Source organism: Urocampus carinirostris, chromosome 4 (genome assembly GCF_059441175.1).
Source record: "Urocampus carinirostris isolate Australia breed hairy pipefish chromosome 4, RoL_Ucar_1.0, whole genome shotgun sequence".
Taxonomy (NCBI): Eukaryota; Metazoa; Chordata; class Actinopteri; order Syngnathiformes; family Syngnathidae; genus Urocampus; species Urocampus carinirostris.
This window is the reverse complement of record NC_142352.1, coordinates 23815292-23887380: the sequence shown is the minus strand read 5'-3', so window position 1 is coordinate 23887380 and position 72089 is coordinate 23815292. Positions and strand designations below refer to the sequence as shown.

General features: G+C 39.8%; 1 protein-coding gene across 1 annotated transcript; it reads left to right on the top strand.

The window, feature by feature from the left end:
- Positions 1-13401: 13401 nt before the first annotated feature.
- On the top strand, positions 13402-71636 carry nkd1 (NKD inhibitor of WNT signaling pathway 1). Its single transcript, XM_088333204.1, has 10 exons — positions 13402-13612; positions 13719-13751; positions 13897-14003; positions 55148-55199; positions 58967-59052; positions 61244-61339; positions 64428-64575; positions 65685-65766; positions 67282-67415; positions 70507-71636. The coding sequence occupies exons 1-10, from the start codon at positions 13588-13590 to the stop codon at positions 71019-71021; spliced, it is 1278 nt and encodes a 425-aa protein (XP_088189330.1). The 5' UTR covers positions 13402-13587; the 3' UTR covers positions 71022-71636.
- Positions 71637-72089: the final 453 nt, after the last annotated feature.

The window sequence follows — 72089 nt, the reverse complement described above, 5'->3', positions numbered from 1 at the left end:
CTTCCTGCTTCTTGTGCGGTGATTGGTGGCGTTTGTTTCTCGTGCCTGACTTCTCCGCTTCCTCAATAAGGCTTGGTGTGGAACGCTACGCGTTTGGGTCTACCGTCTGTTCTGGTTGTGTGTGTGTATATATATATATATATATATATATATATATATATATATATATATATATATATATATATATATATATATACATATATATATATATATATATATATATATATATATATATATATATATATATATATATATATATGTGGGTTCAAATCCAGCTACCAGACTTACTGTGCGGAGTTTGTATGTTCTCCCCGTGCTTGCGTGGGTTTCCTCCGGGCACTCCAGTTTCCTCCCAGATTCCAAAGACATGCATTTCAGGTGGATTGGCCGGTCCAAATTGTCCCTAGGTGTGAATGAGCGAGCGAATTGTCTGTTCCTGTGTGCCCTGCCATTGGCTGGCAACCAGTTCAGGGTGTCCCCTGCCCACTGCCCGATGATTGCTGGGATGGGCTCCAGCACCCCCACGACCCTACTGAGGATAAGCGGTGCAGCTAATGAGATTAGATGATGACATTTTTAACATGGAGCCACTAGGGAACGCCAAAGACCCGCATACGGCTCCAAAGCTGCTTATTGCTGACACCCGGTCCAATCGAAATATTCCGATCATTATTTTGTGAATAAAAGATTATTTAAAGAGCAAATTTTCCCTAATTTATCCATCTCAAGGATGCCATTTTGAGAATTGCTACTGAGTGAAGTTGATATCCCAGTTGCTCACCTCTGAGATAACGGCCAATCATGGCTCTGCGTCAGAAGACTAGTTAAGTGTGATTGGTTGCTGTTTGAGCCTCAAGCAACCAAAAATAATTCCCAAACAGAAAATGTTTTTTTATTTAATTAGGCACAGAACGTGTGGTGTTCCTCCCTACAGTTATGCATATATGTTGCAAAATATTCCTCGTGCCCGGGGACTCCGGAAATGTAGTCTCAAAGTTGACCCATCTAGCTCGTATGTTGTAGAGCTGTGATGTCATTGATGGGGCACAACACTTTCAAAATGGTGAACAAAACATGTGAAGCGGCATGCCAACACCCTTATCCGCACAATGTAGCCATGGCAGCAAAAAAACAAATTAAACCCCACACTTTTAAGATGGCTGTTATCTTTATAATCTAAATCTATCTAATCTAAATCTTTTAAAAACTACTTTATTAATCATGATTTGTGTGTATGTGTTCCTATGTATTTTATGGACTTCAAAATGGGTGAATTGATTGTCTGGAAAATGTTTTTTCTTTTTAGCTAGGTTTCTGTCAGGACCAGAACGGAGACAGGACCCACTTACGATATGTTTCTCTCAGTTTTATTGGAAGAAAGGGAAAGTGTTGCACCCACGATCCAGTGATCGCTGGGCACGGGAAGCAGGTTGCTCTGAGCGCGGAAGTGGGACTTCCGTGATGAGCGATGGCGATGTTGGGAATGGAAAAAACAGGAGTAGTTGGGACAGGAGGGCAAAAAACGTGGTCGGGGGAAACAGACGGGAGCAAAAACAGGAGGGTGTCAGGGTTGAAAAAGCTTGCCTAGAGCAAACTGAAGTTCGCGGACGGACTGACAACAGGTGACAGACGTGGGTTTAAATAGTGACAGGGAGCCAATCAGAGTCTGAGGCAGTTGGCGCCAAAGGAGCGGGCACAGGTGCTTTGCATCAGTAATCATGACAGCTTTCGTGTTAAGGCACCTCCAATGAATAACAACAAAATCGCTGAACATCTGTTTTCGTGTATAAACTGCTCAGGAACTATATACTGCTCTTTGGCGCTCCCTAGTGGTTCCCTTGTGCTTTTTCAACAAACGATACTGTAGTCACAACAACCTTGTCCAAGAAGAATGCCTGGCAAGGCAGAGCACAGCAACGCCAATTTGTGTGTGTGTGTTTATATGTGACTTATAGGCTAAAAAATGGCTTGACCAATTTTTTTGTAATTTTATAGAGCTGTACGTTAACCCTCCGCGAGTGTCTTTAGCTAGGTTTTGTATCAAGGCACCCCGCATCAATACTGACAAAATCGATAAACATCTGCTTTTGTGTGGTCTCTATCGCCCTCTTGCGGCCAAATTGGCTACTATAGCGTTAAATTATGAAAATATGTCGCTGAGTATGTTGTCACCATGACACGAGTTTTCCAGCTATATTAGTTTATTATTTGATAATCACAACATTACTTCAACAATCACATTACTCATTTTAGTTGTAATTAATGCACTTATGTTCATCCACATATTTGAGTGAAGTGTATAGTTTGTGTATTCTTTCGTATCAGTACTTTCCCAGCAATGGTCTTCCACCCTTATCTTATCTTATCATACACCAATCCAGCGGTGTGCAGTTTCAACAAATCTTTCTTGTTCTTTGAGATCATTTATTTATCTTGTATTGTGAGTTCCCAGGAGAGTATGGTTCATGTTCCATTTTGCATAAACCACGCCTTTCTCCTATGAGAGGGGCCGAAACAAATTTCGATGCCTTTCTGGCTGCATCGTTTAGTTTTAGTTTTAGTTTTATTTTGAAACTTTTTAATGAATATCCTCAACTGCATAGCTTCTCTCCACCTCTATTTTTTAACGTCCAAATACTCGGTCTGATCCAGGAAAAGAACACGCGGCATGACATCGGAAATGTCCTTCGCCTTCAGTAGCTCCTGACCTTCAAACACTCCAAGCAGCCAAATCCAATTTTCTATCGTAACCAACCCCTTGATTGAGGCAATTGTTTCCTATGCACGAGTTTTATCAAACCACTGCCCCAACAACCTCGCCCAAGTAGAGTTCCTTGCAACGCAAGGCCATTGGCTTTTTTATTGTAAATGATCTTTGGCTTTCTTTGATAAAAGCGTGCCATGGACATTTCCATAAAACACTTACAACGAGGGGAAAAATAAATCTCTCGTCCCACTTGGCTGTCACGTCGCTTATTTACCAAGAAGTGGGTGTGAATTTTGCTATGAAGATAATGACAATTACCCCCCCCCCTGTCCTTTTTAACCCCTCGCTGCAGTGAGCGTCTCTTTGAAGCTTCCATGTCCTGGTGGCTGCTCTTATCTCAGGAAGCCATTAGTTGATCTCCCTTTCTTTTCTTTTAAAAGAGTCAGCTTTTATGGCTGGGCAACCTTTTTTCAAGAGCTTCTCTTTACCCTGGCTTATCCCCCCTCCCCATTACGGCTTCGATATCCTCACCCCTGCAACACATGACAGCCTGTGTAATTAATGAGCATCATAAACCCTCTCTTTTCTATTAGCTTGCCATTAGCAAGCTCGTCATTTTGGACACAAACACAGCTCTTTTATTTGATCCCCACATCAAAGAAGGAACCCCACTGTTTTGGGCTGAATACACTAATTGTGCCCTACTTCTGAAGCCGTTTTAAAAAAGCCAGCCAGAGCTGGATGCAAGAATAGTAGCCAAATATCGATTCCGTCGTCCTTCAAGTTTGTGGCTATTGTCGTTGCCAATTTGCATTTGTGGGAAATACTTAATGACATTTTTAGGCACAGTGAGGGATATTTCACCTAAAAGGTGCTGAACCAATGGTGGGTCACCAGAGCCTTCAAGGCCTTCACTATTGGCCTAAAAATGTTTGAATCATTTGATGTTAATTATATGTTGTCCATAAATACTTATTAGATACTTTCAGATTCCTTTCATTGCTTCTCCCTGGTTCTGCTGCTTCCAAGTCAAGTCAAGTCACATTTATTTGTATAGCCCTTAATCACAAGATGTGTCAAAGGGCTGCACAGGATTACAATTACACCATCGCCTGATTTTAAACCAAAATGTGGGCAGGGAAAAACTCAAAAGAGGTTTTGAGCATGAGAAAAATAAGAAACCTTAAGAAGGGGCCTCACAAGTGGTAATCCCTCTTCCATGATGACCAGGGTGCCATTGATCTGGCATTGGATAACAGTACACAAACATAGTGAACATGTTAAAATTTGTCCAGAAAGTGCATAAAAGCAACAGCGCCAGATTAGTGCTTTCATATTTAAGGATTTAACCAATCACATTTTAGCCATTAGTTGTTGCTAGGCTCAGTAATCAACCCGGAGGCCTTCATAAAAAGTCCTGAAGGCCATGTATCCCAAAAATAATCTTCAAGAAAGCTTTTGGTTTTACCTGGGTAATGTTTCCAGTTTCACAAACTATTATTGGCTAGGGGGCAGTAATCAACCAAACCGATACTGCCAACAGCCATTAAACTTGAAGAGACCAAGGTGTTCAAGGACATACACTGCTTTGTTGATTCAATAGTGAAAGGTCGGACAACTCCGAAACGAGCAAGACATTTGCAAGCGGGAAAAGGTTTTGTTGCAACTTTCAGCTTAGAAATAAGATCTTGAGCGCTGAGCCCAAGCCCTACTTGACTTGATCCAAATTTTGTGACTAAAATATCAATCATTATGTTCGGGTCGGGTCGATCGTCTCTTTCGCTCATTTTTTCAGGGTTTGTACAGGTGCTTGAAGTCCTTGAAAATTATTGCATTTTTGTGGTGTTTTCAAAGCTTGGAAACAGTTTTGGGTTACATGCTTGTAAATGTTTAAAATTGTTGCCATGTTTTCTGGCAGTTTGACTCGATAAACCACACACTAAATGAAAAAAAATAAATCAAATCTGCCTAAAAATCACGCTGATACACCTGCCCTGTTGTCATCACTTAGCCATTTCCTTTCTTCTTCCCCTTGTAATTAACAGCAGTTAGTATTAGTTGGTACGGTGTTGTCATGTGAAGTGTCATCGCCCCTACGCGTCGCGGCCAAGAAGTCAGGTGAAAAGACCAAGATGAAAAATTGGAAAATTGCATTTGAAAGTGTTTTAGTTAGGAACAACATAGCGGTTCAGCTCAAGTCTTCTATCTAATATCCGAGAGGCCTAATTTAACAGTGGCGTATTAGACCCCACCACTATAACTCCGCAGGTTTCTTAGTTGACGGGCATTGTGGGCAATGTTGTTTTTGTTAAAAGCATCCTTTTTATTCATTTATTTTTCAGGCACTTGGACATGTAAAGCTCTTTCTGACTACATCAAATAATGTGGCAGTCCCACAGGCCATGAATTTTACACATGTGGTTTAAGATAATAAGTGAAGAGTTTATGACAGTGAAAATGAGGATAGTCTAAAAATACAAACAAATAAAGTAAACTTAATTCCGGGCTTCTACCGCTTCCTGGCATTGAGGTTGACCTGCGCATGACAGGCAAACCCCCCCCCCCCATGCTGACCGTCCGCCTTACAAACCACACGCTGAGTACACACAAAGGATCCCGAGTCAGGAACCGACACTGTACTCCAGTGGCGATTGTCTCGTGTCCTTTACAATGTCTTTTGTTCCCGCGGATAAAAGCGACATGTCGGCGCTTTTTAAGCGCCCGGCAGCTGCTCTTAACATCCTCTCCTCTGCCTCCCCCAATGGTCCAGCCTCCTATGTGGTTATAAGGATAAACCATTAAACCAATTTTGCACAGTGGCTCCAATTTATCGCCTTTTCTTGCACCCGTAAAACTTTGCAGCAACTTTTTGGAGGATTGTTCTTTTGATTATTGATAATTTGGTGACTAAGTCGCTACTTTTAGTCATTGTATTTATCTGTGCACACAAATCCCTTGTTTTTCACTGGGGTTATGTTCCAAAACCGTCCCGCAATAGTCAAAACCAGCAATTTAGGATTTGTTTTTCTTTTATGTCAGGACCAGAATGGAAACAGGACCCAATTGTGTTAAGTTTCTTACAAGTTTTATTAAACGAAAAAGGAAGGGCTGCGCCCACGATCTGGCGTTCGCTAGGCGCGGGAAGCAAGTCGCTCTCGTACTGTGATCCAAACACGGAAGTGGATCTTCCATAGCGAGCGATGGTGGTGTCAAGGACGGAAAACAGGTCGATACTTGGGACAGGAGAGCAAAAATGTGGTTGGGGTCAGAAACGGGTCGTAAGCCGGGACAGGAGAGCAGGCGTCGTCGGGATAAAAAAATGGGTCGTGAGTCGAGACGGGAGAGCCGACGTGGTCAGAATCAAAATGGGTTGTAGCCGGAGGACAGACGGGAGCAAAAAACAGGTGGGCGTCAAGGTCGAAAAAGGCTTGTCTCGTATTAACTGAGGTTCGCAGACGGACTGACAAAAGGGGACAGATAGAAGTGGGTTTAAATAGGGACAGGGAGCCAATTTGAGTCCGAGGCAGTTGATGCTAAAGGAGCGGGCACAGGTGATTCACATCGGTAATCATGACTATTTATTAGATATCAATAACAAGTAATATGTATGACTGTAACAAAATCACAACTATAGATCTACAAATAAAACACATAACACAAAATTGCAGTCACATAAAAGGTCTTTATTATCACTATACAATTGTACAACTTTCAGTGGAAGAAAGCGATGTGAGGGCAGCCGGCTAGCTGCACACTAGAATCGGGGATCCTCGGATTGTGCCAGAACTCCGTGTTGATAGATATACAAGAGTCAACCGTGTAGCAGATTGCAACAAGTTGTAGCTCCAGGTCATCTGTTTAATGGGTAATGGATCTCGCGTTGGTGAGATACAGGCCCATGATATTTGGCCCATTCCTGGCGATACAGGCTCGGCAAGGGTGGCTTAAGAGCGTTGTTACGTAGCCTAGCCCTAGCTGTAGGCCGTACTGCGCTATTGCTTTCTCAACCAATGCCGCCTTAGTGTCTTCCCGGACTCGATAATAATCCAAGGAGCACCCGGTGCTGATCAGCATTTCTTTGAGCTACTTTCCTCAGAGACCAATTTAATTGATGATTTTTGTTTCAATGTAACGAGGCGCTAAAATCCTAGCTGTCCCTGTGTTTCGCAATTTGCTTTGGTGGACAAAATGACACGTGCGCCCGCCCCGTTGCTTGACTGTCAGCATATATCAGCCTATTACATTCGTGCACACAGGCAGTTACGACCACCGATCATACACACACACTGCCCTTCACAACATGCTCCCGTGATTTAATTTGCTGTGTGTTGTCTGCTGCAGAACGCAATGCATCGCATGATATAGCGGATTTATGAAAATGTTGTTTTCACAAACTGAATCCTCATTTTGATTCACAATTCTCAGTGGTCTCCGCCTTCTCTACTCCACTCATCGAATACCAGCAGGACTCTCATAAAATTATGTTGATTAAAGATGCGTTGCAAAGTTTGTGACTTTCTACTCATGACTGCCACCTGTGGCCAAAAGCGCACCTGCAGTGTTTGTGTCGTCTACAACAATAAAGTCCGGTCTGGTGATGAATACCAATCTTCTCAAGTAACGATAATAAAATCTATACGGCCGCAAGCTAAAACAAAGGCTTGTGGAAACACTGTGTATTAATCATAACGGAAGTCTTCAGGCTTCAAAGATGAAGATAGGGGCCGGCAAGGCCACTTCTCCATTGGCCCCCCGCTTTCAAAGGACAGGAAATGTGTCACATGGACAAGCTTTTTCATCCCTGTAATATTCAGGCCCATTCCTGGAATAACAACATCTCATCTGTATGTCTGGTTCAAAGGCCAGTCTGGTCCCTCTTGGTGCAACATGTGATGATAGAATCAGGATGTGGGAAAACACTGAGTGGCAGCCCCCGGGAGGGCAACATGTGGCCCTTAGTCTTTTATCTTGTGTGAAACATCTTGAATGTCCCTTGTATCTCAGGGAGAAAACAAAAACGTTTGGTAACATTCTGTTTGACATTGTGAACATCTTTGGGTGTGTGGTTCTTTGGTAAAAGGGTTGGGTTGTCTGATTGATATTGTTCAGGTTGGCTTGATGATTCACAAAAGAATGAAGGTAGGTAAACGACTGTCCATTCATTGTTAGTCACCAAAGGCAATATACAGAGTGTTTCAAAAGTCTTGGACACATTTTGACATTGACTACCTCGCAAACCATTGAGGATATAAAAAAACATATGGTATATTCAGAAGCTTCTTATCTCCATTTTTTCATGGAATGTTCAAAGATGTTCATTGTGAGCACCATTGGTAACACGACACACAATCAAGCCGATAGTCCAATTCTTGCCAAATGCGTCCTATGATTGCATTGTCAATGGTTACAACATCATCTGTCTCTAGGAATAAGGGGGAACATAGCCCAATCTTTTCACAAATCGCCACAAAAAGAAATCACATTGTGTGTAATCTGGGGGGCCAGGACGAGAGATGGTGATCATTCTGCCCAGACTGTCTAATCTGTCTCGCAGTGTTGTGGTCGGAAACTATGAAAAGCACGTTGAACAACAGTCCATGATTCTGTTTTGCATATTCAAGCGCAAAAACACCTTTTCTGGTTAAGTGAATGCCATTAAGGGGTCTGAAAAGTAATCAAAAAAATCAAAAGCCTTACAAAGCCTTTTATGGTTAAGGTGATATGGCGACTTCAAATGTGCCCAAGACTTTGGAACAACCTGTACGAGCCACTTTAACTCATGACCAGAACCAAAGTAAAAAGGTATCTCTGACGTCAGTGGCAGTCAATCACTACGTTTGGATAAATGGAAAGGAAAATGAGATTTGTATGAGATTTGAGTCACGGGCGACATTGGGTTAAACAATTTGGTTGGGGGTTGGGCCAGACAATATTTTTGTTTTGATTTTTAGTAACTGCCGATAGTAACCCTTTAAAAGATGCTATTCAATGTCGTTCTGGTCTGGAAGATTGGAATGTCTTTCTGGTAAAGCTGCCGACTTAGCCAAAATAACCTCTCTACCTGAGTATTCACAAATAAAATAGGAAATTTCACTTCCAAGAGCCGGCTCGTAGAGCCCGTTTGTTCACGAATGACACATCACTAATTCACACCGGAGCTGAGGGCCTAATTATAAAATCCACAGCCCGCCACTGTTGAAAACAGAACCCATGTTCTTATTGGAGGGGAGCAGAATAAGAACAAATCTGAGCAAACATTATATATATACTCATCAGTGAATGCCTGCATGTAAATGTACCCGACGACATAGGTGGAAATTTCCACTGCCTTAATAATTTGGTGGAATGCTTTGTTAGCATATTTTCCCTCAAAACCATTTATTCATGTTTCATTTACAATCTACCATGTGGGAGTTATCAAACCTGACAGGAAACACTGTGTAAATGTGAAAAATGTATGAAGTTGGAAGAATGTTCTTCATAGCCGGCTAACATGTTCCCATTTTATCAAACAAAATAAATTATAGCACATGCTATTTGCAGGGGCGTCTGACAGAAATGGGACAAGAAACATCCACGTCAAATTTTCGTTACGAGACATCTGTCCGTCTATCACTTTGCGCCTCCACGGCGTCTGTCTTTCATTTATATTTGACGACTTCAAAAGAACATCTCGCCTCCTTTCATCTGCTGCCTTGGCCCCCTGAAAAAAGAACACTGTAGATTTTCCAAAAGAGCTTTTCATGTCAAAGAGCAGATGTGCACTGACCACAGGGGCCCACCGTGAGACCCCTCGTGTCCCATGGGAGCTTGGCCTTTAATGTTAAAAGCTTTATTAGCATCCATTCGAGTTTTCTACTACCTCCGGGGAATTTTAAACCTAGAAAAATCAGATAACATTACATATCCATTACCGAGCAATCCAATTTCTGGACCGCTAAAATACATCGCGTCACTTTTGATCAATGTAATTAAATATTCACAGTTTACTTATCCCTTAAAGACGGGTGTCTAAAGTTTTCAGAAAGCGGGTCAGATTTGGTAAGATGAAGATGTGTGAAGGTTAACTATTCAGCCTAGCCTTCTTTGAACAGTTTTTAATGAAGTCACCGTCCGTCAAATGGTTGCAGTGCTTGGCGATTAGCGTTGCAACTTCGTAGCTTGCCTTTGTATCATTTTCATTTAACTTGCAGGGACTCGTAAAAAAGCGGTGCTGTGCCATTAAAATAGCTTCCAGTGGCGTCACCTTTACCAGTTAATTTTTGGAGTCAGCATGTTTGGTCTGGCAGTGCCTCTTGATATTATATTCTTAGAAAAAAGCTACAGTCTCTTGGTAAATTTGGCAGACGCAGTTATTTCGGATTTTCAGTGAAGAAAATATTTCAATTTACACTTTTCCTGGAAGGCCCTCACAGTCAACTCTCCTTTTTTTTTTTTTTTTTTTTTTACAGTCACCGTGTTGGAAAAGGGGTGGGGTGAAATTCTCACAAAAAGCCATGCCATCATCTGGTCAAATGGTAAATTTTATTTTGGGTACAAAATTATTTTATACTGCGGTTAGCATTACTGAAAGGACCTCATATTTTTAATTTTATGACAGAGGCTGCGGCCTAGTAAAAAATAGATCTTGTGCTGTAACTGGACTCCAGGCTGGACTTTAGTTGCCTCGAAGTTATATTGTATGATATTTGACCACGTAATGGCACTGTATTGTCTAATGCAAACCAAAACTAGTGCCAAATGAGCACAGCGTGACAGCAAGATGCCAGACAAACATGGCGATGACTGGTAGGTATGAATTCCCCTGTGTAAAAGATATACAAATTTCGACCTATGAATATTTATAAAATTTAACATTGGCATAAATCACATCTTTTTGCATAATACTGTATAAAAATTTAAATTTGTTTTTACTGAACTAAGTAATTTATGAATCACTAGGAGGAACTAAATGTTATACACTATCCCTTTAACCACCAGGGTCTTGTGGTGTGTCTTTGGAAACTACAGCCTGGCGGTGCCCATCCCTCTCCAGGCCGGTATTTGAACTTTCCGCCCCACATGAAACAGATAGTGTTGTTTCCAAGGTTACCAGTAGCAGGAGAAACCTCCTTATCTGACTCGTATAAAGCACCATCATCTATCTATCTATCTATCTATCTATCTATCTATCTATCTATCTATCTATCTATCTATCTATCTATCTATCTATCTATCTATCTATCTATCTATCTATCTATCTATCTATCTATCTGTGCGTCCGTAATACAAAAATACAACTACAGTAATATTACAAAAATACTACAGAAATGCTACAAAATACTACTATGGAAACACTCCAAAAATACTAAAGAAATTCTGCAAAATATTACTATGGAAATACTTCAAAATAATTCTACAGAAATACTACAAAAATACCACTGCTCTAATTCTACAATACTACTACGTAAATATTACGACAAACTACTACCAAAATACTTTCGCGGGAATGTTACGACAGAAATACGAGAGCAATACTATTACATTAATACTACAAAAAGACTAGAGATATACTACAAAAATATTTTTATGGAAATACTACAAAAAGACTACAGAAATACTCCAAAAGGCTACTCTAGAAATACTTTAATCTACTTCAACAAAAATACTAAAAAAAAGGCCACTACAGTTATACTTGAATACTACTACGGATATATTATGACTGAGATACAACAAAAATACTACCACAGCAATAGTACGGCAGAAATAGTTCAAAAATATTATGACAGTAATACTAAAAACATACCATAGATATACTTCAAAATAATCTACAATCGAAATATTACAAACATACTACAAACCAATTACCAAAATACTACTATGGAAATACTACAAAAATACCACTACAGTATACTATAAATACAAAAATACTACTGCAAAATTTTACTTTGGAAATGATACAGAAATACTACAAAGATACTCCTATGAAAATACTACAAAAATACTACTGCAGAAATACTACAACAATAAAATTACAGTAAAATTACAAAAATGGACTACAAAATACTATAAAATAACAAAAAGTACAAGCACATATAAAACAAAATAAAAATACAAGTACAGTAACACTACAAATCTAAATATAATATTTAGTACTTAAAATAGATAGATAGATGGATAGATACTTTATTCATCCCCGCAGGGAAATTCAAATCGGCACCTACTTAATGGTTTTAGCTTTAATTGTGAGTGTTTTAAAACCGATTTGATGAGAATATTCTCATACCTGTCAACCTGTTCATTTTTGCCATACAAAGTACGTTTATTATGCATTTTAAGACGTGTACGACTTACAAGAAAATCTGTACAGAAAAACGCAAATTTGTCAATTATGGGTACCATCCGGTATACACCGACTATGTATACGCCGACTATCACGAAACGGCAAATCAATCAAGTCAAAGGAGTTCGCCGCTATCTCGATATGTTTTTATTCTTTGCAAACGAAGCGAGCGGTTTGATGCTACCGTGCGCATGTGTCTGCAGCCTCGGATTTCATGTGGTAGTTATGTAGTTAAAGTAAGTCCGTCTCTTTTTAGAGAACCGACTTTTTCGGCTCACCTCGTTAAAGAGAGCCGGCTCTCAAACGGCTCACTTGCTTTGGTGCATTATATTACGAATTATTATGTTGTATAAAGAAGTTAAGAAAAAAAGGAAGTATAAAAGGAGAAAATGAAAAAAGACAGGTTTGTGTTTATCCCTTTAATCAGAATATTACCAACAATAATTCAATGCAGAAAATGAATTAATAATTTGAATAAAAAAATGTATTATTCTACTTAATTATATTTGCATGTATTTTTTCCTTCTACAGTGAACGTCCAAGCTACTTAATTTTGAACTTTTTTTAATAATAAACCTGAGTATCTAACAACTAAATGTTAATTAACAATATATATGATATAGCTCCAGACTTCCTGTGCGGAGTTTGTATGTTCTCCCCGTGCTTGCGTGGGTTTCCTCCGGGCACTCCGGTTTCCTCCCACATTCCAAAAACATGCATTTCAGGTGAATTGGCCGGTCCAAATTGTCCCTAGGTGTAAATGAGCGAATGAGTTGTCTGTCCCTGTGTGCCCTGCGATTGGCTGGCAACCAGTTCAGGGTCTCCTCTGCCCACTGCCCGGAAATGGCTGGGATGGGCTCCAGCCCCCCCGCGACCCTAATGAGGATAAGCGGTATGGCTAATGGATGGATGGATGGATGATATAACAAAAAACATGTACAATATAACATGTTAAACTACATAAATAAACACGTTTGGAAAAAATATGGTGTAAGATTATTTTGTAAGGGAAAATACGGCATTTTGTAAGGGCATGGAGCCGTGGAGGTTGACAGGTATGGTACAGTAACGCTACAAATCTAATTATAACATTTAGTACTTAAAATAGGCACCTACTTATTTTTTTTCAGCTTTAATCGTGAGTGTTATAAAACCGATTTGATGAGAATATTGTTGTTATAAAGAAATATCCCATATAAATAAACCACCCACCTCTGCTCTACAGTACCGTATTTCTTACCGTAATCATAAAAAACGGAAGTAGTTCTATTTTTTCTGTCTTATCTTATTTTGAAAGCGTTTAACCGGATAACGACTGTTGCAGGGTCGCTATCATTGAGCGAACAAAATTCTTCCCCATCCACCAGACGCTTGTTTGCTCGGCAGGCGTGCGGACGTGTGCGAGTGGCATAGTATTCCCCCTTCATTCTCCTCCCTCCTCCTCCGCAGACCATTCCTCGGATATCTCCCCCATTTTACACCATCTTCGTAGCTCCTTTTATCGCTTCTTTTTGGGACTATATTTAACTCGCCTGGCGGTGTGCACCGATGCCGAGAAATGGGTAAACTGCACTCGAAGCATGGTGAGTCTTGTTTTGTGTTCACACTATCGGAGTTGCCGTACTTGAGAATGTTCATTGTGTTCTTATTTTGTTTTTATTTCTTGCGGCGGTCTCCATCCTCTACAAGCCGCTATTTGTAAAGCGAGGGAGAGCCCGGAAGGTAAGCGGGGTAGAAGGGAAACATTTGGGGTGCACATTCGTAGTAAGCCTCGCTTGAAAACATGTGCGAGAACAACCCCCCACTCCCCTTAAATACTGCCTGCCTATTTAAAAATCCATTCTAATAAAGCTTCCTCTTGTTACAGGTGACAGTTTTGTAGTTAACGCGTGTTTGGCTCGAAAAGGACTGGACGACTGGCTGGTAAAGCAGCAGGACTGTCATCTAAAGACCAAGTGCGCGCTGAATACCCGGGTAAGTCAACCGAGAGTTTGCAACACTCTCTTAACCCGAATCCCCCAACTCCACCACGTTTTTATTTTCTTTTGCGTTTTGTTGTGCATGACTGCTTCTTTTTGGGAAAGGAACCTAGGCTGGACGAAAGGTAAACTTCTGGAAATCTTGCTGCAGTTATACAGGCATGAACATCTCTCACTGTTCGGTGAAATTTTCTGTTTTGAAGTCAAAAAGGGTGACTTATGTGAATTGTGTAGCTCCAAGGAGAAAATATTTTGAGGGCGGAGGGGGGTTTTGTGAGATTTCACAAATTGGGGGTTTGAGGCGCTGTTTGGATTAAAATCGGTGTAGTTTGTGGGTGTGAGTATTATATTTGTTTATATAAAGCGTGCATTTTGTTGTACCTTAAAAAAATCTGAAATTGGGTGCTCCTTAAACACAAAGTTTTGCTGTGTATCTGTGCAATGATTGATCAGTTGAAAATATCCCTCACCGTAATTGCAAAACATTGGATACATCAAGGGACGGCAGAGCGGCCTGGTGGTTAGCTTGCAGCACCCACGGTACAGAGGTCGAGTCTTCAATTCCAGCTACCGCGGCATTTCAATGCAGTTTGCCGTGCCTGCGTGTGTTTTCTTTAGGCCCTACTGTTACCTCCCACATTCAAAAAACATGCATGTCAGGTTAGTTGGCCGGTTCTGATTGTCCATTGTTGTAAATGAGCGAGCGAGTTGTCCGTCTCTGTGTGCCCTGTGACTGGCTGGCCACAAGTTCAGTGTGTCCACTGCCCGAAGATGCCTGGGATGGGCTCCATCCCTTGACCTTTGCGAGGATAACCAGTACAGAATTTGGATGGCTGGATGGATACTTTGGGAAAGGATGGACACTGTTATGGCGGTGAATAGGGGCTTAATCTTAACCATGGAACCACCAGTAGTATAAATGACATACAGAAATCTAAATATCACTTTTTTTATTCACGGTTCCAGAGACGAATGTTACAGAATGGAATAAACAGAAAATCGTCCTGAATGGTATAAATAAAAGGCAAATAAGCACGACAAGGGAAACAACTCTTTAGTTCATATCATGCTTAATCGGACTTTAAAGGACATTAAATAAATTCAATGTAAATTGTATGTTGTTCTTGTGTTTACTGTTTATGTTGTCAATGAATGCTTTTAATCATGGCAGCACATATTCAACAACATCTGTCACTTACAAAGCTTAGTTTGAGCTGAGAAAAATTGAATCAAAATGTATACCGATATTTGATCAAAATCTGGGGTGCTTGTTATACATGAGCATGCGCTATATATACGGTATGTCCTCTACACCTTTCTCACCTTTTTAACACCCGGCCCATTTTCATACCTAGCCTCTTTTTGTGGATACAAACCCGAGGAGAAAGGAAAAGTCTTTGATATCTTGCTGCAGTTACTACCATTCTCTAATATCTCTCTAAATTGAGTGGTACCTCAGCTTTTAACTAGATCAGTTCCAGTGTGGAGGTTAAAGACTCAATTCATTTTTCCCATAAGAAATAATGGTAGACTCCTTAATCCGTTCTGGCCCATATGAAAAGTCTACTTGATCTTCAATCAAACGTGTATCCAGCCATTAATTTAGTCTCAAACCATGTGATGTAGGTTAGAATTAGAATTGTCCATATTATCATTGATAACCAATTTGAGAACATTGTTTACATCAAGATCGAACATGGCTAAGGATAGGGATAAACACAGAATAAAGACTCAAAAGAGAAAAATAAGATAAGAAAAACATTGTCATGATAAATATGCAAAAAATATTTACAAGGGAATGCAGGAAGATTTGCTTGAGTGTAATTGCTTTGTAATTATAGCGGTGACTGCATTTACAAATAAGATATAAACACCCAGTTTTCTAAGGATGTATATTTTCTAAGGATTCACCAATATGGGTTTTTCTAGGCCGATACCGATTATTAGTATCAAGAGGAGGCAGATAATCGATATTATGAGCCGATATTCATTCGCTGTAAAAGTTTAGAAATTGGCGAAATGTTTTTTTAATAATGCAAAAAGAAACAAAGAATAATTGTTATACATTCAAATAAAACTTTAATAGCTCCCTGAAACCTTTAACAGTAAATTAGAATTTCAACACAACTAACATGACTAGTGTTGCACTTAAACCAAAAACTAACAGTTCAGGAAATAAAATTAGGCTTAGCAGGAACCCATATAAAGGTACACAAAAACTTTAATAGCTACCTGATTTTTGTACGATTAAAAAAGATGTCAATACAACCAACATGACTTAAATTTAAAAGTTAACTACACTTTTTACACTATCTCCTAATCACACGCACGCTTTTCTACCGCATCTAGTTTAAAATCTCAAAATTATCAGGGGTTTTGATTCACGGACATTTCAGGATTCAGGAGTTAGCAGAGCTTCCGCCTTTTACTCCGCTCTAAAGTTATTCTTCCTGCTTCAGTTGCTCCTCCCCCGGTCGCTCATCCAATCAGAAGGCTCAGGGTGGCTAGCGTCTGAGACAGGGGAAGGGAAGAGATGGAGAGAGAGGCTCAGCTGTATCCGAGCTTAATCATCCCGTCGAATAAATACAAATTTAGATAAAGATATCCGTCAAATTCCCAAATATTGGTCCCCATAATCAGCACTCCAAATAATCGTTCGACTTCTAATATTTACAAAGTCCTGCGCACTTGTTATAATATATATTATCTTTAATCCCCCATTTATCACGGTTGACCAGAACACCCCACCGCCCCTGATATCCGAAAATCCGTAAAGTAGCCCACCCATTTTGATATACCCTCTGTCGGCCCCCCGCTCGCAGCAATAGTCTACCTGGGATAATGGACCGTGGCCGTGCATTTCATTTTAGGAGGGCCAAAACGGCACGTCTCACAACCAAAGTCCCTTTCGCCCGCAACAATATGGGGTTGGGAATAATGTGTCCCGGCCGCATGAGTGCAATTCATCTTAGCCAGAAGTACAGTCGCGACAAAAAAAGAACCACTAGACCAGGGATATGTGTGTTCTGCCGCCCCCAGCTAGCAACAATATGCAATTGGGAATAATAGATCGCAGAACATTTTTCACTTCATGCACTGAGGCAGTGAAGTTTGAAGCAAGAAGTAGCAAGGGATTACAGAACTGACAATACCTTGATCTAAGCAGTTTTTGTACAATTTACATACTTTAGGATCGACCTTTTAAAAATCTGCTATATATCAATAAAACAATTCCTGCCTCATTCGCGCATATTTTCTGTTAGTTTCTGATCATCTTTGTGTTAAGTGCTTGTTGTCAATATTTAAGCTTCTTTGTAAATTAGATGATGCTCTCAAAAAGTCCACTTCGTAAAAAAGGTTCATATTTCACAGCTGAGACAACAACAATTGAAATGTATTCATTAATTGTTTTGATACATTGAGAGTAGCGTCTATGTTGTATACAGATGCTGCCCTACTTGCAAACGAGATAGGTTCCGGAAGATCGTTCGGAAGTTGCTTCAGTGCAATATTTTGTATGTTTAAGGTTTATATAAGTATTTTTAAGGTTGTATAAGTAACCTGAATTGTTTTGTTCTAATAAAGTAATAAACTATCTCTATAAACTATTTCCTAAAATAGTATGCCTTATAAAGATAAATAACGTAGAGTTCAGCTTACTTTTGGAAGATGGGCTTTAAAATGTCCTCCTCCGTGGTAAAAAGTGGCTGAAAAAAAGTGTTCCGCCCATTTTCTCAACCGCATCAAGCTTTCTTATTCCACTTTCATTTCAAAAGAAACGGCTCACCTCTTCTTTACACTTTAGACCAACCATAGTGAATGGATGCACGAGATATTAAACAATAAAAATGTCAAAGTTATTGACGTGCTGGAGATATTATAGACGCAGACAGTATAGAATGTTTACACACGAAGTGGGACAGAAGGCAGATTTTTTTTTTCTTCCGGGTGGATGGTGGGTGACCTCTCACAGCGCCACACGACGGTAGCGGCGAAAAGAAGCACTACAGTAATGTCCTGTACTCGGAAAAAGGTGCACACAATACAAAATCTAACTTAACAGCAATGTCCGGAGATTTTTTGACATCCCGAAAAAAATGTTAGTATAAACTGTTTTACGTAAGTCGAATGGTCGTAAGTAGGGGAGCGAAAGAATATCAGTGACAATATGTACCAATTGCCACATTGAAAAAAAAAAAGGGTATTTTTTTCACAATACAAATATTCTTGAAATTGAATATGACAATGAATGTTTTTTTTAACAGAAATTAAAAGAACATTATATACTTTCCCCGCATATCGGTCTTTGGTCGGATCACTTTCAAAATGATTGGTGTCTTCCTTAGGATTTGCCATCATCCAAAGGTTCTTGAAAATAGTTTAAGTGACATTTTGGCTGAATTTACTCTTCATTAATAAATAGGGCATCACAATCACAAGCGACCACAGTTCTCTAAAAGAAAAAAACCCTTTTGGGATACAGTTTTTAGATTAGATCTTCTTCATGTTTGATGTTGACAATGTGATTTTCAACGCTTCTTTGATCTTTGAGGGAGAATGAAATGTTGCTCTTCTGCCAGGTTGATGATTTATGTTATTTTTTTAAAGCGACAATCGATTAAGACAGTTGAAAGCATTACAGGGTGACGGCTAGGTGATGTTTAGATGGTAAAAGCCGAAGAATGTTGGTCGGGTACAATACCGTTTTTGTCTTGGCGTTGCTGTAAACGCACACAAACATTGTTGATGTCGAGTGAAGCGGAAATCCTTTGGAAACGCTTCAGAGGAGTTTTTAAGCCTCTTTGCTTGGCAGTGTCGTCCTCAGACGGTGAAAATCGGTGGTCGTTGTGAAGGAAAAGGAGAATCGGGTTCATCTGCCACCCACACGTGTCTATCTATTGAAGGCAGCTTGCAAGAGCGGCTTCATTCGATTCATAAGGATGAATCCAAATCTTCGGAGAGACGCCATGGTTCATAAAGGTCACAATGGACGCTTTTTTAAAGCAATCCACTGTGGAAATTTGCCTTCGCTATAGGATCATTTATTGTTGCGCTGGGAAGACAAACTAATCCTACAAGTCTAAAGTCCTTTCTGTGTTTTGCTATAGTTGTCTTTTAACTCTGCAATATTCTTTTGGTTGTTGACACTGTTAAGAACACAGGATTGTTGGTTATGGAATTAAGACTTTGTGTACTTCAGGCTCCACAGTGGTTTATGCCAATGTATAAGTATTAGAGGTTAGGAGTGGGTCTTCAATGTACTTTTGCTGGACTTGAAAAGATTACTTAATTTCCCCCTATGTTCCGGTCCAGAGCCTTCTCTCTGAAAATGCTGATCTACTAGTATCCCCAAGAGCCAAGAAGAGGTCTGCAGGCTCGAGAGGATTCTCCATTCAGCCCCGGTGCTGTGGAATGCTCTGCCCACTGCAACCTCAGTGGAACTGTTTAGGCTTAAAACACACTTATTTCATGTACTGTAGCATATGAATAACCTATATTTTATGTTGACAATATCCGTGTAGTATTTATTATTGCAACATCCATTGCAGCTTGGTCACCCTGAAGGGGGATTACCTCAAGTGCGGTCCCTTCTCAAAGTTTCTTTATTTACCTCATCTTGAGGTTTTGAGTTTTTCCTTGCCCTCATGTAGATCATAGCTCAGGGGATGGTGTAGTCTGCAGTTTGCAATAATCCTTGGTCTGTGCAGCTCTTTGAGATTCCTTGTGATGAAGGGCTATACAAATAAACATTACTTGACTTGGTGCCAAGTAGGGCTGCTACAACAAATCAATAAAATTTATTATTAAAAGCTTGGCTATGAGTGTCATTACAAATTTGTTGTGTCACATGCTTTATGCACCACTCAGCACTTTAATTTAATGCAAAAGTGTGCATTACATTTCGTTGTGACATTGAGGGGACATGCTTGTAGTTCCACTTTGATCCAGCTGAGGGCGAGTCAAAACCACATTTTGCTGTGCGATTTTCTCTTGGTCTGAGACAGACTTGTAGTAGTACCTTGGTCCCACAGAGGGTGGCTCAGGACCATAGTTTGATGCATTTATTGTCTTTATACAAGTGTTGTGTACATATTTTGGTTGACTGAAAGGTCCCTTTAATAATAATAATAATAATAATTTACTTGTATTGTCATTCTTTGTAACAATGCACACAGAACGAAATGTCGATACACCTGACCCGTACAGTTAAACTGTAGCGAGCCGATGCAGCCGCAGCCAAACAGGGCGCAGCCATTTTAGTCATTAGGTGAGCAAACCCCCCATTCCACCCCTTAATGCTGAGCGCCAAGCAGGGAGGCAATGAGTACCAATGTTGTAAGTCTTAGGTATGACTCGGCCGAGGCTCGAACCAGCGACCTCTTTAACTTGGAGTTTGTGTAAAGGAACCACTCATAAAAAGTGTTGACAAGTCTGGTTATCGCAACGCCTGCCTCGCGCATTTCCGACTGATTGTCAAAAGCCGGCAAAAGCAGACGTCATTGGATCAGTTTTTCATTTAACGTGAAGCAAAAATGCATTGTGAGTGACAAGTTCATTGTCATTTTAACATGTATAAACACACACCAAAATGTGTGATAATGAGATGAAACCTAAGGCCTTTTCATATGTCATCTACATCACCTTCACCGGCGCAATCTGGGATTCAATCCCCAAGCAACCAAAAACGCGGACCATGACAAATATGCATGTCAAAATGCTCTCTGATATGGTTAAGGGGCCGGACCATTTGTTGACGGGCAAATATTGCCTCTCGTTACGAAGATTGCCTCTAGTTACAAAGTCAAAAATACAGCACTGTTATTGACCGCTCCCTGAGTTTCCAGAGCGTAGTCAAACTGGCTATAGCCTCAAATCTCAGTGCTCCCAACATGCTCTTTGTGTCACTGTCACAGTTTAGAGTTCACAGACGAGTATGAAGAGCGGTTTCGGCAAGACACAGCCATCATTCAATCAGACCAAATTGAAGACACTCTGGAAAACTTTAATGAAGTCTCGGAATTTGTGGAAAAGAATCACCTGGAAAAAGTGTTTACAGGTCTGGCTATCACTAAGCATTTCCGACAGATTCTAAAAAGACGTACAGTGGGACCTCGGTTATCGCGGTTAATTGGGACCAAAACCACCCGTGATAAGTGAAAATCCGCAAAGAAGCAGCGCACCTTAAAAAAAAAAATATATGTATTATTATTATTTTTTAGACCTGGTTAATGGAGACCAAAACCACCAGTGAAAAGTGAAAATCTGAGAAGTAGCGACACCCCTTCAAAAATGCTTAAAAACAACAACTTTAAAAAAAAAAAAATTATTCTATTATTGTTATTTTTTAGACCTGCGAAGCTCTGAACCCGCCAACGTGGAACCACAAAGTAGCGACGCCCCTTCAAAAATGCTTAAAAAAAATTATAATAATTATTATTTTATTTTATTATTATTTATTTTTTTTAGGCCCGTGAAGCTCTGAATCCGCAAACGTCGAAGCGCGAAGTAGCAAGGTCCCACTGTAATTGGATCAGTTTATCAATTAAAGTGAGGCAAAGGGTAAATTGATATTTTTATCAGTTCCTTTATTCTTCGTATTTTTACCTTATACAGACACTCCCGTACTTACGAACATTTTATTATGAATGTTGAAAAATATCCGGACATTGCTGTAAGTTAGATTGTGTATTGTGCACCTTTTCCTGAGTACAGGACATTATTGTAGTACTTCTTTCCGTCGCTACTGGCGTGTGGCACTGCGAGAGGTCGCCTAGCATCCACCCCAAAGTTGAAATCCGGCTTCCTCTTCCTAGTTCGTGTGTAAACATATTAAACTGTATCTCCAGCGCGCTAAGAACTTTGACATTTTTATTGTTTACTATCTCGTGCATCCAATCAATTTGGTTGGTGTGAAGTGTAAAGAAGAGGCGAGCCGTTTTCTTTGAAATGAAAGTGGAATAAGAAAGTTTGATGCGGTTGAGAAAATAGTCTGAACGCTTTTTTTCGGCCACTTTCTACCACGAAAGAGGAAAGTTAAACTTAACTTTATCTTTTATCGAGCATATAATTTTATGAAATGTTTATTTTTGAATACAATACTATACAGGTTACTTATACAAGCCTTAAACATACTTACTGTATGTTAACCTTAAACATCCAATATATAGCACTGAAGCAACTCACGAACAAATTCAACTCACGAACGTTCTCGTTTTTAATTAGGGCAGCGTCTGTATGCCTCTCGTTTTATGTTTTTTGTGCCGTAATCTAAATTTAACATGTATTTATTTCATGTCCCGATGCTCTTTAACGGTTTCATAAAAAAAAAAAAAATACTGTACTTTTCTAGGGCTTGGAACAGATTTGTGCATTTAAATACAAAATTTGTCTCTACCGACCAAGTTTTTAGGTTTCAAAGTTACTCCTAGAATTGGAATGAATTGAGTTCAAAGTAGGGGTAGCACTGTACACGAGGAAGATACATAACAGAAGCTAATCCTTTTTTTTCACATTTGTATTTACATGCACAAGTTAAGTTTAATTGCCTTTTTTAATAATGCATGAAATTCGTGAAATAAAATTGATTTGAAAAACAAACAAAACCTATACAGAAAATGTAGCCCGCTGTTTAAATTTTGGCCATAAGCGAAATGAAAAATGTTCATAAAATAAATATATAATATTGAGTCCAATATTAGTATTTGTATGACAAAAAATGGAGTCACTGGCTGCCATGTGGTACATGGCGGTGGTGCGACAGTGACTGAGTGGTGTTGGCAGGTGGGTCTTAACATATGACATTGGGGTCATGTGATACCCCGTTTGTAGCCTGTTGTGCCCCCTCCCTTTAAATATCACGTGCGTTATGTAGCCTGCTTCCTCCTGTACACATTGAACATCCCAGAACCGCACCCGCCTCCCCTTTTCAAATGTTCATGATACTACTCTTATATTCCTCAAAAAGGAAAATTCAGAGTCGCACCCTCCCTCCCCCGCTTGTCTTTAATGTCCCCCTTTCCACCTTCCAACTGGCGCTCCCTATTGCCCTTGCAGACTCCATCTGTTTGGTGCGTTTACCCGGTGGCCTTGTGTTCCCGGATGAAACAAGACGCCGTTTGAAAGGGGGCCCCTCGCAGGGAAGTGTTCCCATTGAGTCAAGGCTCCGCTTGTTTATTATAAGTGCAGATGCCCTCAACCAATTTTTTTGAAGTCGTTTCTGCCAAGCGTTACGTTTTGGTTTAGTTCAAATCAGTAGGTTTCCACTAAAGGTTGACCGATTGTCATTTCATTTTTATTTGTATAGCCCTTAATCACAAAGAGTCTCAAAGGGCTGCACAGATTATTGCACAGATTATTATTACACCATCGCCTGATCTGAAACCAACACGAGGACCAACACGAGGGCAAGGAAAAACTCAAAAACCTCAACATGAGGAAAATAAGGAAACCTTGAGAAGGGACCGCACATGTGGTAATCCCCCTTTCAGGATGACCAGGCTGCAATGGCTGTTGCAATTACAAATAGTACAGAGAACAAAAAATATAGTTTATTCATATGCTATAGAATAGAAGTGTGTTTTGTCTGCACGGATTATTGGGAATATGACGGATGTCTGTGTCATCATATTTATTTATTTGACGCGCCGATTGTTAAGCACAACGCCGAGCCCTTTTCTTCCTCCCTTACCTTCTGTCTCTGACGCTACCCACCCAAGCCTTCTGATTGGATAGGCGACCGGGGCGGAGCCCTGAAGCAGGAAGCTGTACCCACCCCACACTGTCTGCAGAGACAGACTGGAGCGAGAGTTCGGGCTGTCGCGAATATTTTTCACATTCTCAATTACTGTTGTTTTTCTCACCACCCCCTTTGTGACCCCAGTGACTGAAATGTCGAGTAAGTAATGTCGGTAACATGTAGCGACGCACACGCTGAAGCACCGAATACCGGTGTTGGGCCTAATTCCAACTCCCCTGCATAATCTGACCCCCCCCACCACATGATCGCGCATTTGTTTTTTCCACTGCTTCTCAGCGTTGGGCAGCTTTAGTTTGCATAATGTGTTTATTAAGAAATATTAATTGGCGTTATTTTTAAAAGTGATCATTGTCTATACAATAAGTTAATTAAGACGTACTGTATTCATCTGAACGTCACTATGACTGACAGCGACCCAATGTTCCCGACCACGACTAGTAGTACACAAGTAAACTGTATATAGTCAACTCCCCTTTGTGAGTCCAAATGATAGCTTTTGGCTAAACTGATTTTCAACTCTTTAACTGTGAACAAGAGATCCACCAATATCATTTCAGGCCTCATGGGTCCAAAAAGGCCAATCACAGGTAGAGCTAAGATCCATGGCCCGAACCCGAACCCGAGGCAATTTCGGGCCGGGTCGGGCCTGAAATGTCAGTCATACGGTCGGGTCGGGTCGGGTTCGGTCCTGCTTTTTTTTTTTTTTTTTTTTTTTTTTTTTTAATTAATTAATAATTATAAATATATGTTCATTAAAAATATATACTTAAACTATGTATGGATACTAGACCAAGGTATACTTGTTATAAAATAAATAATTTGGATAAAACGGAGAAGGAGCTGTAATTGCTTTTAACGGAGCCAGAGCATGCTCTGTGCACGTGACGTGACGTGAATGCTGTCCTCTTAATAATCTTCCCCTCCGCAAATTCGCGTGATTTTGGCCTGGTATCCCCGATATGGAGTCGGACCAACAAGAAGTTAAGGATAAACTCAAGAGAGGAGAACTGACGAGGAAAACGCACTCTGGTAAGAGTTTTAATAAGCGTTTTATATAGAATACGATCGCTTTTGTCGGAAGTGTACATTGACGTTGGTGACATTTTCATCCGCGTTAAAAAACGCAATTTGCAGAATAAAATCACGCTTTATTGTTTAAATAAACGCGTTATATAGACTAGGATCTCCCAATTATTATAATTAGCTCGCTTTATTGTTTTAATAAGCGTTTTATATAGAATACGATCAGGGGGGGGGGGATTTGCATAGGAGTCGGAAAAGGGCACAACACGTCAACACCCCCTCAATGATATTGCCGCGCTAAAATCTTAAGGACGTACTACTACTGCTGCTGTGGATTATGGCCCAATGATCAAGTCGTCAAAATGACGGACGCCCTTAAATGTTTTCGCTACCTCAAAAAATGATGTAAATGTTTATACAGTTTTATTTAACTTAGGCCTAGATGTTGTAACAAAAGGCAGAGTTTAATTTGTTATCATAAATCACCCCTCCTTATAAATAAAATATGTAATTTCGGGCCCCCTCGGGCCGGGCCAGCAAATCCAGTTAATTAGTCGGGCTCGGTCCGGGTCGGGTTTAATACCCCTCGGGCCTGCGTCGGGCTCGGGTGCTTTTTTTGGGCCCGATCTTACCTCTAATCACAGGTATGCTGCGATGATCAATGGGCTTTTCATATACCATTTGTTTGAGATGACTACTACATTTGGCGCTGGAACAACTGTTCTTTTTTGCTTCAAAGCTGCTTTGTAATGTTTTACTATGAAGCAAGATTGATAAAATAAAGGTTTATTGATCATCTTATTCAAATAAATCAAGATAGACCAAAACTATGAATGCTGCGGGCTATTCGAGTATCACCCGCATTGATAGAATGTCTTTCTGGGACAGCTGCTGAGTCAGCAAAACTAAAGTGCTGAATGAGTTTTTTTGTAGCATTTTCATCTCTAAAGTGACCTACACGATTGCTTTGTAAACTATTGTGATCCTGGCAAAATATATTTTGGCCAGGGAGAGTAGAATGTCTTTCTGGGAACGCTGCTGAGTCAGCAAAACAAAAATTCCAGAGTAAGCTTATTTAGGAGACTTTCACATCTGGTGTGACCTACCTGACTGCCTGTTTATATTCATTGTCGTTCTGGCCTGGGAGAGGGGGATATCTTTCTGGGGGGAAATGCTGAGTCAACAAAACCAAATTTGCTGAGTCTGCTTTTTGGGGGAATTTTTCTCATTCAAGGTAACCTCCTTGATTGTCTGGGAAAGATGGTGGTCACATCTAAAATCCTTCCCTATTTTCTTCAGTGGAGAGACAGACAAACGTAGACTTAGGCTATGTTTACACTACAGGGATTTTTCTTTCTGTATCCGATCTGTTAAAGTCCATTCAAAATGTACATATCCCTTTTTTTTCACACAAGACCCAGGCTACTTTCATATGTGGTCCTAATTTCGAAAACATATCCGATATTTTGGAATGTGACATCTGTCTGATCAGTCAAGGCGCATTCATGCGCAGGTTTGGAGTTGGCATTAATGAGCACCAAATTACAACATAACAAAAGTTTCACGTAAAATAGCACCGCCAAAACATTGGCTGTATGCGTACGTGGGGGAATTGTGATTTCACCCTTCCAAAGCTGCTATGGTCGATTTATCTTTATTTTTTTCTAAAGTAATCATATAATATTGGTGGGGACAACCATTGCTCTATTTTCATGGTAAAACATGACCTCCACCCATGACAAATTTTTGCCCCAAATAAGCATGATTGGGGGTGTAATGTCTTTACTGTTTGGAGATGAAACATTTGTTTGTCTTTTGACCCCGTCTCTCCTAGCCTGTTTCTCCATCTGTGTTAAATAACTTTTCACTAGTTCACTTGAGGGTCTATTCCACTTTGTGTCTACACTATGCACTACGTCAATGTGGAATGTAAACAAAACACTTTGCCAATAGAAACGTCACTGCTCCCCTAGTGTAGTGGTTGTGTAATTGCATTGAAGGTGAAATAAAAAGTTTAGTTAGGTCAAACGCCCCCCCCCCCCGAAAAAGCTATTAAAAACGCCGAACTATTGTTTTTATGAGCTATTCTTTTTCATTGGATTACTATTATAACTTGTGCCAGTTTTTCTATGCACTATGTTGTAATTATCTTTTAGGCTATTATTCTCTTATTCTTTTTTTGGTCAATTTTCTCTTTAAAGTGTTAAAATGTTTTACCCTGGAGTACCATGTCTAATCTTGCTGCATACAATGTTTCACAAAGTTCTTATAAATAACAATGAAGACGTATTCTATTCCATTCTATTCTATGTAGTTTTTGTTCACTTAGAAATTATTGTCAAAATTAAAATCTCAATCAAGCATCAAATCAGAAGAGGCATTTAGATTTTCTGCATAAATCCAGCCTTGAGCTAAGGTAAAGTTTTGGAAGAATCATGGAGATGCCATCCCTCAACCTCCAGGCATGATGAAAGACAGGTGATGCTCGGCTGTTGTGTTTTTGAACGCCACAAAGTAAGAGCCTTCATCCGGATGCTGAAAGCATCTTTCACACCAGAGTCCTCATCTTTTTCTTTTTGTGTGCTTTTGTAACCCCCGCCCCCATGCCCTTCTTCAACCACCCCCGGCTGGCCTCTTGTGTGACGTATGGCCGAATCCCAGCAGGCTCTACCCCCTCTGTTATCCCATGGGACACTGGCCTGTTGTCTCTCTTTGAAGTGGTTGCAAGGAGAGTCGGGTGGGGTTGAGTTGGGGGCAAATTTGGAGCCACATTCTAAAGGAAAGAAAAGCTTCAGGGTTTGCGCTTACGGGGAGGCATTGGGAGGGTTAAGGCCTAGCACCTGGCTTTAGTGGGGGCCATGTGATGATTATTATTGTTTTTTTCAGGCATGAAAATCTCTCACCTTTTTGGAAAAATTCACCATTTTGTCATCAAAAAGGGTAACCAGGCTTTGTATTTTTTTGGTACTTACAATCCTTGAAAATGTTTGAACTCTAATGTGTGTTTAAGGTATGGAAAGTGCTTGAATTTTGGGCAAAGTGCTTTTAAATGCTTAAAATTGTCGCCCCGTTTCCCGGTTGTCTGACTCAATAAACCACTCATCAAATGAAGAAAAATGAATCAAGTCTGCTTAAAGATGACGGAAAATGTGCCTGCTCTGGTGGCATCACTTTGCCATTCTTTTGTCCTCCCCTTGTGACTAATGGCAGCTGGCATTAGTTTGTTTGGGATTGTCATGTGAAGAGTCATCCCCCCCATGCTCCATGCCCAGAAAGACGGGTGAAGAAACTGGGTACTGGAAAAATTGGAAAATTGGCCTTGAAAGTGCGTAAAAAGTGCTTAAATTTGGCTATGAAAAAGGTGTACCTATCTTTGATGACCTTTGTGAATTGAATCGATCTAAGATCGATTTGAGGTGGAGAAGGAGTTTTTGAGAGCTTTCCCAGAGTTAATTAAGAATTTGAATTAAAATTTTCCATCCATCCATTATCTGCGCCACTTATCCTCAGTAGGGTAGCGGCAGTGCTGGAGCCCATTCCAGCTGTCTTTGGGCAGTGGGTTGGGCTCACCCTGAACTATTTGCCAGCCAGACGCAGGGCACACAGAGACCGACAACTCACTCGTTCAGTCACATTTAGGGACAATTTGGACCGGCCAATTCACCTGACATGCATGTCTTTGGAATATGGGAGGAGGAAACCCACGCAAGCACAGGGAGAACATGCAAACTCCACACAGGAAGGTTCGACATCAGAACTGTGCGGCACACGCGCTAACCACTGCGCCGCCTTGCTGCCCAAAAATTACAATTAATTCAGATAAAAAAATCAATTGTGTGGGCAGTCAAGGAATACTTTTAACAAAAACCAAGGATGGGCATTATACGAAAATACTGTATTTTCTCCACACCCTTCTCACCCTTTTGAGCCCAGACCCCTTTTCATGCCTGTGTTTAATAGAAGCATTGGCATGAGTGATTGAGTGGATAAGAAGTTGTCGTGGGCGACTTATAAGTTGCTTTAATGCTACATACAATTACTTAGTTTTCCGCCACAAGTTGGCGCTTTCAACACGCTGAATTGAAGCCTCTAAACAGTTTTTGTGGAAGCTAACTTGACCAGCCAACATTCACAAATTGGCCAGATATGTGCACAAGAACTGTGAAGTTTTACCTTGGTTTTGCCATGTCACAACTGTGACTACAGTAAATTATGGACTACAAGCTGCTACTTTTTTCCAACATTTCAAACACTGTGGCTTTAAAAATGGTGCGTCTGATCCTTATTTTCTTTGTTAGCTTTTTCATAAGGCGAATGGTCGCAAGGATGTCACCGGCAACTTTGGACACACGTACCTCCCCAGCTGCAGTGCCTGTTGAGGCCCCGCGGCAGCAATCTCAGTCTGTCCGGTGGCGCGTACCCGGCAAGTCGCCACAACTGGCGCTTAGCAGCTGGCTTAGAACTGGTGTGGACCAGAAAAAAAAAATCCTCATCTCTAATATCTTTCTCTGCAAATACTGTACGTATGACAACGGCGAGCATTTAAAACATAGCGGCTACGTCAAGAAACATTTTGTAGAGACAAATTGGTCCATGTTTTTGCCAACATTTTTTTATATAATACATAACAGGAGCGAACCGTACTCTATTCAATATTTACAACATACACACAATATCTTAACTTTTGCACCCACAAATCAAGTCCTCAATTCATTCATCTGAATTGAACAGCAGTGGAAGTTATTTATAAAAAACGCCACACTTCTGTCTCTGTATCATCGGCTTCAATGTCAGCTCGCTGGAGTTTCCTTTAATCCATAAGAAACGATGACAAGTAAATGGAAGACCCAGCCCTCGTACTCGTTTTTATTTTGCAGAGTAGTAAATTCAGTGTGCCCTCGGCTTTGAAATCACCAACTTGAATGGTCACAAACTTCCAAAACACGCGGGAGGGGGGGTTTTTGGGAGAATGGCACAGCTGAAAACACAACTCCCTACAACCCTTCTCACCTAATGAGGTTGCCCTGTCCAATAGGTAAGAAAAGCATGAAGGCGCAGTGGAAAAAGTAAAAGGGCACTTTGAACTCAGTTGGACATTGTTAACACATACTTAATAGAGAAGATATTTAATTTTTTTACATTTAAAAGATACCTCACACAATGCACCCCACTTTTAAGCCCGCGGCTATATATCCTGTGTGACCCGTACAAAGGCAAAGTTCAGATTTGTTTTAAAATGTGCGCACGCGGCTTTAATTCTGATGCGATCTGTAGTCCAAGGGGCGGCTGTGGTTATGGAGGTAGAGCGCTCGTCTTGGGATCAAGAGATCGCAGTTCGAATCCCGGCTCCTCCGTGTTACATGTCGAAGAGTCCTTGGGTAGGACACTGAACCCCTAATAGCCCCAATAAGCAGGTAAGCGCCTTACATGGCTGCACGACCGCTATTGGGAAATGTGAAGCACAATGTAAAGCGCTTTGGGAAGTCTTGACTTGAAAAGCGCTATATAAATGCAGATCATTTCCTTTCATTGTCCAGAATTTACTATATCTAAAATATCCTTACATAGTCTTCTTTGTTGCGAAATTTAGTCAAAAGCAGTCTGCTGCCCTAAAGATCCGTACTGTACCGTAAGCTAGCAAATCAGAGGCTTCTACTTATTTTTTAAACAAACCATGCAACTTATTTGTGCCTAGATAAGTTGTTCCGACAGAGGAAAATGGGTGACTGGAAAACAACAATCTCAAAAGATTACAATATGATACTCATTAGAAAAATAAGTTAAACTTCTACCTCCACCTACATTAAGAATTTTAGGTATAATATCTGCCAAAATGAATATGAATGCTTGAAATTGTCATGAGGATTTTTCCATAAACTTTTTATTTAAAAAGGTATCTTTAATATTGTTTAAAATATTGCTTCAATGCCAAATAGTATGTATTAAAGCATATTTTCTCTATGTGTGTTCTATATGTTAATAGTGTTTCATGTGCTGTATGTTCTGTCTGGAACTGGGATATCCGGATGCACACCAGAGATCAAAGTATTCCTTGTGGAATGTGGGCGCAATATCTAGGGATTAACAGCTAGGATTGTGCTTTACCCTTCTGCCCCTTCCCAAATACACACTCGGCAATGTGGACGGCAATTTATCAGTGGTGTCACCTTCACAGTTACTTACTACCCCCTGCAACTGGATGCAGGCACATTGGTTTTAGGGGGGCGGGGAGTAGTAAACTGGAGTTTAGTTGCATTCCGGCAGTTGCGCCGCCGTCAAGCTCTTTTGGGTTTCATGTATGCATGCTCGGTGCACGTATTAATCACCCACTTAAAATTCAGCACTCAAGTGGGTGTTTAAGTGTTTAATCCCTGAATAATTCTCCCTTGTTTGTTTATCCAGTTTACTCCCATTCCCTCCCTTCTCCTTGTGGATTATGTCCTGGCCTGTAATGGAAATGTTGAATAATGTACCTAGAGCACTGGAAAGTGGCTTTCAGATTGGACAAGATTGGTATCAATACAATATTGTGACCAAACCTAGAAAACGAGTGTGTTGTGATGTTTGTAGGTTGGGCTACATGGCAGGACAGGACAAAATTATAGCCACAACTCGCTTATTGTAGCCCCACACTTTTTTTTTCTGAATTTTATGACAAACCTTTTCAGATACATGCAGACTGAGTTCTTAACGCCCACCCACCGCTTCCTCTTCTTGTAAACATTAGTCAAGAATGCGACCAGTTTGGTTACAGTGTTGAGTGTTGTCACACACATTCTCATACAACATTGCAAGTGCAGCACTGTTTATGGATACCGACTTTAAAAAAAAAGGGCGGCTCTTCAAACGCACAGCCCTTTAAGCTCAGCTGGAGTGTTTATCCTCCAAGAGTGTCAGCAATCAAGGTCAGTATCCGAACTGAGGTCGTTGGAGTCATGGAGGTTGTCAAAGGTAATGTTGGCAGAGCATTGTGATGCTGCTTACAAATAGGTGTGCTCTGTTGTACTTCTTTTGCTGCAATGTCAGAATTGTTTGCTATAGAGAAATGTTCTAGGGCCTTTAGGAATGGCCTACAAGCCTCCTTCCCATACTCCACAGGTGTCCAGTAAGGACCCTCGCGGAACAGACTCGCCTTAAGACTTTAGAATTTACCCGCTCCTCAAATTGTCTTTTTAAACATTCAAAGTTGGCATTCAAATTGCATTCTTTCCAGCTCCAATAGCTGATGCCATTCAGATTCAGATCTACTTTATTGTCATTCTAGTACACGTGTATACAGAACGAAATGTCGATACATCTGACCCGCACAGTTTCCTTGAATGTACAGATATAAATAAAATGTTGTATTGAGTTGGAGTATTGAGTACTAATAATATACTAAATAATTATGGCTATGTATAGTATTTTACAGTAGTGCAAAGAGTGCAAGAGGAGCAGCTAACCAGATGTGCAAAATGGGCAGTCAGGTAAACAGTAACAATAACACTGCAGTACAATAGTGCAGAGAAGAACAGATGTGCAAGGAGTGGCTAGCTATAAAGAACTGCCAGTAGTGCAAAAAAGTCAAACAAAACCAACAGATGTACAGATTAGCAGCAGTTTAGACTTACTATGTGTTTGATGTTCCCCTTTGTATTATTTTTTTGAGAGGGAAGCAACATCTCCACACAATCATCTGATTTCTGAACTACTCACATTAACTTTCATCAACAGTTGATCAATTGTGGTTGGTTTCTTGTTTTGAGATGTTGAGGTTTAATCACATGTTACAAAGAAAAATCTGAAGGGACACTTTACTGCTCCGTCAGCCAAATTAAAACTCCATAATGACTATAATGTATCAGCATGCTACGTGTGAAGGAGAACAAAACGTCATACACATTTGAGAATGGTTGATCCATGTTTTTGCAATATATAGTTATCGCTAAACTTGGCATATAATTACACCCTATACTGCCCCCTACTGTTATATAATACTACAGACTATAACTTCAACAGACATAAAAACCCAATTTATAATGCCACTGATTCCAAAAAGCAGCATAACTTTTTAAATGAATGAATAATAAGTAGTACATGGTTATCTCTAAAGGAATTGAATAAAAATTCGGTAAAACATTGTAGTGTGTATTTGATTTTTTTTCCCCAAAAAAATACCCACCTACTTTCCCACCCAACTCCTAATTATCCATTGACTGCTACTAAGCGAGTTTGAAAAGTTCAATTTCGGAACTCGTAAAACTTTGTGTGCGTGATTTAATGACATGTTGCATCAGTGCTGCAAGTTCATTATAGACAAGCCATTAATTCCAGGCTCTCTATGAATAGAAACGCGCCTCTTGCAAATGGGCGCTCCCGTACAGTAGTTTCTGTGTCTATTTCCAAAGCCGGCTTTTGCTCGCCTGGCTGAGGCTATCTTTGTAATTAGAGATGTTAAGGTGCACAGTAAAAGGTCAGATGTCAGAGATGTTTATAGAGGTGGTGGCTGGCATAAAGTCTCAGACGCAACTTCACTGTGGCTGCTGTAGAGCAAAAAGAAGGACTTGAGCCAAGATGTCACTGATATGTTGAACATGAACATGAGAGGTTTACAAGGTGTGGGAAACGTGAGTTAAGATAAGACGAGTTGGTAGTAAATCATGGTTATCATCTCGAACCTCTTATCGCATCACGTGTTGACATGAAGGATTCTGATAAGAGTATGTACTAGACTCAATTAAATGTAACATGCTATTTATGTTTGTTCTATGTTTTGGACCGTTAAGACATTTAAGGTTTTAAAGTTCCCATGTTATCCAATTATTGTGATTTCAGTTTTATGTACTGAAGCATAACAATAGTGCACACACGTAGGGATGTTGTCAGGCCGGTACAGAAACACTGGATGAAACGGTTGTGTCCGTCAATTAATAGTGTAAGTCTATGCTTCCGGCAAGCCACTTGCAGCACACCTTGTAAACAGAAAGGAATTGCGATAGCAAACAAGCACAAAATTCTTGGATAAATTCTCCTTCAATTTTTGACAAAAGTTAAACGTGGAAAAAATGTCTCTTTGTGTAATGATGTCTGTTCTTGCCCCCTGGTAAGATTGCTCACTGATTATCTGATTCTTCATTAGAGGTGTAAACGATTCATTCGGATTGTTCCGGTCAGCAGCCAGGAAACAGAAGGCCGTCCTCCGATTGGTCTGTTTGTACCGGCTTTCATAAAGTGACGGCAAAATTCTGCGTTGTTTGTAAAAATTCACGGGACGAATAATAGAAAAAAATCTGCCAAAGCGAAGGGACAATGTAGCTGTGATCTGACTCAGTTTACTGACTTCTGAAACCAGGAATATAGGTCTTTGCCATTTAGCTCTGGCCAAATCTGCATGCTCAAGTAAAGTCTTAACCATTAAATAACACTTATACCCATCCTTAGTGCATGGTTAAACCGTGACAGTCCAAGAAAAACAGCAATGATTTTAAAGAGGAGCCATTCTGTGATGAATAAGGAAGCTTTTAAAGAGAAAATCCTTTGACACTGACAATTCGGCAGAGTATTTCCTTTTATCCGTCTGGTGGGCTCAAAAGGTTGAAGCACCTATCACTTTCTCGGCGCCCTTAAGATAAGACTACTTTCGGAGCCAATTGAGTCTGGCGTCAGATGAATAACTAATTACCCGCAGACGCCGTGGCTTGTGACACTTAAACGTCAGGGATGCTGCACCAAGTCGTCTTTGCTTTACTAACCAGTCTTGCTTTCCATTAGTGAGTGTGACAAGTGTAAGTATGGTTCCTTGCAGTAGGACAGTATCAGTTATGACTCACTTCCTTTTGAGTACATCTGATGTAATTCAGGCGTATTCAAACAAACTTTTTGAAAAAATGAGATGTGTCGTTTTGCCATCTCTGCCTTCTCTCCTCTCGACATTCTCTTGGAAGTCTTCTTTACTGCGCGAAATTAAAAAATCAGTCATTTTATGGTTTGTCACTTTTGACAGGCGCAGGGCAAATGCAGTTCAGAACCAAGCAAACAGTTGTCGCCATGCCATTTTACACTCTTAGGCTTAGCTCACCGCTCAATATACAGCAACATATCTTTCTGCTTTGATGAGTTACCTCTGAGATAAAAAATATTCTTCATCAAACGTCTATCTAGGGATGTTGAGACACCTCTTTTTCCTTTACGATACTTCAGCTGTGTGGATCAGTTGATACGCTCTGATTCTTTTTTTGAAATGAAAAGTTAAAGATGGAGTGCGTCCTTTGAGCTGTCTTCAAAAAGTTAAGAGTAAAAAAATTCCTCTATTGAGTATGTGTTAAAAATGGCCAACCAAGTTCAAGAAGGAAGGCCAATTTAGGATCTTAGAGGAGCAGTGCGGTTTTCGTCCAGGGCCGTGGAACATTAAACCAGCTCTACACACTCTGCAGGGTCCTTGAGGGGGTGCTTGGGAGTTTGCCTATCCAGTCCACTTGTGTTTTGTTGACTTGGAGATTAACCTTATTCCTAGGCGCAGCCATGGTGGGGAAGGGGTCCGGTTTGGAAGCCTCACCATTGCCTCTCTGCTTTTTGCAGATGATGTGGTGCTGTTGGCTTCCTCAAGCCGTGATCTTCAGCTCTCACTTAAGCAATTCGCAGCCTAGTGTGAAGTGGCCGGGATGAAGATCAGCTCCTCCAAGTACGAGACCATGGTTCTCAGAGGACAAAGGGTGGCATGCTCTCTCCGGGTCAGGGATGAGATCCTGCCCTTAGTAGAGGAGTTCAAGTATCTTGGGGTCTTGTTCACGAGTGAGGGTAGAATATAATGAGAGATTGACTGCCTGATCTGTGAAGCGTCTTCCGCCATGCGGAGCTTGTACCGGTCCGTCGTGGCAAAGTAGCAGAGCCGAAAGGCAGACCTCTCGATTTACCGTTTGTTCTCCCTTGTCGATCTTTAAAATGAGCCAGTTGACGTGGCTCGGGAGTCTGATAAGGATGCCTCCTAGACGCCTCCTCGGGAGGTGTTACGGGCATGTCACACTGTCAGGAGGCTTCGGCAATGAACCAGGACAAACTGCAGAGACTATGTTTCTAGGCTGGCCTGGTAATGCCTCGCGATCCCGTCGGATAACCTGGATGACGGTGCTGGGGATAGGGAGGTCTGGGCTTCCCTCAAGGAGATCAGGTGTTTTTGCATGAACGCGGCCTGTATTCGATCTGTTAATGTCTAAATGGCACACACATGATTTTCTTCACACCAGGCACAGAGCACATTCACATGTGGTCCTAAATTCAATACTTTGATCTTCACACGTAGCATGCTAACAATGTGACTTTTGATCTTTTGGAAAGCGACTTCTGTGTGAACTGCACGTCACCGAGAGGCGGTAGGAAGCGTTGAAATTAACAACTATGGCGGAAAAAAAACCTGGAGAGCAGTCAATGGATGAAAAGCAAGGTTTTTAGATTTAATTAGGGGGGGACAACTCTTTTCAACCTCTGGTAGCACAAACGTTTCAAATTGCTAGATGCGCTACGGCGTAAGCGTCCATAAGTACTTCCGCAAACAATAAGTGCATTGTGTGTCCTCTTCTCCGCGTGCGGTACAATTGTGCCGTTCACACAGGAGACGCATAGAAGTCACAGGAGATCACATACAAGTCACATTTAGCTGGAAATGTGAACAATCTTACCAAGACATCGAATTTCACCCCAAAAATTTGAATTGAGCATTAAGCCCTTCAGTGTGAACATACCCCAAATGAGCTAACTGATGTTGCAATAATGACACAAGCTAGGAGATGGCCGCCGAGAGTAAGAAAGTTCCAAATTCAGTGGAGGTCCTTTAATGTGGATACAATATGCTTTCAATTGACTTAATATTAGGTTAACCCAGTTAAACTTCTATTTGTGTTACATACAGTAAAAAAGTTGGAAGTAATTAGATTTATTAGTTTAGCAATGCATAAGCATTCATCATAACTGTTTTCAGCCAATTCCAGTAACCCAGGGTTCGGCCACCCAAAATGCTGAAAGAGCCGTATTGGATCAGAAATCTAATTGGTCTGGAGCCACAAAAAATAAGCTTTATACAAGCCTTATAATGAAGACAACACACGCTGTGTTTATCTATATTAGCCATATTGGCCTTCTATCAAAATGACTAAATTTAAGGTAGAATGATGCACCACATGACTACTCACGTTAAATTTCATTATAAATATTTAAAAATTACTGTATGTTTCATTTATTTGATCAAATTAAAGAAATGCAATATGGAAATCCAATTTTTAAAGTTATTTTTATTTTGAGGATTTAAAAGAAACATCAAAATGGAACATGCATATGGTGCCCCTTATCTGGACAACATAAAGAGTGCAATAAAACGTGGAACGCATTTATAAAAATAAAACAGCCTTTTGATAAGGTAAATAAAACCACACTTATGCAGTTTAATTTTGATTTCTGTGCAAATAACAAACAAGTCACTGCATGGGTAAAACACAGAAGTATTTTCTCTCTTTCTCTTGATACTAAAAGCAGCCATCCTAAGGCCTGAGCATCAAAACATAAATAATATCCCCAAGTGTCATTCAAAACATATACTGACAAAAATCAGATTTCACCTAAAAACAGCTACTTTGTTACTTAATAAGTGCATTATCCGTTTAATGCGACTTCTGTGTTAAAATTTGGAGTGCAGCCCCAAATTGTGACGTTGCTGCTTCAAAACGGGCGGAGCCCAGCTAAAACAGGAAAAGACGGAAGAGAGGATACAAGTTAAGGAGCTGTTTTTTTCTCTGTCTCATAGTTACGTAATAACACCCATGGTTAAAATGTAATATTTATTCGGAACATTTTTGCATCATTTGAAAATGTTAGTTTGTGTCATGTTTGTCCTCCTACAGAACCCATATTAAAGTAAAAATTTATTTCCCTCATCAATTTTATTCCAATTTGTGAATATTTTCGGGAAAGTGCCAGGGAGCCACTCCACAGTGCTAAAGAGCCGCATAAGGTTCTTGAGCCACGCGCTAATTTCCACACTAATAGCTGATAACTTGAGCAGACCACAAACTTTGTACTTGGAAAATTCCAGGAGACCCCTAAACTAAAATTTTCTACAACCTTCACCATTGCATCATCATAGATGGAATGACATAATTCATTTATTCTTTCATTCACTGTCCACAAAGGCTTCTACTAACGACTATTTAATAGTTGACTAGTCACCAACTATTGACACGATTTGTTGAATAATCGGATAATTATTGAATTTTTCTTAAATATAGCACTAAGTTGATTTAATTAGTCCTCGAGGTCACTCAATAGAGACAAACCTATAAATAAACTTCTGTCCATTTTTAGGGAAAGGAAAATAAATAATAAAATCAAATCATGTACACATTCTTTTATCCCTGTAAACCGAAAACAGGCTCATTAGCAGTAAATAAAACAGATAAGAGTATTTTGTGAAGTACATTCAGTAGGGTGTAAAAAAAGAACTGAACGATTCTCAACGGTTTGAGACCAGTTTTAACAACTGCCGTTTGTCGTTTTGAATGTTTTAATGACTGACCTTTGTTTTTCAGACTGCATGAGTTTAATTTCAAATACATTTTCAGGCAAAGTCTGACATAATGAAATGAAAATGAAACGATCTGCATTTATATAGCGCTTTTCAAGTCAATGACTTCCCAAAGCGCTTTACAATGTGCTCCACATTTCCCAATAGCGGCCTTGCAGCCATGTAAGGCACTAACCTGCTTATTGGGGGAATTAGGGGTTCAGTGTCTTACCCAAGGACACTTCGACATGTAACACGGACGAGCCGGGATTCGAACTGCGATCCCTTGATCCCAAGACGAGCGCTCTACCTCCTGAGCTACTGCCGCCCCCTATGACATAATGCACACGGCCTCTTTTATAGCAAAATATCTGTGTGTAAAATGTACAGTGCATGTCATCAAAACCGTATTGGCTTTGATGTTATTTGAATCTTAGGTGAGCCAGACTCCATTTTGTTCTGATGTCCAACTTGCTTTGTAAATGATCCCCCATCACAAGATGCTACCATAATACACAAGGTCTGCTTTGCAAAATTTGCTAGTGATGTTTTCATTTGCTGTATTCAGGGTAAAAGGCTTCCAAACTTTAGAAGATACTTGATGTTTACGCCGCCATTTCTGTATGTTTCCGCTCAAAAAAGAAGACGCTTTTGCGCATGAGTGAATCTCAGTCAAGATTATATTCATGCAGAGATGCCTTATTCTGTTGGTAAAAGGTGTCTGGCGACGATAGTCAACAATGCAGTTCATGTTCGACTATTTCTATTATCGCTCTCTGTCGACAGTGTTGACTAATCGTTGCAGCTCTATTATCCCCTCGCTTATCCTAAGCAATTATAATGTTTATTTGTTGTTTTATTGCTTTGATCTTTGTTAAAATATACACTATGGAAAGACAACATTTCTCTCTGTTTAGACATATCTCTAAACATAAAAAAAAATTTAAACATAATTTGCCACTTGTCTCGAACAGTACTACAGAAATCCTTGTTGTAAGTTCTGTTGAGTGTGTCAGTCTCTGCTCTCCCTGCAGATGTTTTTATGAAGAGCAGATACTTTTTGTTCAGAGAGGAGGAGGCTTCTGGTTCATCTAAATTTGCTGCAGGGGCAATCATGCGGTTTAACTCTTGATCTTGACGTATTGTATCAACCCGCTCCTCCCCTGTGCCAGGATAGTGCTTTGATAAATAGTCTGATAAATGTTAATTGCAGTGCCTGAATGTTTTTCAAGCACTAATACTTTGAGCTAACAAATGGGGTTCACACACCCCAAGGAGATCGCTTACTTGTAAAACCGAAATAGTACTAAAGCTTATCTTTGCAGGTGCTAAACTTTTCTAAATAGGTCGTTAAAATGTTGACCCATTTCCACAGATGAAACGCGCAAAAGCAGAGTTGGGTGGGATATTATGCAAGATTAACATGTTTGCAAGGGGCTAATATGGTGTTTATAAAAGTCCACTAACAATCCAGATAGAAATAATAGCATTTGTGAGCATTCTAGTGTTAACACACATTTCCAGTATTCCTGCAAATCCATTATTGGTTTCCTGGAACCATGGACTCTTGTACCCCCCAATCTCCTGTTTTGGGTGTTATAAGTGCACACAGACTAAACTAAGATATGTGTCTATTGAGCTTTTTTTGTTGGCGTTCTCCAGGAAATCAAAGAAGTTAAGAGTATAAATTAACGGGCAGCAAAGTTCAGCAGTTCAGTAAGAATCTGAGGATTAAGTATATGAATAACTCCGTCAGATAAACATACACAAACATGCAAAACCCCAAGCATAACTTCAAACGACTTATCCGCGTGCGGTTCGTTTGGTGTGAAAAGTCTTGCCGACCGACCTGCGTCTCGATGGTAACCCTTCTGGCATGCACAGCCTCCGGTGTCGCTGAGCATGCTCGCTTTAATCACAGTGCAGCTTCCTCAGAACTACCCGCCTGCCTACGGACGTCAACTCTGTGGCTATAATTTGCTTCCCGGGGTGCAGGAAGAGAGGCGGGTGTGCCGTGACGGAAGGGATGTCAAGCGTGGGGCCGCAAAGTCTGCCCGCAGGAAGGTGTCTGTCTGCATCGGATGGCCGAAAGGCATTTGGGCCTCAACACTCCTAAAGGTTTTCTGCTAATGATCTGAAAGATAGACTAGATGATTAGACCTTTTATTCAAGCACTGTCTAGGGATTTAGAAGCGTGATCATGTACAAGCTAAAAGCTAAAGCAGTGCTATAATATTTGCAAATTATTTTAACAGTAAACCGTGGGAATATCTACATGAATAAAATAGTCGGTAATATATGAATTCAGGTATTTTAACACACCAGGAGTCAACATGACTAGTGACCAATGTTCCCTCTAATTTTCCACGGGTCTGAGCTTTCACACAAAGTCGGTGAGCAGTGCTTGAAACAACAGTGAGCAACCATAATCCCAAGTGTGGCAAGATGATTAATTATCAAACATGTCCAAAACTTGACATCAAGTTAAATTTTGCTGAGTTTCCGGTAATGCAAAATTATTTTTCTCTTTTGAATGAATTGACTGGTGTACTATTGCAAAGGTTGTACGGCCTACAAACGTCGTTTGTTCTTACAATTCTTTTACAAGATATCCATTTCTTTTAATTTCCTGATAAATTTTGTCGCATAATATTAACATTTTTGGGGGCTTATTTAGTCTGTTGTAAGATACAGAACTGTACTTAATCACCTCTTTTAGTGGAAGTACAATGTTGGCAACAAGATTCACTTGATATAATTGGAAATTATTTGAATGCAACACAAACTTTTTCTTCTTTTTTTCCGTATATTTTTTCTACCTTTTAAAAAAATTCCTTTAAAAAAATCTCATTGTGTTTATTTTTTTCCGAGCTGTTACTTTTTTCTTTCTGTTCTCTTTTTACTTTTTTCCTACATTTCTTTCTTTTTTTCTGTCTTTTTCTAAATTTTTCCTTCTTTTTTCTCTTTGTTTCTTTTTTTCTCTGCTTTTCACTACTTTTCCATATTGGTATTTTTTTCTTTATTGTTCTATTCCCCCCTTCCTTTAAGTCATTTTGCGCATAATTTTACATAATATTTGGTCATGTTGGGATTAAAGAAGCAAAAACAACCCGAAGAAGCCGTTTAGGACCCGAAAGAGCCGGTTCCTTTCAGTGAGCCGAGCCGAAGAAGCCGGTTCCCCGACATACTCTACTAACTTAACTCATCTTCGTTCTCCTTCGACTCGACTTCAAAATACCGCATTTAGGACACAACGTCAGGGGAACCCGTGAATTTTTACCTTCATGCACTGTAACTTTGACTTGAGTCGCTTCTTAATTAGTAATTTTGAGCCTTCATTTTTGTGCGCTGGCTAAATTTTCTTGTGCACAGAGAATGTGCGAGCAGTGCGCAATTCTGCACGCTTGCAGATTAGAGGGAACACTGCTAGTGACAAGAGTTAACCCCGCCGATTGGGCTCCAATAACGTATTGATAAAATCAATTGAACTCGATTATTAAAATGTTTTGGCAACTGATTTCATCACCGATTTGTTGTGCGGCACGATTTATGAGTCACTCAGCATGTAACTTCGATGCAAATAAGATCGCATTGAATCTCGGTGTGACGTTCTTGTGTAATTGGGCTGTGGAGGGGACATGATTGTGTTACCACTTCAATCTAGCAGAGGGCCACTCGAAATCATTTTTTGTTGTGCGACGTCCTCTTAAACCGGGGCCGAACTTGTTGTAGCACTTAGGTCCAGTTCACGGAGGGAGTTTCTTGAGGCTGCATTTTAATGCAGGAGGTCCACTTAAACCAACAAAATATTCACATTTTCCTCTTTTCCCCCCTTTGTTTTGTATTCTATAAAAAAGTATCTTACATATTTCCAACTAATAACAAACATTAGTGTGTATTTTCGTTGCTTTTTTAAGCTGTTTAACAAACATATGGATTTTATAATGTTTTATATTATAAAATATTCTGTGGTTTTGTGCATTATTTTTCTGTCCGTCCAACACTGAAAATTCATTGCCCCTCTTTTTTTCAACTTTATAAAAAATATCTTACATATTTGCAGCTGTATAACTGTATAACAACTTACATGCTTTTTGTTATTTGTTAAGCTGTTCTAAAAACACATGGATTTTTAAAATTGTTTTATCCATCCATTATCTGCACCACTTATCCTCAGTAGGGTCGTGGGGGTGCTGGAGCTAATCCCAGCCATCTTCAGGCATTGGCAGGGGACACGGTCAACTGGTTGCAAGCCAGTCGCAGAGCACACAGAGACAGACAACTCACTCACTCATTCACACCTAGGGACAATTTTAACTGGCCAATTAACCTGACATTCATGTTTTGGAGTGTGGGAGAAAACCGGAATGCCCGGAGGAAACCCACGCAAGCACGGGGAGAACATGCAAACTCCATAAAGGAAGGTTTGATCTCATGACCTCAGAACTGTGCCGCGGACGCGCTAACCACTCAGCCGCCGTGCTGCCATTATTGTTGTATATAATAAAATATTATGTGCTTTTGTGCACTATTTTACGTATATCTATCCAATACTTCCTATATTTAAACAAAGAGAGGGTTTTTAAAACGTGTTTTTCAAAAATCTGATTCATCGAATTATTAAAAAGCTAAACGACAGATTAATCACTTATTCAAGTAATCAGTAGCTGCAGGCCAAACACCAATACACAGAAAGATTGGGAATAACTGGACTCCAAAGGGCCTCCCTCAATCTTTATTATTTGGCAAACAGACGTTTCAGAACTTAACTTTTTACATGAGATGAAAAACTATTTGTGTCACTCCCAACTATTGAATTACCTTAGTAGTTTCTACCTTGCCCCTAATGTGTGCTCACATGTTTCTCCACACAAGCATGGACTTACACTCTGTGTTTATTTATACAACAGTGGCATTTTTCACCATAGTTACAGAAAATTAAATGAAAATGTTGCAGAGGTACAAAAAAAAAAATTAAATCTGAGGGTTGTTTAACAACTTAGCCGTGTACAATTTGTGTCTGTACAACAAGAACAATGCAGCACCAACGAAGAAAAAATATATAATCATAGCAGCATCGAAACCGATTTGCTTTAAATGAACAAGTATCTGCTCATGAAAGGGGCTACTCGACCCTCTCAATTGGACTAAAAGCATTCCAAATAAGTTCTTATTGGGTTTTTCTGTTTAATTTCCTTTCCTTTTTTCTGCTGTTTTTACTTTGGCAGCTGTGTAATTCTTAGGCTACTATCTTTTGAAATTTTTTACAGCATACATTCCGTACTTCCTGTTACGTTCTTGCATGTATGAGAGAAGCGCTACTGTATGATCAACCGATCGCTCAGATTCTAGAATCGGAAAAGGCACCAAAATAATAGGCACATCTATTACAGCGAGTGGAAATACAATATTTTTCCTTCGTACTTTTTTAAAAATAAGTACAAGGAGTAATCATTGATTCCATTCAAAAGTCAGTTTTTACCACCGGTACGGACAGAAAATCAAGATATACAGAGTGAAATTGAGACCCAGTCAGTACTTTCATGTAAAGATATAAGTGTAATTTCTTTGCATATTCTTATGCAGTCCCATGGCCTCTATCATTGCAGATCAATCTGAAAAATCACAAAAGGTATTCCTGTAAAAGGAATTTTGCAAGAATAGTAAACTTGTTTCTTAATTGGCCTATTTGGGTTACATTTTCTATCCGAGCATTGAAATGAATATGGCTGTCAAGAGACTAAGAATTTGGGTGGTCCTTGCACAACCCTTATGAAGCATGTTTTGTCTTTCAAGAAAAAATGATAGGCAGTGGGAGGAAAATAAGCGAGATAACTGAAAATTGCAAGGCCTTCTTATCAATTGTCTTAAAAACATTCCTTGCTTTTGGTGCTGGCTTTTTACATATTTCACATTTTATAGGCATTGATATCCAGCTAATGTCCTTGCTGTGTCCTGAAAGTGTTTCAACATACAGTAATAAGCATCAGTCACATAGTTGTCTCTAAGACTGTGTTGCAATACGGAGACATTTATTTGCTATAACGATCAGTCTTCCCTCCCTCCGTGCAGGGCTTGTGTCAGTTTTGCTTTGCAATGTGTTTATCTGAGATCGTTATTTCATGTGCGTAAAACGGATCTCCTTTGAAGGCCGAGTCGGACTGTTTTGGCTCCTATCAACACCCTCTATCTTGGCTCCATCTCAGGAGCTCGTTGGGGGTGGGAAAGCAAGAAGACCCTGCGGTGTTTAATGACTGCTGTTTGTTTTTGTTTTTAGAATGTAAATTAGGAGGATGGGCGCCGTTTCGGGTTCTTGGCCTTTTGAAAAGGCCTTACATACACTCAAGAGTTAGAGGAAGGGAAGATGTAATACTTCCCTGGAATTTGTTTTAAGTAATCCTACCTTGGTGCCAATTAGCAGTTAGGGGATTTTTTCTTTGCTTTCTATACTGCAGCTCAACAAGAGTTTTAAGATCCTTTTGTGAACTCTGGATGCAACTAACAACTATTTTAATAGTCGACTATTCACGGACTATTGAAACTTTTATTCGAATAATTGGATAATTAGCATTACTTTTGTTCAATTTGAAATAATGATGATTCATGTGGCAAATGTTAATAAACACAAGAACAATGGGTACAGGAAAAAACATCTTTTATTGAACATACTGCAGAGTCTTCCGAAAAAACAAACAAAAAAAAAACTAATGGGCACCATGCTCAGTACCTAGAGACATGCAGTAAATACAGAAATAAACCCCTAGTGACAGACAAATAAATATAAATTTAAGTCAAGTCACATTTATTTGTATAGCCCTTAATCACAAGATATCTCAAAAGACTGTACAGGAATACAATTACACCATCGCCTGATCTTAAACCAACATGCGGGCAAGGAAAAACTCAACCTCAGCATGAGGAAAAAAAGGGAACTTTGAGAACTGGACTCACAAGTGGTAATCCCCCTTCCAGGATGACCAGGGTGCAATAGATTTAGCATTGAGTAACAGTACACAAACATAGTGAACATCAATAGAAAAGAACAATAGGTAACATGTTGAAATTTGTCCAGAAAGTGCATGACAGCAACGACGGCAGATTAGTGCTTTTATATTTAAGGATTTAACCAATCACATTTTAGCCATTAGTTCTTGCTATGCTCAGGATTAGGACAAAAGAAACCTTGAGAAGGGGGCTTCACAATTGGTAATCCCCCTTCAAGGATGACCAAAGTCAAGTAAATGTTTTTTTTATCGGTTTTAAATACTGTCAACTAATTAGTAAATTAAACAAAAATGATGTCCATTTTGAAAAGTAAATTCAGTGGTCATGTCGATAACAAAAGTACTTAACGATTCTCAACATTTTATCATTACATTTTATAAAAACTCCCGTTTGATATTTTTAACGTTTTAATTGCGTTCAATTACGTTTGTCAGGCAAAGTATGGTATGACACTCAAGCGCTATTTTTAATAAATGCATATAAAATGTGCAAGGCATGTCAACAAAACCATATTGGCTTGAATCTCACTGAGGCGATCAGACTAAATTTTGTTCACCTGCCCGACTGTTATCTTTAAATGTTTCTGCATCTACTGCCATGACACGCAAGGCCCAAGTTGCAAACTCCCAAACGTTTGATGTTTTGGTGCTCGTAGTTGATAATGACGCAGCCATTTCTGTATGTTTCTTAGTGCTCGTGTAGCTGCTGCCCGTGTGGGAACTCTCATCACAGATCTTCATATTCAAGTCTCTGGCGGCAACGATCGACCATGAATTTCATTGTCATTTGTCTATTTTGGATTTTCGTCAACAACATAGACTAATCGTTTCAGCCTTAATTTGAACAAGGGATAAAAATATTCTTGAGTTGGAAGGCTCTACCACTCTCAAGTCAAAATTGAGAAACATACCAAGTTGTCATTCTCCATGATCGACCTAATGGAAAAAACACTGAAGAGTTTGGCCTTAGCTGTGGTTTGTTTTTCACCGACAATCTATCGTAGTGGTTCCCCACATAATTTTGGCAAAGCGACACACACACACACACACACACACACACACTAAAAACACAGATTTGAAGGAAGGATTTCCTTGCGCTAGGTGAGAAGCCGGTCAGGAAGTGTGCACCCAAGCGTGGCCTTACAGGTGTTCCATAATTCTGAAGCATCCAAAATGTAAGAAAATAGTAAATGTTTTTTGTATAAAATCTACATTTATTTAATAGGTATATTCCAATTATTTTCCGAAAGAATGCATTTTGAAGACACCCTGTCTCCTCTTTGACCTTCTGAGCTGTGACGTCATGTGAGTAAAATTGGCACCCAAGCAAGCCAGTTACCATATTGTTTTACGTGTGAGTTAAAGAGGTTACGAGTTTTTTTAGGCCAAGTTTTGGTAGTTTCTTTTTTTTGGCCTTGTGTCACAGTTGGGTGCACTAATTGTACAACGAAGGGCGGGCAGCCAAAAGGGGGCTGACTGGGAAAAATAACACACTGTGAGCTAACCGGGTCTATCCTGGAACGATCAACCAAAGGCGGCCATGGCCTCTGCGGGAAAATGCGAGAAAGGCAGACCAAAAAAACGCAAGTGAGCAGCCAGGCTAACCAGGACCCAACAACGAAGAATGGCCACGGCGACAAACTTGAACCTGGGCAGAAATAAACCAATAGACACGGCAGGCTAGCTGGCTAACGGGGCTAAGCGGGAGCAAACCAAAAAGGGGGAACACTACACATTCTGTGCCTATTTTAAAATATGCCATTTTGAATACCTTTTAATGAGATTTTTGATGGAACGGCCGCCTTGGCCTGCTTCAACCGTAGCCCTGGCGCTCACTCATTGGCAGCTGTCGTCGGCAGCATAAATTGTCAGCTTGTGTGGCGGCTCACCGAGGCAGAAAGCGCACAGACCAATGAGGCCTTGTGGGACTTAACCACAATCACATAGACGTACGTAGGAAGTATAATTAAACCTAACCTTTTCTTTCTAACCCAGGAAAAAAAATCCAGTAATTCCATATCGACAGTGCCAGAGTTGGTGCCAGAGGCCACTTTCTGGTTGCCGAGGCCAATTTTTTTCCTGTTCCCTAAAAGCGGGAAAAAACATAAAAACAAATGAAGTACCACAAAACGCTTAATATTTCATCGCAGTAAACTCGATTTACAAATCAAGCATAGTTAAAGTGATTCATAGGCCAACTCAACAAGAATTTGGAAAGGCTTTCACCATCCTAATAAAACCAAGCCAAAATTGATTATCGGATCAGTGTATTTGGATGTAAACACATTTCCGTCCAAAAACTCTCGAAAGTCCCATCCAGTGTTGCGATTGCGCACTGCTCGCACATTCTCAGCGCACAAGAAAATCTAGCCAGCACACAAAAATGAGGGCTCAAAATTACTTATTAAGAAGCGACTTAAGTCAAAGTTACAATGCATGAAGGTAAAAATACCCGAAAAAAGTAGAAAAAAAACACCGAAAAAAGAATAAAAAGTTTGTGTTGCATTCAAATAATTTCCAATTACTGTATATCAAGTGAATCATGTTGCCAACATTGTACTTCCACTAAAAATGTAAATAAGTACAGTTCGATATCTAACAACCGACTAAATAAGCCCCCAAAAATGTTAATATTATGCGACAAAATATATCAGAAAATAAAAAGAAATGGATATCTTGTGAAAGAATTGTAAGAACAAACAACGTTTGTAGGCCGTGCAACCTTTGCAATAGTACATGAGTCAATTCATTCAAAAGAGAAAAAAAAATTTGCATTGCCGGAAACTCAGCAAAATGTAACTTGGACCAAATTCAATCACAGGCCAAGCCAGTGGATCTCAATTAGTTGGTTGGGGCACGGTCGCGTTTAACTTCAGTAAACTTTCGTGGGAAAAAGTGCAATTGCACCTCCAATACATCAGGGTGTAGTGGTGTTCTTATTGATGGAGTGTTTTGTTTTCATAAAACCTACACACAGTGCATTAGGCACAGGGTAAAAGCATTGAGTATGAAGTGTAGACATGAAGTGTAGTAGACCCTCAAGCGACCCCATTAAAAAAACATTTAACACGGATGTGGTAATGGGCAAAGAGAGACTGGGTAAAGACAGGATAAGGAAGTTTGTCAAAATCGCATATAGCGCTTCACTGCGACCATAGAGGAAGACGAGCAAAACCGAGTGTGCTTGCTACAGTATGTTAAAAATGTTGACAGCGGACAGAACCGAGCAGAATACAATAAGTTGTCACTTTAAGACATGACCGTGACCGAAAATAATTTAGAAGAACTGAGCCAAGTTAAACAAGGTAGATGCCCATAAATCATTGTTGTCAAAAAAGTTGAGCAAGTTTCAAAAACCCAAAGGGTTAGGGTTAGGGTTAGCTACAATATCTCAAAGAACCTCTGTTGAACACTTATTCATTAAATGCAGATTCACATTTTTTTCGGAAAATGATTTTATTGAATGCAAGTGTTGTTGTTGATGTTTTGGATTAAGACCAGAACCCCCCACTAAGCGCCCACAAAGGAAACAGATGTTGGTGTGAGGCTGCATGTTTGTGTGTACAAGTAACAAAGGCCTGGGGTTTTTTCCCTTCTGAACTTTGACAAGAACAATTCCAGTGGTCACCCCTAGCATACTTAATAAAATGGTTTCCATCCATCAGCAAAGATAACAACCAATTAGTACATTCCTGCTTCTCCTGTTTCTTATCCTGCTGCAATGTTTTGAACCAATCAAATATGGGGGCAAATGTCCGAGTGTTCATGAACTGTTGGCTCGCGGCAACAGCACCCTGAGAACGCCCTATCTCTGAAGCCAAGCAGGGTCAGGACTGGTTAGTACTCTGATTGGAGACTGCCTGGGAATACCAGGTGTTGTAAGCTTGGAATCCATAAATGCGTGTCGAGTGGAATCCGTATATGCGGGCCGAGTCGCGAGGAGAGCAAAGGCCATCGCCACGGATCTCAGCCACCTGGGCCAAAGACCGCTTGTACCTCGTCCATTGGGAAACCGCTACAGGAACAGCCACTAACAGACTGAGACAGTTTTTTTACCCGGAGCTCTCAAGTCCATCACCCCCCCAACTGAAGGACAATAACTCATAGGCTGTGAGCCACAGCACAACACACTTTACCACTCAGTTGCACCTCAGTCACATATATTACATATATACTATATATATATATATATATATATATATATATAGGGCAGCACAGCGGCGCAGTGGTTAGTGCGTGTGCGGCACAGTTCTAAGGTCTCGGGAACCTCCTGTGTGGGTTCAGATCCAGCTACTGGACTTCCTGTGCGGAGTTTGTATGTTCTCCCCGTGCTTGCGTGGGTTTCCTATGGGCACTCCGGTTTCCTCCCACATTCCAAAGACATGCATTTCAGGTGGATTGGCCGGTCCAAATTGTCCCTAGGTGTGAATGAACGAGCGAGTTGTCTGTCCCTGTGTGCCCTGCGATTGGCTGGCAACCAGTTCAGGGTGTCCCCTGCCCACTGCCCGATGATTGCTGGGATGGGCTCCAGCACCCCTGCGACCCTACTGAGGATAAGCGGTGCAGCTAATGATATATATATATATATATATATATATATATATATATATATATATATATATATATTTATACTTACAGTATAATATATACATACCATATAATATATCAATTTGGTTGGTTGGATGTCTTAACCACTAGAGGTGTAGGGGCATCATTTCATGTGTCTTGGGCAAGTACAGCCAGGTGGCGCCCATCCCTCTCCAGGCCCACACATTAGAAACATTTTTGATCTTGTTTTTTCCTGTTTTTAACTTCCTTTGTGAACAACGTACACCGAGGTTGCAAAGAAAATTTCATCTGCATTTTATGTTAATGACGATAAAGACAATCTCGAATCTTGGTGGAATAACCGGAATCGGGAAGTCATCTCGGCTTTGATGTTAATCAAAATTGTCATGTGAAAGCTAGTGGTTTGATTAAGTAGATACTTTTGAAAGTAAAAAAGCATGGATATAGGTGGTAATTGATTGTTTAAAGATGTTATTTTCCTTTCTGGGCCATTAGAAATATCTGCCGGTAACTTATTAAAGTGTTTTGTTTTTATCAAGAATTTAGTTTATTACACCTCATTCAAACATGTGCATTAAAGCTGTCTGGTCTTATAGTACTCTTTAGAATTTTACTGCAAATTAAGTAGAACTAAAACATGATTTTTATTGTTTTTGACAACAACACGGAAACTAAAGCTGGCGTAACTCGCCATTACGTCCCCTGGCCGTGTTCAACCTCTTAGGATGTCCGTGAAAATGCCTTCGTTACATTAAGGACAAGCCGTAGCCTAGATGGTAGGGCGCCCGCTTTGAGACTGGGAGGTCGCTGGTTCGCGCCTCGGCCGAGTCATACCTAAGACTTATAACATTGGTAAAATGGCGGCGCCCTCTGTTGGCTGCGGCTGCATCGGCTCGCTACAACGGGTCAGGTGTATCGACATTTCGTTCTGTGTACATTGTTACAAAGAATGACAATACAAAGGAAATTATTATTATTATTATAGAATCCAACCGTGTAAAATATTTATTCCAAACACATGATAAGACCGACAGATAAATAGAAATCTGCCTAAAACACTTCTGCTTCGTTGGACTTTGCTTCTTTGTAATACCTTTGTTTTGCTACATTATTTCCGTTTACAAATAAACAGACTCCTAAAATTATTCCTAATATCGTAGTTAGCCCTCCCCTTTTGAGTGACTCTTTTTCCATGATGTGGGTCTGTTCATTCTAGTTTATGGACAAAGCATGAAGTCACATTAAACTTGCGTCTTCAACACATATACAGTATTCCACGTGTCTCACTCTTACCTCTACTGCTCAGGCACCCCCTGGCGGCCATTACAAAAGTGCATAAATTAGCCGCATCAAATAAAGAAGATCAAAACTCAGCACAGTTTAAAGTAAATTCCAGGCCCACGTTTCTCCCATTGATTTTCTTGTTTCTGTATAAGACATATCTGTATTCTTCTTACGCGCTGCCCACCGTTCATTACTAGTGACACCCAACCAAATATGCGCAACTAAACCCTTTATTTTATTATTCCATTTTTTAGTTGTAAAAACCGTTTGTATGTAAATATACATTTATCGGGTAGGGAGAATATCACTTTGAAGAAATTCAGCATTCTCGTACTCTATGCTTGAGATGGTGTCACTGTAACTGTATTCAGTTGTTGTTGTTTTTAGGTAGCTATCAACATGCTCATCCTTAAGTGGTGTAATCAGTGTTGGGTTCTGGTAGATTGGCGTATGTATAATGCTTCAGAAGCAAATGATTATTAAAGTAAGGACAACACTAAAATTCACAATCTGCGTTTAAAAAGTAGCAGAGCAACGCACCTTGTTGAAACGGCAGTTGAGTTACAAAGTTTTGTATTAATGCCGCGTTAAAGTATCCTTTAATGTGAAATGTTATTGGGCTTCAGGGACAAATTCATTTGTAACACGTTACTCAATACCATAGAGTATCTTGTGTCTGTCAGTTTGGACAAATTCGGAGAATATTTTCAAAGTGCTGTGGTTTGCTGTAGCCTGCTTTCCTTTCCTGAGGGACCACCCATGCGGCTGTGTTTTGACCTACAGTAGCTCATGGAGGGTTGGGGTCACGCTTTGTGACCCTTCTACCTCCGTGAATTACTGAGAAATTTAGTGTGCGGCACCTTTTGACTCCCACCCACACTTAAGTAAATGCTTGAAAGATAACCCTTGTGTTATTGTTTTGATGGAGCAACAAGGGAGTGTCGAGTCAAAGTTGAGAGGATGTTAAGCTTCGTTTGTGAGTTTTAGAGAGGGACAGACGCGATATTCTACGCCGTCATGGATGATTTAAACATTCTGCAGAGAAGACATAAGACTGAGCAGATGCATTCTTGGGTTGCAACTCCATAATTGTTGATTAAATCTTAGGCATCAACCCCAAATGTTACAATATGTACGTATGTATGCGCAGAAATAGGATCGACCAACAGTGATACCGATTATTGGTATTAAGAAGAGGACGCCAACCAATTTTCGGACCCGATATTCTTTGATAAAGCTTAAAAATTGCCGTAATTAACTTTAATAATTAAAAAAAAAACAAAGAATAATTATTATGCTACATCCTTTGCAACCTTGTCATCCTTTTTATTTTATTTTATATTATACTTTAATTATTTTACTTATTATTTTTAATTTTATTGTTTGTTAATGCAACATCCATTGCAGATTGGTCATCCTGGAAGGGGGATTACAGTAAATCATGTGCAAGGTTTCTTCATTTTTCTCATGCTGAGGTTTTTGTAATTTTTTCTTGTCCTCATGTAGGATTTAGATCAGGAGCTTGTGTAATAATAGTCTGTTATCTGTAATAGTCTCTGGTCTGTGCAGCCATTTGAGACTTCTTGTGGTTAAGAAACAAGACTTGACTTGACTTTTCTTTCTCTGTCTTTCTCTCTTGACATTTCTGTCTTGTCTTTTCTCTCTTTTCTCTTTCTTCAGTCGCTTTCTATTATGACTCTCTCTCTCTCTCTCTCTCTCTCTCTCTCTCTCTCTCTCTCTCTCTCTCTCTCTCTCTCTCTCTCTCTCTCTCTCTCTCTCTCTCTCTCTCTCTCTCTCTCTCTCTCTCTCTCTCTCTCTCTCTCTCTCTCCTCTCTCTCTCTCTCTCTCTCTCTCTCTCTCTCCTCTCTCTCTCTCTCTCTCCTCTCTCTCTCTCTCTCTCTCTCTCTCTCTCTCTCTCTCTCTCTCTCTCTCTCTCTCTCTCTCTCTCTCTCTCTCTCTCTCTCTCGTCCTGGCTGAGAGAGGTGGGAAACAAGATATTTAAACCAGGTTATTTACTTTTCCATATTTTGCTTAAGATATTCCCGATACCACAAAAATATTTTGTGTAGCTGATGTTATATTTTACTAGTTATTTTGTTGTTGTGTTCTGTACAGCCCTTTGAGACTTTTTGTGATAGAGGTCTAGACAAATAAATATGACTTGACAAGTATAAATTCAAATAAAATTTTAATAGCTCTCTGAATCATTTTACAGTAATTCAATTAGTATTTCAACAAAATTCCACATGACTAATGCTTTACTTAAACCAAAAATACAAGGACTTAAAATTACAATCTGGAAATAATTTGATGTTATGGTGTGTAAAAAAAAATCAGAATACACACTTAAATGTTACACATGATGTACAATTTCTATCTCAAAGTCTTAAGACTCTATTCTGGAAAAACAAGGAAATTGTAACTCCCAAATGTGTGCTGCTTGAAAAGAATCTTGTCTAAGGGTTTATGGAGACTTGATGGACAAACATGTATGTGCATATCCGAGACACATTGTTAACCCCTCAACGTTCCGACGGCCCACTAGTGGGCCGTCAGAATGTTGATAAACAAATACGTGTCCGTACGATGTCACCGGTCACTAAAATACGTCATGTCACTTATTGAAAAGCTGAAACCATGTCAAAATATACTCATCATAGAAACAAGACAATCAGTCTGAAATAAGATATCTAATATTATAAAGTTGGCGTAACTCACCATTTACGTCCCCTGGCCGTCATCATATTAGTCGAATGTTGGACGTTTCTTGTGGTAATCCATTCTTTTCGCAACATAACTATCTTTTAAAACTAAACAGACTCAAAAAGATATTCTCAATATGGTCATTAGCCTCTGACTTTCGGCCAATAGCAGGGTTTTTTAACGGTCCACAGCCCGCATTAGCCTATACGGGCCTGTTTGATGAAAGGGAGATCGCCTCCTGTAGTTCAGAATATCTTCAGCCTGTAGTAACCGATTTGAATGATGATTGACACATTGGTGAGCCATTGACATCTCCAACATAATTTTGTGCCATTTTCTGGGGACGTATTCCAATCAGAGCCGAAAATAAAAGTGCTCAACTTAATTCATGATTCATTTTCACGCACCATTATTATGCGGAAGTGCGCACAATCATTGATTGACATCTGGAAAGAGAAGTCAAATATTTATACCTCTTTCACAATGTCTAAAAACATATGCCAAAGTAAAATACACATTTGCCAAATTTTAATGTAAACAGGTTGTCTCCAAATGGCCACTATTGGAGATGCCTAAACCTACCCTTAGAAAAATCTGTTAAACACAATGTTGAGTTTTTCATATAGAGATCAAATTTGACAAGGTTCCAGGTAAGGCTTCAAGCTATTGTTCCACCTGTTTTCCAGCTAAGGTGCCCATGCTACAATTTCTGTGTGTTCCAACATAGATGACTTGATGTTATTAACACTTGCAGTGATTATTTAGGCTTTGGTCAAAACATCAGTCATACCTTTCAAAAGAGACCAGAACTGTACATATTCTCCAAATGATTCAAGAACGCCATTCAATTTACTTTGGGTATGTCTTGGATTCGGATTTTTGGGGGGATTTTACAGGAACGTTAAGGGGCTTAACCAAAGGATTTTGCGTCCCTGTAAACTTATTGTAGCAAGAGACTGAACTGGCTGAAAAATGGGGTCTTCAGCACACTACTGAAATAGTTCATTTCACCTTAAATGTCCGCTGCAGTAGCTTTTTCATGACTGCTAGTTTGGAATTGTGCTTTCTTGGCCCTGCAATTATCTTCCCTGTGTTGATGTAAAACTTTGTTTGCGTAGGGATATCTCACTGCTGGTGGTTAGATGTCGGGATGCCACTCTGTGTCGGAATGCCCTGCGGTGGATTTGCACTGTTTGTTTTCATGTTGCGGGATGAGAGACTCTATGACATACTACATGACTCATGTTTTTTTTTTCTTCTCTCTCTTCCAGGACTCTATAAATGAAGCTCAGCATATAGGTGATGAACACTACCGCTTAGAAGGTAAGCTACCAACAAATGCAGGCTTCAGTCATTCTTGAAATTAGTGTAAAATGGCTATGGATAGTGAGGTGCTGTTTGAATTGACCTTTTCAGTAGCAATTTTCATTGACAATCTACCTCCAAATGTACCTTAAAGTATTTGGCTTTTATTTTATTTGTTATGGTTAATGCCTACACATTTAAGAAATACTTAAGAAGTATAAAAAAATGAACACATTTTCATTGGTGAAAAGTGTGTAACCCCCTTTTAAAAAGTGAGTTAGGGAAATAAAAGACATCATAGACATCATATTGAGTGCCAATAACCAGTCTTTCATTATTGCTCGCTGCTGACAGAACAGGCATGTCGGCATAGACAACTGACAGGATCTGATATTATCAATAGCAATCGTTAAAAACACATTGCTTGGAATTGGAAAACAAAATCTCCCCTTTTCTTCCTTTTGACTCCACCCAATGACGGTGTGAGTCACAATAGATGAAAAACCCAAAGTAGGCGAGTTTTGGTCAGGTGTTTTACTTCACTGGAAATTTCTTCGATTCTTTCGACGATTGGATATCTCTGTGATCCGAGTGGCGAGCTACCCCAGACCGAGAATCCATATCAACAATCTGATTAACAGCTTTCGTGCTACGAATTCATGATCTTCTAGATGTATTTGTACAACTGTTCCGACTAATTGTATCACCATACTCGAAGCACTGCTGACAAAACAAACTCACAGTAAAGGATCTTCACAGTTCTAATTACAAAAGCATGCATGCAGCCATTTTCACAAGATGGGAGGGGGTGCTAGTTGGAACACAAGATTGTGCAACAGATTTGAGCAAAACTCCCAAGTTGACTGTGTTTGTAAAGAGGCATTGGTATATAGGAATTGCCAAAGCTTCAAAAAGTTTGATTTACCTGGATATGTCTCCTTTAAGTTGTTTTATATTTTTTTTAATGTATGAGTGAATTAATTTAATATATCTTTCAACTGAACTTCAAACATCAAGGCTCAGATTGATGAATTATTCTAAAGTCTTTGTATAACTTATTTTACTGCAAGCCTCTTATACTGTCACAAATGCAAAAGCAAACTCTTATTGAAGGCCAATTCAGGAACATAGATTAAAAAAATAACACCTCTGTTCCTGAACATGAGATGAAGAAACTGTAACTTCTCCCGGCCACAATGGCATTTATTTAGAATTGTAAGAAAGGCAGGAGGTAGCAGATATGTGTAACATGGCAGCTAAGCTGGATGGAGCTCGAGTGTGGCGTGTATAGTCTTCTAAAGGGTGTCTGTGTCTGGGGGGATTGTTGGGTGTTCATGAGCCTGCATTACTGTTTCTCCTCCCAGCGTTTCATTAGCTATCTCGCCGCCATACTGAGACTTCCGCCAAACAGATTTGCCCCTCACATGCACGATCAAGCAGCGGGAGCTCACCCATCCACCCTCTCGCAATATCCAGAAAAAAAAGAAATTCCCTGGGACGTCGTCTTTCATTTCCGTCCGCCTTTCCCGACACGACGGGGATGATCAGACGCTCCGGCTTTGATCCGCTTTCGGATGGCGCGGGAAGAAAGTGGGCCGTCGTGTTGTGTCTGCTGCCCCGGCTGGCGCGCAAATAAACAGTGTTTCCGATTTGACTCGGCTTAATGAATTAGCGATTCTGTTTTTTATTCCACGGCTCGGACTGATCCTCTTCCAGAAGGTTGGAGTATGGGGACTTCAAAGCGCAAAGGGAAGAGAGGCTAAAAAGACGGGGAAGAGGGGGTGTGTTTCGTAGAGGTGGTAAAAGCACTTGCATATACAGTATGTATGTAAAACCTTACGTTTACCTTTCACATTTGGCTGACTGCATTATCTGAAGGTGTTCTACTCACAGTCCATTGCACTTTTAAGAAAATTAAGAAGCCTTCATGCAAGGAGCGATGGTCCCAAGTTTTTAACAATATGCAGGGTGTTTCCAAGATTTTGATATCCTTTGAAAAATAATCTTGTAGATACAAGGTGTTCTAAATGTCTCAATGAAAATTTGACATTGATTTTCCCAGAAACTATTAAGGGTATAAGAATACTTCCAGTAAATTCAGTAAGCTTGTAATCTCAATTTTTACATGAAATGTTCACTGTGAGCCCTATTGTCACAGGGCGCACATCAAACTAGTAGGCAGTTTTTTGCAAAACCTCAGCATTATACTTTAATGGGTTGCAACAGCCCCTGTTGTCTTGTCTTTTGGAATAGGGGGCACATAAACCATTTTTCAACAAATCCCCCAAAATAAAAAAACACATGATGTGGGATCTGGAGATATGGGTGGCCAGACCGTAAGATAGTGATCATTCTGCTCAAACCGTCCAATCCATCTGTCTGGCAGTGTTGTGTTCAGAAACGATCTAACGTGAGGCACCAGTGGGATGGTGCCCCATCCTGTTGGAAAATGAAATCACCATACTCTCTCTCTCAATAAATGTATCCATTAACCAGTTTTCCCAGTATGTCAAGGTATGTCTCACCATTATCTGTTGCTCTTTCTAAGAAGAATGGTCCATAGACGGCTTTTTTCGAAATGGCACAAACCATGGTCAGCTTTGGGAAATCTCGCTGTTGCTCAAGAAGTTACCCATATGGGACAGTTATGCTTGTTAACTTTTACTTGGAAAGTTGACTTGTCGCTAAAAACAAACAAATTGTCAAATCCTTTCTCTTCCTTCTTCTCATGAGTTGCAATGTAAAACTCGTGTTGAGCTGGTTTAACCTTCTATTGTTAGACTAACAGTAGTTTGTAAGGTGTCATGTGCAGTAGTCTTCTTAAGACCAAACAGGTGTTGTAGGTAGAACACTGAAGTTCCTTACTGGCTCTTCTAGTCTATTTACAAGGGTTTTCAATCACATCTTCTGAAGCTAAGGGACGTCCTGTACATTAAGCTAGGCATGAGCACCCTTCCGTTATGAATTTACCATACTATCTCACGATGAACATCCTGTCTGGTGGCTCCTTTGCAAATTTTCTTTAAAATGCATGTTGAACAACAGTCCAAGATTCGATTTTTGTAAATTCAAGCACACAAAACGCCTTTTCTGGTTGAGTGAATGTCATTGGTGGATCTGAAAAGAATATTTTTAAAAAACATTAGCCTTACAAAAAAACATTGTAATGTAATTATCTTTAAAATGGCAACATTTTTATTACACTACTAAAGTTATGGAGATATGAGGACTTCAAATGTACCCAAGACTTTTGGAACACCCTGTATGTATTGCCCTGTGATAACTTACAAGCATATATTTTGTATTTAAGAACCTTCTCTGTGCAGATTTTCACTTTTTGCATGCGGTGCTGGTCCCCTTGACCTCAAAAAACGAGGGATCTCTAGTAATCTCCTGGAGACTGATTCAAGATAAGCTTCCACATGTTTGGCAGGAGCTAGATTACTGACTTGATGTATGCCGTGTCTCAAGCGGCACGCATATTGAACATTTGTGAAATTGTTCACTTAGTCTACATGCTTTTATATATCTCATTCGGTTTTGGAAAAATAAATCAAATGATCTTCAACATTAATACTTTTCAAAATTTCATTTGCCTTAATCATGTAGTTTCTGTGATATCTACATCTCAAAGGATATCAAATTCTTGAAACACCCTTTATAACTACTATATTTTGCCAGTCAGTTTTGCTATGATGACACGGGCATTTAAAAGGGACAAGCTATTTTTAGGTTATGGCTTATAACTAAAGCCTGATTCTCTTCCTCTTTCTGTGCATCTGTAGTGGCTCTGCCTCCAGAAAAGACGGGTGGCTGCTGCCTGGACGACAAGATGATTCAGGAGCGAAACGGCAAGCAGCTTCAGTTTGAAGTGGGTTTGAAAAAAATACAAAAACGATATTCATTGAAATGATAAGGAAAAAATAAACTATCATGCAAACATGCATTTTTAAAAATAATATTGGGCCTTAACTTTTTTAACATAAGATGATTCTCACCTTGAGATAGCTGTCATCTTGCTGCCAAGGCTACCCTCAAAACCATTTTTTTCTTTTGCATTATTTCTTTTATTCACAATAAAGAGAAGAAATTGAACATGGTAAAAAAATTCCAATGTAAGATACATTTTGCTCATTTTAAGTATTATATTTGTTATTTTCCTTGTTTCTCTTTTTCAATTTTTACGTCGTTTCCTTTTAATTTTTTCCTCTTTTTTCCGTTTTTGATTTTTATTCCCCTTTTCTCTTCTCATGTTTTCACATTTTCATTTTTTCTTTTTCCTTTATTCTTTTCTTTTTGTTTTTCTCCTCCCTTTTTTTCTTATTTTTTTAGATTTTTTTTTTCCTTTTTTTTTCATTTTTCCCTCACATTTTTTTAACGTCTTTCTTGGCAAAACGTTAGGCAAAACGTACGGGGAAAAATATTGTGTTTTGGTCACTTTGAGTCTCCCTAGTTTGTATTCTTCCTTGTGTTAAGCACTCATTTTACACACGCATGCGGTGGTCAAATATTACACACTGTACCTTTAAGCCAGTGTTTCTCTACGTTTTTAGAGCCAAGGCACGCTTCTTTATTTACTGAAAAGTCATGAGGCACACCGCCTGAAGAAAATATTTAAAGAAATTGACTTGGCTTTTATTTAATTATTTTAACGTTTATATTGTCAGTTAATGCTATATTGGTTTCAGTTTAAAGTATGAATATAAAGTTGCTCTCCTCAAAATCTCTTGAATTGAACACCTGTGGCAGATCATTTCCATAATTAATTTCGTTATATTGTTAGTTTAATTTGTATTTTTTTTAACCTGTATTTTTGTACTAATACTAGATTTTTAACTTGTGTTATTTGTTGTAAAGTATAAATAATTATACGTGAAATTCTCCAAAATTATCTCCCAGTGGAACACATTTTTTGTAGTTTTTTGTTTGATTTATTTTTTTTCTAGTAAAATAAAAATAAAAAAGGAAATTACTGTGTATATAATCCCGCATCATACCAGACAAGGTATAATAGCACACTAGTCATGTACAATCTTACAGTATTTTCAAAACCATAAGGCAGTTTGTGTAGTATTTACCACATACACAGGGTGCACCCCATGATAGGGCGCGATGGCCCTCTGCTTAGGGGTGTGTTACAACAACAAAGACAAGCATACAAGTGTGCGTATTTAAAAATGTGACAAAAGTAGAACGGAGTTTTGTTGTATTTATTTATTTATTTGTTTTTATCATATTATCATTTATTTGTTGTATTGGTTACAAAGTAAAATACACGGATAAAACAAAATGTAAAAAAAAAGCTAGTGCCAAAAACAGTTTGGCATTCACATTTTTTACTGGTAATCCATAACATAACCGTCAAAATCCTTGTCTTCTTTTTCTGACTCGAACAGCTTCGCTAAATGTCCATTAAAATGTTAACTTTCTTCACTTTCAGAGCCACGTTCAGCGTCACTTTCAGAAAGCTCAAACAACAGTCCCGCCCAAACGTCGACAATCCGTTCTTTTCATTATAATCCGCTGGAGGTTTCTGTGCCACCGTAGTCCTGGTCCAGGTGGAAACATGACCCCGTTTCATGAAACAAAAGCACCAAGACCATAACAATAATTTTCAAATTGCTAGTTATGCTACAGCGTTAGCCTCTTTGAGTGCTTCCGCAAACAATGCCTTGCGTGTGACGTCACGTGTCCTCTTCTGCTTGTAAGAAACTTGTGGCATTCACGCGGGCGAGGGCTTATAAGTCACAGAAGATTGCATACAAGTCGCATTTGGTTGGAAATGTAAAGGATATCACAAAATCTTCGGATTTCAACCAATAATGTTTCGAGTCTTGACTCGGCCAAGGCTGGAACCTGTGTCCTCTCAGCCATGGGCGCGGGCACCCAACTCCAAGAGCATGGAGCTGGTCTCTCTCTGCCGATTTACATGAGGCACAGGGCGCGCTGCACAATTTAAAGAAACCTGAGACTTTTATGTGCGCCTTATGGTCGTGAAAATATGGTACATGAGCGCACACATGCTCAAAGACTGTCACATTTATAGATGTATACTGTTTCAGGAACTGGAGTGTGCCGTGTCAATGGAAAAAGATAACCGACAGGAGTGGACTTTCACCCTCTACGACTTTGACAACAGCGGCAAAGTCACCAGAGAGGTAAAATAACAATTGCACAGAGGGTGAATTTGCAAAGGAATTCGACACCAGGGACACACATTTTGAAATGTGAACAAGAGATATTATCCTGAATTATCTCTACTCACTGGAAAATCTGGAGTTTTCTTTTATTCATCAAATCACAGGCCTTTAAGTCATCCTTTTTGGCAAAAAATTAAAAATCTAATATGAACACATAACTCACCCTAGACTTAAATATCTCAAAAATCAACTAAAACGGATACCAGGAATTAGGGCTGCAATAATTGATAACATTGATTCAAATACATTATGAAAAGCGTTGGCGACGAATTTCATCTTAGATTTTTTTTTCGATGCAAATTAGGGAGTGCTTTGAATTTCATCTTGATCCGCCGACGAACTTGTCGTTTCAATTTAGACCGACAGAGGGTGCCGTATCTTGATCCAAATATAAATGCTTCCCTACTTACAAACAAGATTCTAGGCGATCTACGTAAGTTGAATTTGTTCGTAAGTTGCCTCAGTGCTATATTTTGTATGTTTAAGGTTTATATAAGTATGTTTCAGGCTTGTATAAGTAACCTGTTTTGTTTTGTACAAAAAAAAATAAACATTCCATAAAATAATATGCTCGATAAAGATAAATAAAGTGAGGTTTAACTTACTTTTGGGAGATGCACTTCAAGAGGTCCTGCTGTGTGGTAAAAAGTGGCCGATTAAAAGCGTTCCGACCATTTTCTCAACCGTATCACGCTTTTCTTATTCCACTTTTGTTTCTTTGCACTTTGCACCATCCATATGGATGCACAAGATATTACACAATAAAAATGTCAAAGTTCTTAGCGCGCTAGAGATAGTATCGACATCGTATAGTATAGAAAGTTTACACACGAACTAGGAAGAGGAAGCAGATTTTTTTCTCCGGGGTGGATGCTGGGTGGCCTCTCACAGCGCTATGCGGCGGAAAGAAGAACTACAGTACTTGGAAAAAGGTGCACACAGTACAAAATCTAACTTACAGCAATGTCCGGATATTTTTCCTCATCCCGAAAAAAATGTTCGTATCTACCATTTTTCGTAAGTCAAATGGTCGTCAGTAAGGGAGCGTCTGTATAGCACTTATCAGACAAGGAAATCAACTCAAAGTGCTGTTTAAAAAGATTCAGTACAGAGTACAATAAGATGGCATACAATACGCTGGCTGCAAAGCCAGGAGTTAAGCAGACAGCTTTAAAGAGAGGCAATTTTGGTGTACGTGCAAGCAAACCCCAAATCTTACTTTTTATTGTTTTATATTATAGAAAATTCTGCTGTTTTGTGCATGAATTTTCTATCTGTCCGGAACTTCAATATATGAATAGAGGGAAATTAAAAAAGTTAAAAAAAATAAAAAATAAATCAAATTCATCGATTAATCAAAAAGATAATCGACCGATCAATGATTTATTAAAACAATTGTTATTTGCAACCCAACTAACAATAGTAAATATTTGCAAGAATCCTAGAATGTCAGTTGGTTTTTTTAAAGACTAATTTTACTCACATATAGGTTAAAAAGTTGAGATTGTGGAATTTAGGTCGATAAACTTTTTAGCACATTAGTTCTTGTCTACTTTATTTCATGTAAGTGGATCCACAGTGAGACACTGGCAAAAAATATTCCAAGTCACATTATAAATATATTTTTATTGCCTTAATCTGTTGTTGGTTGGTTGGCTGTTTGTATTTCTTAACCACTAGGGTCTTAGGGGTATCATTTCCTGTGATGTGTCTTGGACAAGTATAGCCTGATGGCACCCATCCTTCTCCAGGTGTACGAACCTATAATTTTAATGAAATCTCCCTTATCCTCCATCTGGCCGATTTTAACAATGAAACTAGTCTAATAGGGAGCCACCACACTAAAGCGAAAACCCTTTTCAGTCCAGACCTGTGGTAGTTTTGTTCCTGCCAGGCAAACAACCTGTTCTTGATGCCTGGAGAGATCCAAAAGAACACCCAGAAACGTTTGTGTCTCGTGTGTATGTGGATTCGTTGCCGGTGGCAGCTTGACTCGAGAGACAGTAGACACTTTCTTTTCAAACTCCCTTTCAAGCAGCCACGCCACAAAAGCTGCTTTTCTTCACTGTATCTGTACCTGAAATTGAAGTGTGCACCCTTTCCTGCATATTTGCCTCTTTATTTTGTGAAAGGAGGAGTAAACAGCTAAATTATCAGCAATGTACAAGGTCCTACCATTTAGTACCGTGAAAAATGTCTGCATTCAAAGACCCTTGCCTACTCTTTTGTGAGCTTGTAAAGAATTTTAGAAATGTTTCAAACATGAATTTAAAAAAAAATCTGTTAGCATATTTTTGCTTCTCAAGGTAGCATAGAACTATTGCCTAGTTCAGCCTATTAGCAAGTTAAGTTGAAAGTCGATGTTATAGCCAAAATTGTCCACAAAAGTATCTTGACATAAATAAATGAACTACAATGCCTATGCAAAACAATTTCTTAGCAATTCCCTTTGACAGGGTCATTTACTTCTCGGATGACCTACTTGATTGCTTATAACCTGACCTGAGAGAGTTGAATGTCTTTCTGGGCAAGGTGCTGAATCAGCAAAACCAAAAATGATGAGTCAGGTTTTTTTGGGCAGTTCCCACATTTGGTGAAACTTACATGACTACATGGTCGTGGAGAGTAGAATATGGTCCTGGGGGAAAATGCTGAGTCAACAAATCCAATAGTGCTGAGTCTGCTTATTTTGCATTTTTCACATCTTGGTTAACCCATTTTGACTGCTTGTGAAAGATTTTCGTCATATTATAACTCCTTCCCCCTTTTCTTGGTTGGACATCCCAACAAACAACCTGGCATACAAACAGATATACATACTTAGTTCCCAAACAAAAACATAAATGCCCTTCATTGTTTTTATACAAGTATAACAAAATTGGACGGCTTATTATTTCAGTGGGAATGAAACGCGTTAAAAAATGTCAACATGTGCAAATTCTTAAAAACGTTATAAAAAATAATATATTAATGATATAAAATAAATTTGTAAATATTTACAGTTGCAGTTGTACAGAAGATTATGCTCATGAAATTTTGATTGTAGGACATCACAAGCCTCCTCCATACCATATACGAGGTGGTGGATGCCTCGGTCAACCATTCTCCCAGCAGCAGTAAGACCTTGCGAGTCAAGTTGTCGGTGGCTCCAGACTCCAGCCAGAGATGGAGGAGTTTCACACATGGTGGCACAGGTACCTTTTATTTTTTATTTTTTTTTTCATTGAACAGCGTCGAGAGTGAAAGCGGTAGCAATGAGGCTTCAGGTGTACGTAACAAGCTACCCCTGCCGAGCCTGTATCTCACCGATGCCAAATCCTTTAACCGTGAATTGGATGACCTAGAGCTACATCTCGTGGGAAACCACTACATTTGTGACGGTGATATTCTTCCGCTACGTGATATAATCCGCCACTATAATATGAGTTTACATTGCTCATGCAGATGACACTCAACTGTATCTGTCAATGGAGGAACTGCTCTGTTAAATTTTGGAAATTAGGAGACCTGCCTCACTGCGATAAGATGGATGTCATTTAATTGAATTATTGAAATGCTATTTTTTGGTCCAGTTCAACGTCGTGACTTGTTCCCAAACACTGCTCTGAAGCTTGACAAATGTAATATCACCCAGGGTGACTTGGTAAAAAATGTAAGTCTCACATTTGAGAATTATCGGTCATTTTAGACAAACGTTAAGGATATTACCACAATAGTTTTTTCCAATCCAAATACATTTCAAACATTTTAAAAGGTAAGAAATTCAGTAATGAAATAATAGTAAATTCGTTTGGTTAACAAAACTGTGTCAAAAGATGAATATAGGATTGTTAAAGGGTAAAAAAAAAAAAGATCTGTGAAAATTCTCAAGACATAAAAAAAAGAACCTGACAATGTTCACCCTTCGCTATGATGACTCGTGAGGGGGGGAAAGTAGCACAACATTATCTCCGTCTGTATTTTTACCCAGCGCCGCCCTGTTGTTGGGACTATAAATACGCCTCGAGAGATTCCGACTTTGCCCGTTTGCCTTTATGCTAATTCCCGCCTGCGTCAGATCTGCTGTCTTTATCATTAAACTATTTCTCAAGTCTCTTCCTCCCCTATTTGATATAGAAGGTGCCGGGATTCGAAAATTGAATAAATGAAGCATTTTTGTTTTGTTTTTCTCCTTGTTTTTCTGCTCTCATTTCCTCTAGATCCACAAAAAAAAACCTCAAAGAGAAAAACAAAGGTTTCTTTCTTCTTGTGCATGTGTGTGTTGTTCTCATTGATGATGGTCTCCTCTTCCTCCCTTCCACAGATGGGGGCCACCCAAGGGAGAGAAACGACAAGTGCGCTGAAGACCCCAAGAGTACAGACAAGAAAAGTCGAGCGCTGATTAGGTAGATCCGTACTTTTTACTTTTGTGCTCAAGTCAAGGGTCTCAAACTAGCAGCCTGTGTGCCAATTGCTGGGCTGCCGCATGATGGTTTGAGGCCCCCGCCTTAATATCAGGGTTCGTACGGGCGCATAAAATCCTTGCCTTAAATGTAATGTTTTTTTCAAGGGTTGAAAGTGATTCAATTTTGTTCGTAGTGCTTATAACTACATGATTATGTGATTAACGGCAGCTGGCAATACTTTGTATGGCTTTGGCCTATGAAGCATCAGCGTGTGACCAAGTAGTCAGGTGCATGCTACACCGAAACAGGGCGCCATTAAATGTGTATTAGTGCAAGGAATACTTTTATGTGCCATGCTAAAAAATAACCCCTTAACAATCCGACGACCCGCTGCCTGACTTTTGATAAACAAATATGTGTCTGATGTCACCAGTCAATGAAATATGTCATTCCATATGTCATTGGGAAGCTTAAACTCTAGGGATTCAATATATGCAGACAAATTCACAACATCACAGAAACATCTCGATCAGCCTGAAGCAAAATACCCGAAAATTATAAAGCCGGTGTAACTCACCGTTTACGTCCAATGGCGTCATCAAATTGATTAAATGTCTGCAAAAACATCTACGTTATCTCCAGGGCAATTCAGAGAATTTAACCGTGTAAAATATTTACTCCAAAACACACTATAATGCCAACATATTAAAAAAAGTGCCTAAAAGTATACATGCTTGGTGTGATGTTCCTTGTTGTAATCCTTTTGTTTCGCTCCCAAACTCCCACTTTAAAAATAATCTCTTGTAAAAGTATTCCTTATATGGTAGTCAGCCTCTGACCTTTACATTATCACCACTCTCAGCCACACATTTACAACTACTTCACAATTCTAAAAAAAATTGGCCAAATTAGTAAAATACACATTTGCAAAGGTTTTAGTGTTGTAACTGGTTGTCTCCAAATGGACAGTTTTGGAAACGCCTAAACCTGCCTTCAGAAAAAATGTGCACAATACAGGTATTCATTTTTCAAATTGTGATTAATTTTGACAAGGTACCAGGTAAGGCTTCAACCTGTTGTCTCACCAGTTTTTCAGCTAATTTGCTCATGCTACACCCATCTGCTGGCATTTAATTGCTGAAGAATATTCAGGCGAGAATAAAAATCTTCTATTTCTGTGTGTATTTATATGCACCATGCAAATAATTAAGGTAGCGTTTCTCATTGGTAAATTGTAATGGGAAGAACTTACTGCAACTGAAAATGTTAGCTACATAATACTCTCATATTTACCCTAATAAACATATTTGCGATTTACTCAAGATCTAAAAATCATGTAAATCAGAAATATATCTTTAGTTCTGCAAAATACAGGATTCACTCCGGATTATTTTTTCTTTAATGCTACTGGTAAATTGGCTTTAAAATTCCTTATAAAATGCTTGAATTTGGCCATGAAACAAGTGTACGAACCCCGTAAATGACAGATGTTGCTTTTTCACCCCTTCCTTTCAGGCGCCATCACAGTGACCAGCACAACCACTCCCAGCAGAGCTGCCAGCGCCAGTGCGTGGACGAGAACCTGGAGCGACGGAACCACTACTTGGACTTGGCCGGCATTGAGAACTACACTTCCCGTTTTGGAGCTGGTAAGTTGACCCTGATCGAAGGTACGGTGGGGACTAAAAAAATCTGATCCGACCCAGGCCTGCTGGTATTAAGGCCCGACCCAGCCTGAGCCAGACCAATTAACTTTATAAGCAGGTCCGAGACTAAGCAAACCTGAAATGTTGTATTTTATTTTTGAGGAGTTAAAGTATTTCGAACAATGACCGTCGATTTAATGAAATGAAATGATCTGCATTTATATAGCGCTTTTCAAGTCAATGACCTCCCAAAGCGCTTTACATTGTACTTCACATTTCCCAATAGCGGCCATGATCTGTGCAGCCATGTAAGGCTGCTAACCTGCTTATTGGGGGTATAGGGGGTTCAGTGTCTTACCCAAGGACACTTCGGCATGTAACACGGACAAGCCGGGATTCGAATTGGGATCCCTTAATCCTAAAACGATCGCTCTACCTCCTGAGCTACTGCTGGTTGGAGCTCGCCTTCTCTCTTGAAACTGGTTTGAGGTAACACGTATCGGAACTTTCTCCAACATACTAATAACGTCCGTTAGAGGGACATACTGTGTGCTCGAAGTCTGAGGTGGCTCGTGCATGAGGGTTGGACCATGGTTCACCTCAGCTTTGTGTACGGCAATTTCCGCTCTATTCGCAGGTTGTTGTAGGGAAGCTGCTTTGTAGCTCTTCTCAGCGTGGTATTCATTCAGCACCTCTAGTACTTCACATGCTGACCACTTATCGATGGTTTTAGATCTGTAAGTGAGTGCCAGTAATTTGCAAGGGCAGTTCCTAATAAACATGCGAGTAACCTCTATTTCAGGGTTGTCAAATGTTTTGCCCTGCTCACTCAAGCAGTCAGAGGCAAGGTCAGCTGCTCTGTTTAGTCTCAGCCAGTAGTCATAGGGGTCTTCCTGGTCTTTGGGCAAAGTTGAATAAAAGTCAGCTAAAGGGACAGCAGAGTACTTGGTACAGCTAAAGTGTTTCCTGAGAACACTATAAATCATGTCAGGGCGGGTATAGACGTCTATATTACTGTTTCTAATGCCAAACCTAACTACATCTTTAGCTTTTCCTCTCAAATGCGTAATGATTTCCTCGGCCTGCTCTTCAAGCCTCACATTACTCTTCTTAATAAATGTCTTCATTAGATCTTCCCACTCATGTAATTTTATTGAGTCTGAGCCATCCCCAATAAATGATGGTGGTTCTTTAACTTTTCTCTGTGTAACCACCTGAACCTGTGTTACATCTGACACATAACTAGGCTTACTCAATGTGTTTGCTACATCTTGTGTGGCAGCAGCGCTAGGAGCTACTGTATTGTGTGACTGTATACGTGAAAAAATGCTATCAGCCAATTTATGTCCTATCTCCTGAATAATATTTGTCATCTGATCAGCTACACCCTCAGAAATGTCACTCGTGCTCTGATTAAACATGTTTCAAAGATGTAAATTAGTCAAAATCACAAAATAAATCAGGAGCCTGTGTAACACGTCACTGTCAATTTTAAATACTGTGAGCTGATGGCTTCGTGAAACGATGTGGCAGGTAGGACAGTCCTCGGTTCGGAGAGTTTGATAGAAGTCACGGGTCACGGCACCAATGAACAATTGACAAAACAATAGACATCATTTAACATCAATTATAGTAAAACACTTTTACTTGGTTAAAGGCGTTGAGTTTGAAATTCTGTAATCTTCCTTTAATAACCCTGGTGTATTACTATTTCAGGGTCATGACCGGTCGCCTCCTCTGATTTCGATTGATAATCTAGTGTTAGTTAGTTACATTTATGTGCATCTGTTTTTGTGTCTGAACTCACACAATAAGACGCTTTAAAGTTTAATGATAATTTAAATGAATGTCAAGAAGGTTCATCAAGTAAGCAAAGAAAACACAATTCCGATGTTTTCCAATACAGGTAATTCCAAATCCATTGTTATCGCTGGTTTCTCAAAGTTCAGGAGTCCACAGTCAAGATCAAAGGAATAATCCAATCCAATTCTCGGCAGTCTGACTCGACAGAGCACGCATTGAACGAAGAAAAATACAAAAAATAAAATAAATAAGTCGGTTTAAAAATGACGCCAACAAGTCTGTTTCTATGACGTGGTTATTTTAAGTGTTATCATCCCCGACTGGTCACACCCAAGAGGACAGATGCGTTAGACAGAGACGCCGAAAGGCTGCCATTTTAGTAAAGAATTGACCGAAAACAGGAAAAACAAATCAATGCACTGCATGCTGCAAAATGTGAGACAACTCTTCACAACGGAAGAACCAGCTCTTTTAGTCATATGAAACGTAACGTAAGGAGATGATTAGCTTAACTATATTTTTTAATTTCTAATGGTTTGTTACATGCTACAAAGCACTATGAAGGATTATGTATCAATTACGGACTTTCATTAAGGACCATGTAAAAGAGATAAGGTAGTGTTTCTCAATGGTAAACTGTAATCGGAAGAACTTCATGCAACAGAAAATGTAAGCTACATATTACAATGACATTATTCAAACAATAAATCTCCAGTTTGATATCATGTACCGCCCACAATAGAAATGGCGAGAAAATTTGATACAACATGAACCAAACAGAGACAGCTGCAAACACGAATGAAACTTCATTTTCTATGCCCCATTCTGCTGTTGGTTTAATATTTGGCTGAGGATTTTTCAAATTTTGAGTTTTCTTCCCTACATGCAGAACTCTGTCACCTCAAACCACAGGGCTATGGATTAATTCACTTCGATATTCCCCTTTTATAAGAGAAATTGGAAAATTGGCCTTAAAAATGAGTAAAAAGTGCGTGAATTTGGCCATGAAAAAGATATACAGGGTTCGTACACTATTTTTATTTTATAACGGGGGTTAAGAAGGGCATTTTTTTTTAAGTTTTGTACGAATCTGCAGACTTTTGTTGAAAACAAAATTCTCATGTTCAGAGGTGCTTGTGTAAAATGGTATCACTGTATTGACTACTTTTCTAAAATGTATTTTTTGTAGTGACCTAAAAGGCTGAAAGGAAAGGAACTGAATGCCAAGGAACCATTGTGTGGTTTGATCCTTCTTAGAACGCTGATCTCCTTCATGTTTTTTTTCTTGAAGCGACTACAGAGCAGCCCAAAGCAGAACCGCAGACCCGCTCATCCAACCAGACCCGCTCTCGATCCCACGAACCTGAGAACGGCAACTCTCATCATCCGCCGCCCCCGAATCATCGCCGATCGCAACCTGTGACGAACACAGAGCCTTTGGAGGGTCCCCACCCCGCCCGGACACGAGGCCAAGACTCCGGGAAAGCAGGCGTGCGCTCGCCAAAAACCCGCAACCGCACTGCCCCCGCCCAGCTTAACGGGCGAGTGATGCGGGCCAGGGGTCCTCCCGCGCCGGCGGCCCTCCCCAACCAGACCACCCCCCACCAGTCGGCCGCCCCTTACCGGAAGCACAAGCAGCGCTCCAAGGACCAGCAAGGCTGTCGGGCATTGTTGGGGAAGGAGCAGGTGAAGGAGCAGCCTGCTGTTGTGCTCTACCAGGGCCGCACGGGGCAGGTCGTGCAGCGGCACGAGCACCACCATCACCATGAACACCACCACCACTACCACCACTTCTACCAGTCTTAAACAGTCCTGAAGGTCTGCCCTCTTTCAGATCTCTTGGGTACTAGTACACTTTTGATTATTCCAACTCCTGACTGACTGCCCCACTCTGAGACCCTCTCAGAGCTTCTTTATCACATGAAGGTGGAGCCGCTTAAACAATGGTACACTCTAGGAATCTTCCTCGACAAAGGATGTCGGGAACCAAATATTAGGGCTAATGCAGGAAATATTGTAGGAGGTCAAGGGACATATATTGTTGAAGAGAAATCAGTGTTATGAACCAATTAGAGCAGTGGTCAGCAACCTTTTCTGGACCACGGACCGGTTTAAGGTATGACTATATTTTTGCGTCCCGGCCCGCTAATTAACATTAGTAACAATGGGAATAATTACAATAAGCCCAATTTCAGTGGGTAATCACTCAACCACATGGGATCTAAATCAATGGTTCTCAATTGGTCTGACTTCAGGACCCACCATTCCACTCTTATGACATGCTGCGACCCACACATGAAAAAAAGTCCACTTCTCAAATTTATCGAATAGTAGTGTGCACTTTAAAGCAGAGATGGTAGTAGAATGTATTCACCTTTTTCTTTTCAAAAAACAAAATTGACCATCAAAACCAAAACGACTTCAAGCACTGTATACACACGCATACAGTGCATCCGGAAAGTATTCACAGCGCTTCACTTTTTCCACATTTTGTTATGTTACAGCCTCATTCCAAATTGTATTAATTTAATCTCTTATCTCAAAATTCTACACAAAATACTCCATTATGAAAATGTGAAAAAGTTTTTTTTTTTTACTTTTTTTGAATTTATTACAAATAGAAAACTAAGAAATCACATTTACATAAGTATTCACAGCCTTTGCTTAATACTTTGTTGATCCACCTTTGGCAGCAAATACAGCCTCAAGTCGTTTTGAATATGATCCCACAAGTTTAGCACACCTATCTTTAGGCAGTTTTCCCCATTCTTCTTTGCAATAAGTCTCAAGCTCAATCAGGTTGGATGGGAGACGTTTGTGCACAGCCATTTTCAGATCTCTCCAGAGATGTTCGATCGGATTCAAGTCTGGACT

Excerpts from the sequence above, each read along its gene's own strand:
- nkd1 (XM_088333204.1), top strand. The coding sequence starts at position 13,588 with ATGGGTAAACTGCACTCGAAGCATG. Across the intron at positions 13,752-13,896 it reads AGCGAGGGAGAGCCCGGAAG|GTGACAGTTTTGTAGTTAAC; the intron begins GTAAGCGGGGTA and ends CTCTTGTTACAG. Across the intron at positions 59,053-61,243 it reads GCAAGCAGCTTCAGTTTGAA|GAACTGGAGTGTGCCGTGTC; the intron begins GTGGGTTTGAAA and ends ATACTGTTTCAG.